Source organism: Lontra canadensis, unplaced genomic scaffold (genome assembly GCF_010015895.1).
Source record: "Lontra canadensis isolate GAN:19392208 unplaced genomic scaffold, GSC_riverotter_1.0 scaffold50, whole genome shotgun sequence".
In the NCBI taxonomy this organism is placed as follows: domain Eukaryota; kingdom Metazoa; phylum Chordata; class Mammalia; order Carnivora; family Mustelidae; genus Lontra; species Lontra canadensis.
The window spans coordinates 10,328,060-10,400,148 of NW_022631044.1; the positions used below are offsets into that span (position 1 = coordinate 10,328,060).

Below are 72,089 nucleotides of genomic sequence, written 5' to 3' on the forward strand. Positions count from 1 at the left end.
CTGCAGCCTACCTTCTCAATAAGGTGTTGGGGAAAAGATGAACCTCTGATGGAAAAACGACAGGAGCTGTGTGAACTTCCAGCTGCCCCTTCTTTGTCTTACTTCAAGTACCAGGTGTTGAGTTTTTTATCTCTCTAGCATCAGAGCTGATGCCACTATAAAACAAGACTGGACAAATTATTCTGACAGAACTGAGTGACAAACTCTACTGACTTACCTCCGGTCTTTTCTAGCTGTAGCAGTGAAAGCAGGAACTCCTCAGAAAACTGAGGCTCTTTTGGACCACCCTTGATGTTGAAAATGCTATAATAGGTGCAGGGCTTTGGGACTCTCCAAAACCTTTGACTAACCTGTATGTAGCACGAATTTCTTGGTCTCCTGGTCCTCTCTCTTTCCAGTCAGAAAACTGAAACTCTTGCACAAATTAAGGAGATGTATATCCTGGTGTAGTAGGAAGAAGCTGGAACTATTTCTGCCCACGTCATTCATAAGACCCTCTTCTTTCTTCTCCATGGTTTCCCTGGGTTGAGTCTCTTGGTTTATCATAAAGATGATGCTTCTGCCTAGAAAACTACAAATTGCCCCCTGGGCATTAATTCTGGGATCATCGTTGTTTCCCATCTCATCGCCTCTGAAGGCCAACCCAACACCGTTTTCTTATTTCCTCAGTCTGGTGAGTCTGTAGGCTTGTTTCCTCAGTCTGTGAGTCTGGTGAGCCTGTTAACTCAGTTTCTTGGATAGTATATGGTTCCTGCCAACCACACACCCAGTCTATGACTGCACACCCTCAACCACCCACCAGCCATGGCCATGTCCAGTTGTTGCAGAGTGGTCCCTCCTCTTGGCCTCAGTTTCACGCACCCTTGCCCATTTTATTTGCTCACCCTGTGCTCTCCTTCTCTTCCCAAATTCCCTGAAAAATGCTTATTGAAGAATCTTGCTGTTACCGGATAAAGAAAGAAGTGCTGCTTGTCATGGTTTAAACACAATCTCAAAAGAAAAGGCTATGTAGTACATTAGTGACTAAATTATGTTCTGCAAAAAACATATAGTTGAATTATGAGGTGAAAATTTTTCTTCTTTTTTAAAGATTTATTTATGTATTTGAGAGAGAGAGAATGAGCAGGGGAAGGGGTGGAAGAAGAAGAGTGGATCCTCAAGCAGCCTCCCTGCTGAGCACAGAGCCCCGACTAGAACTCCGAGGAAGGGCTCCTGCCCAGGACCTTGAGATCATGACCATAGCCAAAATCAGATGCTTAGCTGACTAAGGCACCCAGGTGCCCCTAGGCAAACTATTTCAATGTGTCCTTCGGTATAATTTGACTTATGTAGGAAAGACTTAAGAAATATTTTAAGGGGTGCCTGGGTGGTTCAGTTAAGTGGCTGCCTTCGGCTCAGGTCATGATCCTGGGATCATGGGATCGAGCCCTACATCAGGCTCCCTGCTCCACTGAGAAGCCTTCTTCTCCCTCTGCCACTCCCCTGCTTGTGTTCCCTCTCTTGCTATGTCTCTGTCAAATAAATAAGATCCTTAAAAAAATGTTTTCAAATACTTCAGCTTTCATGAATCTCAGCATAACTTAAACATTTAAAACATGAAAACAGGGGCATCTGAATCGCTCAGTAGGTTAGGGCCTCTGCTTTTGGCTCAGGTCATGATCCTGGGGTCCTGGGATCAAGCCCCGCATAGGGCTCTCTGCTCAGCGGGGAGCCTGCTTCCTCCTCTCTCTCGGCCTCTCTGCCTACTTGTGATCTCTGTCAAATAAATAAATAAAACCTTTAAAAAAAAAACATGAAAACACATTAAAATTCTTTTTTACAAAATGTGTTCAAGTTCGATAGGCTGGACCTCTACAGGCAAAGAAAAGTATCATGAAATAATTATCTGGTTAAATCAGAAAGAAATCATTTTAGTTTGAATTTATACTGTCATACATTTTCTGTGTTCACAGCATTATGGACAACCCAAATTTCCCTGTATATAAGAACTTTAAAGGGACGCCTGGGTGGCTCAGCTGGTTAAGCAGCTGCCTTCGGCTCAGGTCATGATCCCAGCGTACTGGGATCGAGTCCCGCATCGGGCTCCTTGCTCTGCAGGGAGCCTGCTTCTCCCTCTGCCTCTGCCTGTCATTCTGTCTGCCTGTGCTCGCTCTCTCTCCCTCTCTCTCTGACAAATAAATAAAAAGCTTTAAAAAAAAAAAAAAAGAACTTTAAAAAAAAATTTTTTTTAAGATTTTATTTATTTATTGGAGAGAAAGTGAGAAAGCACAAGCAGGGGGAGCTGCAGAGGGAGCGGGAGAAGCAGGCTCCCTGCTGGGCAGGGAGCCTGATGCAGGACTCCATCCCAGGACCCCAGGACTGACCTGCGCTGAAGGCAGATGCTCATTAACTCAGCCACCCACATGCCCTGGCTTTTTTTTTTTTAATCTTGCTTTTTATTTTATCAAACATTCAAACATTTAGAAATTTGAGTTACCTCCCGCCACATTTCTTTTTTCTTTCTTTCTTTCTTTCTTTCTTTCTTTCTTTCTTTCTTTTTTTTTTAAGATTTTATTTATTTATTTGACAGAGGGAGAGATCACAAGTAGGCAGAGAGACAGGCAGAGAGAGGGGGAAGCAGGCTCCCCGCTGAGTAGAGAGCCCGATGCGGGGCTCCATCCCAGGACACTGGGATCATGATCTGAGCTGAAGGCAGAGGCCCAACCCCCTGAGCCACCCAGGCACCCCTGGCCACATTTCTTATTTATGACTGTTTACATATATAAAACATCTGGCAAATGTAGATACTGATAAATGGTACATTTACCAGGCAATTTTCTTTTCTTTTCTTTTCTTTTTTTTAAGATTTTATTTATTTATTTGATAGACAGAAATCACGAGTAGGCGGAGAGGCAGGCAGAGAGAGAGAGGAGGAAGCAGTCTCCCCGCTGAGCAGAGAGCCCGATGCGGGGCTCGATTCCAGGACCCTGGGATCATGACCCGAGCCGAAGGCAGAGGCTTCAACAACTGAGCCACCCAGGCGCCCCCACCAGGCAATTTTCTTATAAATAATTATTATTTGATTTCCAGCAGATGAGTTTATCCAACTAGAAAAACAGTAAGTGCCCAAGATTCAGAGCCTTGTAAAGAAACCAGCTTGATACCTCCAAATGTTATCATGGAGATATTTTGTTGTTGTTGGAAAACGTTGAGAGAGAAGAGAATTTTCATCAGATTTCTTCAATTCCATGAGCACCCCCCAACCTTTTTCTTTCCAGTTTCCTGTAAGTGTGAGGAAAGGTGGAGAGGAGGAATGAATGTATGCATGTACAAAGATTTTTTTATAGTTCTGTGCAATTGAACAACTGTGATAAAAGGAGTTTGTAGAGGAGGATATTATGATCTCATGCTTACACATATATATCATTTTCTGCATTTCTTAGGTAAATGACATCCAGTCTTATCTACAGAGGATTATAATTACTGAAATTTCAACTATAATAGCCCATATAGTTAGGTAACGTTTTTTTCACTTCTCTTTTCATGTGAAAAGTAGTTTAAATATTATTCATTTGAAAAATCTTTATTACATTACAAATAAAGAATTGTACAGGCAAGTCATGCCAGACCATTCCTTTTTTTTTTTTTTAAAGCTTATTTGTTTGGGCACCTGGATGGCTCAGTCCGTGAAGTGGCTGCCTTCAGCTCAGATCATGATCCTGATCCCGGGGTCCTGGGATCAAACCCTGATTTGGGCTTCTTGCTCCATGGGGAGTCTGCTTCTCCCTCTCCTTCTTCCTGCAGCTCCCCCCTTTGTGCTCTCTTTCTCTGTGTCGAATAAATAAATAAAATCTTTAAAAAAAATAATAAAGCTTATTTTTTTTTTTTAGTAATCTCTACACCCAAAGTGGGTTTCAAAATACTTCAGTCACATGTTGCTCTGACTGAGGCAGCTAGGTGATCCTCTTTCTTTTTTTTTAAGAAGTTTACTTATTTATTTTAGTAACATGTCAGATTCTTAAGAAAATATTCCATTAATTGTAGCAATTTTCAAAATGCCTAAGAAAGGTAACTGTTATTGAAATAAATCTTTTTTTTTATAACATTTCTTAAGGGAAAGATAATTGAATGTTTAAATTAATATTAAATAAACAAACAACTAACTTCTACGGTTTATACTCTTTTTCTTCTGGATTTTATTTTATTATTATTTTTTAAAGATTTTATCTGTTTATTTGACAGAGAGACACAGCAAGAGAGGGAACATAAGCAGGGTGAGTGGGAGAAGGAGAAGCAGGCTCTCTGCTGAGCGGGAAGCAAACAGTTAACTACTGAGCCACCCAGGCGCCCCCTGGATTTTTAACCTTGGTTCTGAAATGCATTTTACGAAACCTTGAAAGTTTCTAATTTAGCTAAATTGGAATAAAGCTCTATTTTAAAAAAGACTTCATTACACTCTATGTTCCAGTCCCTCCAGATGATATTCTTTTTCTTTCTTTTCTTTCTTTCAATGTTTTGGAATTTACATTCAAATGGAATAAGAACTGAATGAGTTTATTCCTTCTAGCAAACTTCTTCATGATTTATTCAACATTTATCTTATATCGAGGTATCCTGGCATACTTTTCACTCTACTTTCAAATACCTTAACTTTCTGTGTTTATTTCCCCATCTTAAAATAGTGATAGTAATTGTTCCTACCTCATTGGGTTATCAAGAAAATTAAGTGAATACATATCAAAGTGCTTAGAAAAGTCCCTGGCCCATAGTAAGTGCTCAGTAAATGTTAACCATTATCATACTCGCTGTTTTAAAACTACCTTCACCTGATCTCTCTGGGTTTATTGTCTAGCTGCTGTTTAATTCTGACATTCTCAATAAGTACATTGAGTCAGCTTGAAATTGTTCAAGCCTAGTACCGCCTAAAAGACAAGGTGAGGTGCTGAGATTCTTCCACTGATGTATTTATGATGCTTAGTTGATATGTTTTAAAACTTCTCCAAAAGGGAAAGAATTGCACAATACAGAATACTCAAAAATAATGTTGTTTTTTTTTCAAAGTTTTAAAGCAATCTCTATACCCAACATGGGCATCAAGCTTACAACCCCGAGATCAAGAGTTTCATGTTCCACTGACTGAGCCAGCCAGGCACCCCCAAAATAATGTATTTTAATGAGTCCAGTACAAACTGCACATACCATGCTCCAAACATTATTTGGGGGGACCTTCTCAGACAAATTCTTAAGGAATCTCTGTCCCCATGCCACCCCAACAGACAACACAGTGGCATAATCTAGTGCCTTGTAACTCAAAGTGTGGTCCATGGACTATCAGCATTAGCATTAGCATTTCCTGGGAGTTTGTTAGAAATGCAGAATTTCAGGCCTTTCCCTAAATCTATTGAAACATAATTTTCATTTCAATAGGCTCCCCAGGCAATTCATATATACAGTAAAGTTTGAGAAACACTGATGTAGTTGAGATTCCACTTTCTTCCCTCCTCCAGCAAGCCAGGATAACATCATATATTTTATAAACAGATCAGGATTCCTCAACCTCTGCACTATTGATTTTTTTTTTTTTTTTGGAAGTATAGTTGACACACAATGTTACATTAATTTCGGGTGTTTCACACATAGTGATTCCACAACTTTACGTTATGCTGTCCCCACCGCAAGTGTAGCTGCCATCTGTCCATACCACACTGCACCATTGATATTTTGGGCTGCATAATTCTTTGTTGTGGGGAGCCTGTTCTCTACATACAGAATATTTAGCAGCATCATATCCCTGACCACTTGAACGTATCGACAATGTCTTTGTATTAGTCATTATTATACTGGTGTTTATTATTACCTTCACCTTCTGATCTATCTAGTCTGATAACATGCTGTTTGATCCTGACATTGGCTAACAATGTTGTTTTGTGAGGCAACGGTTGATCGCTAAATGTCTCCTCAGGAGCAAAATTGCCCCCTGTAGAGAATCACTGAAATCGATCCACCAATTTTGCTAGGTTTTTTCATTTCTTCTAAAGTCAGAGCACGTGATAGAACATTTTCTATTGTTGTTAGAATCTATTTTCAATTTATTATATGAGAAGAAGGCTTCGAAACATAATTTTGATAATACCTTCTCAAAATTACTTATGTGTCCAAGTACACATGAGGTCTTAGTATTCTTGTCTGCTTTTCAAGTTTTCTGCTAATGGCGATAATATCCTGAACTTCATGAGACAAATGAGTCAGATCTACTAAGTGTGAGAATTAAAGGAAGTAAAATGGGCAGCTTCTCTCTTTTTCTTTAGAGTTACAGAGTTAGAGACTTTCACATCTGGTAACATCTTTTTTTTTTTTTTTTAAGATTTTATTTATTTATTTGACAGAGAGAGACACAGCGAGAGAGGAAACACAAACAGGGGGAGTGGAGGAGGGAGAAGCAGGTTTCCCACTGAGCAGGGAGCCCAACAGGGCTGGATCCCAGGACTCTGAGATCATGACCTGAGCCAAACAGATGCTTAAGGACTGAGCCACCCAGGTACCCCCCTGGTAACATCTTCTTATCAACATTAATTTTCAGGGCTATGTTTGGTTACAAAAGCCAAATAAGATTAATTTGTGAATTCGACAAATATTTATTAAGTACAGCTAAGAAGTTGGCACAAAGCCCCTGCCTTTAAGGAGTTTATGGGTGATGGAAAATTGAGATCCTAATTCTACCACACTCCCCCGAAACTGTTCCTCCTTCAGCCAATCTCCACAAAACAATAATTCCACCCTTCTAGTCACTCAGGCCAGAATCCATGGAGTCAGCCCTGAATCCTCTCTTTCTCACACATCCCAAACCAATCTTATAGGAAGTCCTTTGACTCTAATTTTGAATACTTCCATGATTACCATTCTGGTCCAAACCAAAATCAATCTGTGGATGAATGCAGGGTCTCCTAAGTGTTCTCCCAAGTTCTATCCTTGCTCCCAGGCTATTCTCATCACAGCATCTAGAGCGATTCTGGTAAGATTTGAAGTCAGGTCAAGTCATCATGTCTCTGCTCAATCACTTGTATGGTTCCCAGTGTCGCTGAGAAAACAAGCAAATGCATTTACAATGGCCTACAGTAAGGCCCTACAATTTACCTGCCCCCTTACCTGGCCCCTTTAATGCTATGACTTCATCTCCTTCTTGCTCAGTCAGCACTGATCACAACTCTGACCTCCTTGATGGTAAAGATTTAACAACAAGCTCTGAGGAGAAAAAGTCCTGAATTTTAGCTGACTTCCAAACTATAAGTACTCCTGCCATGGCCAATGTCAGGCTACGAATATGATGTCACAAAAGTTGGAGAGAGGCACAGTGGCACATTGTTATATGGTGTTTCCATCATGCAAACACCATTGATGTAAGTAATCTAAAGAGCATAGAGAATGATAAAGTACAATAACATAGTTAGGAAGTGATGACTCTTGAGTATTTATTACCTTGGCTTTTAATATAATTTATTTAGTTAATAATACATTAATACATAATTTAATTGTTTGTAATGGCTAGATTTGACAACCAGCTCGCAAAATTCCTGAAAACTTAACAATTGGTTCCCAGGGCTGACACTAGTTCACCACTATAAATAACACACCAATATGCTGTTGCCTCAGGGTCTTTATTTCTCCATCTGCCTGGAAAGCTCTTCTCCTAAATACTTGCAAGGCCTTATTCTTTCATCTCCTTCAGGTCTTTTTTTGAATGTTACCTTTTAAGTGACACCTTCCCTAATCACCCTGTCAAAAACTGCTCCACCCCCAACTTCTTATTTCAATACCTTGATTCATTTCTAACATTAGCACTTGTCACCATACAACACACCATTTCTCTGACTCCTTTGTTATTTACGTCCAGTGTCCTCCGTTAGACTTAAAACCCAATGAATGTAGGGATTTTTGTAGGATTTGTTTCCTCTCAAATCCTCAGCATTTAGAACAGTGACCAGTAAATACTCAATTTAATATTTGTTGAATAAATGGGTTAGGGTCACCTCTTCATTTCTTTTTTAAAACTTACTTTTCTGATTCTCGTTGCCTAATAGATAACAATACATTTATGTGTGAAGGAAATAGCGTATCTTTCTATCCAGGCTACAGGTACTAATTCCACCTTCTCTAATGATCTGTTTTACTTACATATTTTTATTTTTTACTTAGAAATACAACTCTGTGGTTTCTCCTGTCCTGCTTGAGAACGATCCTAGTTAAATGATAATTTTATTTCTCATTTCTCCATGAGTAAGAGTCTGGGACCTATTGTTGAATGTCATCTCACAGAACTGTATAAATTTCTGACTGTCAAACTATAACTCTGAGGCTTGGCAGCCTTGTCAGATGCTTTTTTGCTATGTTCTCAAAAAGGCAGCAACTTACTTGCAGACAGTTGCTGATTCTGCTCCTGATCGATTTGAGGTTTCATAGACTACATATAGATTATTTGCTGAAGCCTTAGACAATAAGGGAATTTAGCTCCACAAAGAGAATATTCATAATTTTCCATAAACATTTTTGACATTGTAAATTGACGTTGATAGGAATAGGACTATAACTTTCCAGGTTAATTTTTTCATGAAAAGGGTATCTCTTCTCTCTCACCTCCATGTCTGAACATCATACACAATCATACTGTTGTCCACATTTTATTGGTAATGTTTTTTTAAATCTATGGTTGTGATGTGATGTACTGTTTTATGAAGTATTTTTAAGAGCAAATAGAAAAACAATTGCTTTATAAGATGTTCACAAATAAATATTTCTCCCAGTGTTTCTTTTCAGGCCTTACAAAGTTACAATCATTCCATAGAGATTCACTGGAAGAAAGAGCCCATGGAATTGTGAATTTGTGTTCAATACATGAATACACCCAGTGAGTCAAACTCATGTTCAGTCCAATGCCCATTTTGTATGACTGATAGGAAGAAGTACATGTTGGAAGGCACTGCTGTATCTCTGAGAGCAAAGTAGTACCGAGTTTCTCAAAAAAAGTGAAATGACGAATTCCATCATTAAGATAAGAGATTTACTACATGTTCTTACTTTAACTTTTTTGTTGTTATATTATATGGACATTTAATCTTATTATTTATGCATTCCTTGAAGAGCTCACCGTCAGAAGATTGTCTTCAGTGCCAAAAGATTAAATTAAAATGCTTATTTGACCCTGGTGTGATTGTAGTAGCAAATATTTATGGCTTTGATAGGGAATTAACATGTAGTATTCACATATTGTGATAGGTATGTAAACTGATACAACTTTTTTAGGGGTTACCTTGGTAGTACCTATCACAATAACAAATACAATGTCTTCCACACCATTGTTTCACTTTTAGGATGTTAACCTAGAAATAGATATATTCACATTTGTGCCCAAAGATTAATGTACAGGGATATTCACTGCAGCATTATTTCTAAGAGGGAAAACCAGAAATAGCCTGCTGTCCTCAGTAGGGGAATGGTTGAATCATTTATGGTACTAAGAAGATGTGGAAGGCTATAGGACTGTTAATAAGGATAAGGTGGATTTATATATACTAATCTTTTAAGTAAAAAGCAAATCACTGAACTATGTATGGTACGATGTCATATATATTGAACAAAACACAAAGCAAATACATTTGTAAATGCATAGAAAATACCTCAAAGCATGCATACCACACCCTTAACAATGATTATTTCTGGGCAGGAAAAATAACTGTGGGGATATGCAGAGGGGAAATTTACTTTTTACTGTAGGTACTTCGTTCTATATTGTTTGAATTGCTAGCCATGATCATGTATTACTTTCTAAATTAAAAATAATTTTAAAAAATAGTGGTGCCGGGCTGGCTCATTCGGTGGAGCATGGGAGTCTTGATCTTGGGGTTGTGAGTTTGAGCCCCATGTTGGGTGCAGACATTATTAAAAATAAAATCTTAAAAACTTTTTTTTTAAATAGAAATAAGTAGTAAGTGCTAAAAAGGAATTTATGAGTTTCTATTTCTCTTATTTCCGATGAACGTTATTGTTTTGTAAGACAATGTAAGTAGAAAGAACACATAGGTTCTAATGTCTACTCAACTGCTGTGAGGTGATGTGTACCTACCTATATGTTTATGTATGTGTGTTTGAAGAGAGGGAATCAAGAATGAGATTGCAAAATAATAACTATCTGACAGGTTACTATGAGAGTTCAGTGAAATATTGTACAAAAAATTCTCACCCTGCTAGACAGCTGGCAGGCCCTCAATACAGTTTACTTATATTTCCTTATCCATATCCCACTCCAAGGTTTGACATGTTTGATTCCAGTAATGAAGGTAATGAAAAAAATATCAGACTCATCACACCTGTGTTCTGAATTTTATCTTGAAAATACAGTGATCAAACATCTGCTCCCATCATTTCTTTTTATACTTGTTAATAACAAACTGATTTTGAACACTCCTTTTGGCAAATTCTGGGCAAAAATGATGGGCTAAATATTTACATGTAATTCAAGATACTCAGACAGAGATGATCTCCTAGTATATGATCTAAAGATCGGATGAAAAGAGGCAAAGGGACAACAAACTGAGACTATTTGAACTTTACAATCCACACAGTGCTTTATGGGTCACACTGCTCCTTCATACCCATTTGATCCTTCATGGAAGAAACAGGCATTAATGATGTCAGCTTCATTAAACGGGTGAGATGGGTGAGAAGGAAACTAAGGTCCAAAGAGGTGAAGTGACTTGCCCAAGGGCACACTCTTGAGCAAAGACAAAGTCTTATTCCTAGTCAGTTTTTACTCCTATTAGTCTGCCATCAAAAAAAAAAAAAAAAGAAAAGAAAGAAAGAAAGAAAGAGAAAGAAAGAAAGAAAGAAAAGAAAAGAAAAGAAAAGAAAAGAAAAGAAAAGAAAAGAATAGAATAGAATAGAATGGTGGCCAAGAGCTGAGAATGTAGAGGGAAAAAGTCTTTTTTTAAAATCAGGACAGCTCCATGGGGTGCCTGGGTGGCTCAGTGGGTTAAAGCCTCTGCTTTGGGCTCAGGTCATGATTCCAGGGTTCTGGGAGTGAGCCTCATTGGGCTCTCTGCTCAGCCAGGAGCCTGCTTCCCCCTTCTCTCTCTTGCTTGTGATCTGTCAAATAAATAAATAAAATCTTAAAAAAATAAAATAAAAAAATAAAAACAGGACAGCTCCAGTTTTTCTGGTAATAGAATGTAAGTATTCCAAATGACCAGTGTATACGATGTATGTTATATATTAAATATGGCTTGATATTATTCAGTTAGTTAATGAATAAAAATCTTACACCTGAAAGTCATCTAAAAATACTATTTTGGTAAATCCAGGAGTTGAGTTATAGAGTTTTTCTTTATTGGAAGGTGAGGGAATTATTATTATTATTATTTTTTTTTTTTAAGATTTATTTCTTTGTTAGATAGCGAGAGAGAACAAACAGGGGGAGGGTATGCAGGGAGAGAGATCTCCCAACCCTACTATCATGACGGAGCTGAAAGCTTAACCAACTGAGCCACCCAAGTGCCCTGTGAGGGAGTTATTCTTACGTAGTTTTGGTGTTAGCCATTGTTCATTCCCAGAGAAAAGATCTGCTGTTGAAATTGCAATTTAATAAATCATTAATTAACCTCCTGGTGGCACAATGGACCTAGAAAATTTTGGTGGGCTACTTGCTGTTTAAGCATAGAAAAATCAGTAAAGCTGATTTGGAGGGCACTTGGGGACAAACAAACGGGGCAACCACGTGAAACGACACGTGCAGGTGACTTTCATAGAAAATACTATTTGGGATGATGAAGAATGTGAAGGGCAGCTATGCTGAAAAGAAGTCAAAGGTAGGGGCAGATCAAGGGCACCTGATGGCTGTTGGCATGCACCCTAATAGAGCAAAAAAACCCAAGTGACACCAATTACATGGATTACGGTGTCTTCCTTCCTAGTAAGGGTTGGTTGTTGGCAGCCAGATCCCAGCCCCGAAGACACCAAGTTACAAAGCCTTTCTCAAGATCCATTCAGGCAACTTTTCCATTACTCTGAGATCACGAGGCGCCAAGAGTGCATGCCCCCACATCTCACCCTAACCTCTTTCACGGTTTTTCTCACCCTCAACTTCCAGTTCCCAAAGCCAGGCCTTCAAAAATGGATCAGAGAGGTCCGAGGCCTACAACTGGCCTCCCGTGTGTTCTTTTCACTCCTTTTTTCCACCCCTCCCCGATTAATAAAAACAACTGGGTGTGCCCTCCCTTCTCAAAGCGGGGCTCCCTTCTGAGGGGGCGGGTTCTGAACACGGCGGGCTCACACCCCGCAGGTTGGCGGGAGCAAGCGGGGGCGGGCCGGCGCGGATCCTGAGAAAGCCGAACGAACGCTGCCGCGCGCCCCGCTCAAACTCGCGCCGCCACTAGCTCACAAGCTGCGCCCCACCCTCTCCGTCACCAAAGGCGCCCAGCCAATGAGCGGGCCGGAAAGGCCGGGCCTGCGGGCTAAGCATTGGGAGGGGGAGCAGCAGGAGGGGGACGGGAAGTCGAGGGCGGCCTTTACTTGATTGACAGGTCATTCGCACCAATCCTCCGCGCGGCTTGTCTTCGCTCTCTTCTCAGCTGGGCTCAGCTCTTCGCCCCACCTCCTCCTCCTCCACCCCCCTCCATGCTCCTTTTCGACCCGCCCCACTTCCCCTCCCCCACTCTGCAGGCAAATCGCTGCTGGAAAGAGGCGGGGGCCGAAGCGGCGGGCTCGTGTGGAGACTTGAGGTGGGATTGACGGGCGATCTGGCCAATAAGACGTAGGTTGATGGCGCGGCTGTGGCTGGGACCGGCCAATGGGCAGGCGGGCTGGGGGCGGAGGCCCAGGTTCCAAACGCTCCGCGGCGCCATGGGCTGAAAACTCAACCGAGATGGAATCTCCCAGTCTGAACCGGTTTCAACCGGTTCCGAGTTTGAGGCACTAGGAGGAGGGGGAGAAGCGGCTGCAGCGGCCGCGGCAGGAGCAGCGGGAGCTACAGCATCAGCAAGAGCAACAGTAGCTACAGCCCCGGCGGCGGTGCCTGTTCCAGTCTTTGCTGCTGCAGTCCGTGCAACCACCCAGAGGGGGAGGGGGGAACCACCAGTCGCTGAGAAGCAGGAGAAGGGGGAAAGTTTAGGCGAGCCTGGGTGGGGGGGCCCAGCGCCGGAGCCGCGTGAGAGAGGGAGCTGTATTTTGGTAGGGGGGAGTCGGACTGCAACTGGCAGCAGAGCGTCCCCCGACCTTGTGGACTCTATACCCCCTACTCCTGCCGCTTCTGCTGCCGCCTGTGGCTGGAGGGTCCCCCTGGGGCTGAATCTTTGGGACTTGACCCCTTTCCCCTCCCCCTTCCCTCACTCCCCAGCCAGGCGGGAGCATTTATTCCACGGATTAATTCCCCTTCCTTTTTTTGGGGGGGGGCGGGTGGGTGTGTGTCGTGGGGGGTATCCCTGAAATAGTAAATATTGTTGAGCTTTTTTTGCCCTTATCTTCGTTTTTTTAATTTCCTTTTTTTTAAGGTGGGAAAACTGTGAAACCCACCTTGATTTCCTCCCCTCTCCCCCCTCCCCACCTTCCCTCGCCCTAATCCCCCGACAAGGAAAGAAGAAGCAGTTGGTTCAATCTCTGGGTAAGTCGACTGTGTCTTCGGGGCCGAGGGTCGGGCGGCGGCCGGGCGGGAGGAGGCCGGCGTGGGGCGCGGCGGCAGCAGCGGGAGGCGAGCCCGGGAGGCGGCGGCGGGCCCACAGCAGAGCCTGCGATTGAATGGAGCCGCTTCTGCCGCTGGGGGATGGAGGCGGGGAGGCGGCCGCGAGAGGGTAGCGCTTGCTGGGTTATTCGCGTGTGCGGGTGGCGGTGGAGGAAGGCGAGGAGCGTGATAGTGAAGCGGGGCTGGTGTGGGGGTGGAAGGGCTTCCCCAGCCCAGGGGGCTGGCGAGAAGTTGGGGTGATTTCAGGAACATCTCTGTAAATTATTAGGAGTGGAAGTTTCCAGAAATATTTAGTGCAGCAGCATTGAAACGTCCGCCTGCATCACGTGGCCCCTCGGTGGAGAGCTTGGGATCGGGGGAGGGAGGGGCTGCCGATTCCCTCCTCCTCTTGCAGGGAAACTCGAAATCTGTTTTTTTGCAGGCTAGGTTTAGAAATAGGAAAGGTTAGTTGCTGGTTCGGGGTTCTGTAAGTGGGATTTCGTGCTGTAGTTTGTTGTGGGGGGGAGGTTTGAGTGTGTTAAGTGACCAGATCGTTTACTGCTGGCATTGTACGGTGGATGATGCCCTGATTCTCCTTCATTCCGATGTCTCCGAGTTTGGGATGGGTGGGAAGAAGTGGTGTAGTAGAGGAAGCTTTAAAGATTTGCCTAGCCGGGACCTCCTCTGATCACGCAGAGGCCATGCTGCATTGAGAATGGGGCGGTGAACTTCAGGCGCCTGGTCTAAATGCCTCCTCCGAGTATGGGCGGGGTGAGTGCGTGCTAGGGTATGCTATAGTTAGAACTGCTGCAAATCGGTTCGGGTGGGAAGCGAGGGGAGGGCGGGCCTTAGTGAGGTGTGTTTCTACTGAATGAAGCAGGCAGTTGCCCACACATCTAAGTAGCAGTCTCTCCTTGTAGCGACTTGTTTTTTGACCTACTACTTAGTAATCATAAAGCAACGGTTATGGTTTGCATGGGAGCTGGCAGTGTGTAGCTGCCTGCTTATTCAGTTTGAAGTGGCAGTGAAGGTATTTTGGTAGTCACTTGTAGAGTCACATTGCTGGATAATCCCTTGTATATGCTGTCCAATGAGTGGATTTTAGGATTGAGTGTCCCAAGGAGAAAAGAAAGCGATTGTGGTTTCACGCTCTCCCACCGATGGCTGTTTGCTATCTGCCTGATTGTGTATCTTAAGCGTGTGGGACACTGCTGTTAGTGGAAAGAATGTTTTGGAAGCTGTTTGATTTGGGGGACTAAATGTGCTTGGCATTGACCAGAAAGCCGCCATTTCTGTACAGTTCAAGATTAGGTAGGTCATTTCGAAGATAGCAGCTAGTTCTGAGAATGGCAAACTACTCTATTTAGCACGAGATTTTATTTTAAACCTGATTTTTCACAAGAATTTAGCTCGAAGAACTCTTGTAAAGACAATGTACTTGAAAATGAAACTTTTTATAGTCAAATTGTTCTTTCTTGTTTGGGTTATTAAATTATGATAGGAGTGCATAGGAGAAAAGTTCATTCAGTTTTTAACCAAAAATCTAAAACTTTTGATACGTAGATCTTGGTGCTTTGTGGGCATTGTTTTTCAACCTCAGTTTTTAAGACTGTTCTGATCCTTAAAATTTTATGGTATAAGATGCAAGAAATTATACAGGTTGGTGGAATATATATATTTCCATTTTTATATTCATACGTAGGTCAGATTTTTGTTGATGCGTGTCAGGTATTTCGGTATTAAAAACATTAGTAATTGCTATAAAATGTTTGAGATCTCATTAGTATTGGTGTCAGTAATGGGCTGAAAGATTTCAGAGGAATCAAAATTCTTGGAACTCTTAATTTCTCGATTTCTACATTATCTCTAACTTACTGACTCACCATTTATATTTAATTTTTTTGCAGTTGGCATTATCATTAAGTAAAGCATTTGCATTAAAATTGAAATTGCTGCCAGTGTTGTTAACATTTTAAAACTGCTCTCAAATAGCCAAGAAATAATGTTTTTCCTATCAAACATAATGTAATCAAATCCCACCCATTTCCTGATCCTGGAAGGTTTTTAAGAGGGGGGAGGTGGAGATGACCTGCCAACCTTGTTGGGTCTAACTGCAGTCAACCAGTGGTTCTTAACCTGAGGTTTCATGCGTGGCTTTCAGGGTGTCCTGGATTTTCTGTAATTTTATACAAAATTGTGAATTTTTAAAATTTAGTAGGAGCTGTCGTGTTCTTCTGATTGTAAGGCATCTTGACCCAAAAAGGTTAAGGAGTACTGATTTAGCCAGCCAGACTTAATTGGCACTGGCTTTGAAGAAAAAGCAAAAGAAAGATTTTTATAATGCTGGGCAAAAGAAATGTGAATGTGTGCCAGCATCTTGGATTAGAATCCTCTTAAAAGGATAGCATTGCATATGAGCTGGTAGTTAGCCAGTGCATTATATGAAGTGAAGAAGTTTGTTTTTCTGTTATCATAGAATTTGTTCTTATTTGGAAAATAGTTGGCAAGCTTTTACAGTTTTTTTACCTTGCCAGTGAATACCTTGAAGTTAAAAAAAAAAAAAAGTTTGAGTTATTACTGTAAAGTGTTTTTCTAGACGTTTGTTCAAGGAATTTTAACCTCCAAATTCATTGAGTGTTGAAAAACAAATAGATGGTTTGAATATAGAAATTTTAAGTTCTGCTAGTAATTGGTATATACAGTAAGAAAACTTGGGTACCACATTTAGCTCTTAGCATCTTCCTGTTTTTTCAGTATATCCTAAAAATTAGGGTAATACACAGGGAAGGGAGCTCCTACTGAAATAGAAGACCCTATTTAGGAAGAGGGAAATCCACTTAAACTTTATCTGTACCTAAAAATCTTAGATTAAGACTTTGAACTGTTTCAGTTTTTAGGGCCATAAATTTCTAATAATGGTTCCATTAAAACAGGTTAGGAGTAATTTTATTTAAATATTAGTAGAACAGTGAGATTTTTCTGGTAATTTAAAATAGACACTAGAAAAAAAATAAAGCAGACACTAGAAAAGTTGAATGGACCTTAACAAAAACAGTTATGGAGTGGCTAAGTATCTCAGCATTTAATTGCTTTTACTGTTACTTAGGTAGTCTCTAAAAATATTCATTATAATACTTGTAAGAACATGGTTGAAGTAAAATAACTTGAGTAGAAAGTTTCTGACTGGTAATACCAAAATTTCATAGGCACCTTAAATTTTTTTTCTTTATTTACAGTAATCTATGCCAGCAATTATGACAATGTTAGCAGACCATGCAGCTCGTCAGCTGCTCGATTTCAGCCAAAAACTGGACATCAACCTTCTAGACAATGTGGTGAATTGCTTATACCATGGAGAAGGAGCCCAGGTAAAGTAGTTAAGCAAAACTTTTTAACATCATTGCGGTATTACTCGGTTTATAATAAAATTTTAAATTACCGCCTTTTTATAAAGTTGCATAGTTTATGTTAAATTGGAACTATATATTAACCAGTGAGAAGCAGTCTGGAGAAACTGTATTATATGCATTATATTCTGACATGGTTAGAACGAGATGTTTTGGATATATTCTTATTGTCTGTCTTTAAGAAAACTAGCCAGTTTAATGAAAGATAGAGCCTAATGCGAGCCTAATGTATTAAATGTTTTATAGATACTAAAGATTGTATATCTTCTGTGTATGTAATATATTTGGAGTTAAAAGATTCTTGTATTTTTTGAAACATTTAAATTACAGAAATACTTCACTGATAAAACTCCTTTTAAGAGTCCAACAATACTGAGCATCTTAAGTTATTTGAATTTAAGACTTGTAAAAGTGGTCAATTACTGTAGGCAGTTACCTTACACATAATCCATGTTTTGATCAGATTAAAGTTTTTAAACAGCCAGTTGAATGTTAGACAAGACAGGAATATTCATAAATTTTTTAGTTGTTGATGTTACAAGAAACTGGGCAATCGTGATTCTTCACTCTGTGGAGTTAATCACATGAAGGGTTTTAAATGAGTGAAATTTTCTGTTGGATTTAAACATCTTGAGGTGATGTGACAAAAACCAGTAAAATTTTGTTACCGAAATACTATATTCCTAGTAGATGATGTCTGGTTGGTACATGGGAAGTTAATTATATCTTCAAGATACTAGTTTATATTTGCATACTTAAACCCTGAGTGCTATCGTACTGTTTAGAAACCTGAAAGGTAGAAATTATATCGTTTATAGATGTCCAAAAGCATGATGTATAAATACTAGCATGTGCATAAATACTTCAATTTCTTCTGAAATCCAACATTATTTTCGTGTGTGTGTGTGTGTATAAAAGAGAAAGTGTGTATATAAAGTGAAAGGGGGACCATGAAAGTTGTATGAATGGTAAAAATTTTTCTTCAGATTTTGTAAGCTTGGTCCAGTTTTAGAACTCCTAGGGGCTTTTGGTCCACATTATTGTCTCCAAAAGCCTTCCTGAAAAGGTATTCCATCTATATGTATTACACACACAATGTAGTAGTTTCTTTGTGCTCCAAATTCAACTTGGAGCTTCGAGCTTCATTTTATTCTAACACGTATGTGTAGAAAGCAGCTGCTTTTGGAGGAAAGTATACAAGTAAGGTTCAGCTCAACTGTGAATATATTAGAAGCTCAAGTCTTGTAGCCATTAGAAAGATGGGCATTTAATTTTGTCACATCACTTAGCTGCTACTGCTGTTTAAATCTTTGTTCTTTTTAACATAACTCAAAACATCTAAAAGTATGAGGATAAACAGAGACCAGTGTTCTTCTAGGCTTATAACTAAGAAGTAACAGTAATTTTTATCATGAGGAATATATTGGTGGTAGGGTACCTGGCTGGTTCAGTTGGAAGGGTATGTGAGTCCATCTCACAGACATGAGCTCAGGCCCCATGTTGGGTATAGAGATTACTTTAAAAAAAAAAAAAAAAGACTTAAAAACTATATATATATTGGTGGTGGTGCTGCTACTGCTTTTAGTAATGTTTCACATTATTGAGATTTAATGATTTGTTTTAAATTTGATTAAATAAAATGTAGACTTAGGAAAGAATTTTCTATTTATCAAGGCAAAATAAGCTTTACCAAAAGTAAGAGTTATGTCTACTTATAGGACAGTTCAGTTACATAAAGATAATTGCAAACTGATACTTTTCATTGTTATAGATAAGGAAGTGGAGGCTTAGAGCTTAAAATCAGCAAAAAACCTTTTTTCTAAAGGTGTATCTTTACACTTCTAGTGGATTTTTCATATGCCACCTCTTTGGGGGTTTATTATGAGTAAAAAGAAAAAAGCTGTCATGGAAAACATGTTTTTAGTGATGGATATCTTGGTTGTCCAGTTAAGTTTTCTAGTTACTGCTTTAGAGTGTCAGCTACAAACTTACTTACAAGAGACTAGAAGATAGTAGGTTTTGTAAAAGCACCTGTTATGGTACCTCATATGGTAAACTCATACTGTTCAAAGGGTACTTTAGAAAGTATAACGAAGAAGATTAAGCATATGGTGCAAACTCATTGTTTTAAAATACAGTATGGTTTCTTAATTTTTTTTTCAATTTCATAGAGTATGTGCTAAAAATGGCAGCTATAGAAATTATGCTAATTAAACATTAAAACTCAGAGGAAGCTAATTTTTTTAATGATTATATTAATTTTGGAGGGGAAGAGATTGTTAGAGTGGTGCTTTTTGATCTATACCTGGAGCTTATGTCCAAATGGGCAGTATAGAAGGATATTTAACACTGTAACATTAGAACTGTCTTCTAAGTATTTTTCTATTTTTACCCAAGTTAGGCAGCCAGCAGGGGAAAAATACATTGAAGAGTTGGGTGTTTTCTCCAATGCTGTGTTAAGTGACTTGAACTCTTAATCTATTGCTTAGCAACTAAAATACTTTCACCATTCAGTAAGTAACACAGGGAGATACCAAATTTTCTCCTTCTTTAGTTTCCTTTTGTGTATTTTCTTAACCCCTCTTGGAGTTCTAAGTTAATAAAAGAATGTTGTGTAAGGATTGTGGGGTTAGGACAAAATAGAGACTAAGATACAAATTCTAGAAGTGACTTCATAGAGTAAAACGACACCTAAAAGGAAATGACATGATTTATGCCGTGTTAATGATAATAGTGAGGTGAGTATTCACTTCTGTGTACAGTTGGCATCATTTCAAAACCTCTAATAGAGTATCGTGACCAAGTAACTTTTACTAGGCATGGATCTTTGATATACCTCATGTTCTTGGTATTTGTCACCATTTTATGTGCAAGTATAGCTAGTGAGAAACGAATAGATTTAGTTAGATATTCTTTGGGAGAGAATCAAAACATTGATCAGTGGGACTCCTGGGTGGCTCAGTGGGTTAGAGCCTCTGCCTTCTGCTCATGTCCTGATCTCAGGGTCCTGGGATGGAGCCCCACATTGGGCGCTCTGCTCAGCGGGGAGTCTGCTGCCTCCTCTCTCTGCCTGCCTCTCTACCTGCTTGTGGTCTGTCAAATAAATAAATAAAATCTTTTAAAAAAATAAAAGTTTAAAAAAAAACACAACATTGATCAAGTGTGCTTTGGCCCTAGGTAACTCAGATCATTATTATTTCTGCTTTTTGTCATTATATAGCATAATTACAACTCCTTAAAACTGTTAGTTCCTTAACAAAATCTAATCAAAATATGTATTTTAAGAGCTTACACTCTAGCTCTAACCCTGTACTTGTACGTTGGAATCCAGTCAGCTGTTTTTTTCTTCCAAGTTCTATGGTGATTCTGGTGGTGGTGTCAAGGTGCAAAAGCACTACTTAGCGACGTCTGGGTGGCTTAGTCCGTGAAGTGCCTGCCTTCAGCTCAGGTCATGGGATCTAGCCCGCCGTTGGGCTCCCTACTCAGTGAAGAGCCTGCTTCTCCCTCTCCCTTCTCTCTGCCTACTTGTGCTATCTCTCTGTCAAATAAATAAATCTTTAAAAACAAAACAAAAAACCCGTTACTTAGTGGGTGTGTATTTTCAGTTTTCTTCTAAACAGTAAGCAGTGTATATTGCTAGTTGGTTGATGGGGAAACCACTATATCTGCTACCTAAGGAAAATAATTCTTAACATCAAAGCCAAAATAAGGAACTTTTTTCTTTGTAAATTGTAATAAAACCTGAGTTAAAGATTTTGAGGTGTCTGTCAGAGATGGTTCAAATTAGAGCGAATGTATCTTTCCCCCTCTTTGATGCTTGCTTTATAACCTGTAGAATTAAAGCCTTGATCAAGTTGAATCAGTCTAACAAAGATAATTGATATACTTGAAAATTGTCAAACTTTCTACTTACATGTGATAGAACTAGGTGGAAAGTAATTAGGGAGGATCCAGTTGAGCTACAAAACTGCCTTTAAAGGTGAAAAGATTAAGCTGTTCTTCAAAAAAATCAATAGAATTAACAGCCTTTGGTAAAATGTGTTCATATCATTAAACTATAATGGTTAAAATGAAGAGGCTAGATACATAGTGTCAGTATGGCTAGATCTCTAAAATTCAGTTGTCTATTACACCTTACAATAAAGCTAAGGGAAAGTGTCAAATGAAAAGAGCAGATCGTAGTGTTTTTATAGTATACTATTTATATAAAATTTAGTGACCACAGAACTGTATCATCCATGAAATTTATGCATGTGCTGAGAAAATAATGGACAGGAAAAGAACCCAAATTCATGAAAGTCATTCTCTCTAAAGAAGGAACAAAGGAAGGAAATGGCACTGGAGAAAAGGTATAAAGGTGATTTCCATAAGTTTTAGATCTTTTATGTTTGAAAGAAAAGTACAAGTAAAGCAAAGTGTTAACATTTGTTCATTGTAGATGTTGGCTATATAGGTTTTTATTATTCCTCGTTTTGCATTTTAAAGATGAAAACAGGGGTGCCTGGGTGGCCCAGTAGGTTAAATGTTTGACTCTTGGTTTCAGCTCAGGTCATGATCTCAGGGGCCTGGGATCAAACCCACTCCCGTCAGCTCCGTGCTCAGTGCAGAGTCTGCTTGAGATTTTCTCCCTCTGCCCATCTCCCTCTCGCTCTCCCTCTCTGCACACTCATGGTTGCTCGCTCTCAAATACATGAGCTCTTAAATATTAAGAAAACAGAAGTTTTCTTTTTTAAGATTTTTATTTATTTTGACAAAGATCACAAATAGAGAGGCAGGTAAGGGGTAGGGAAGCAGTCCCCCTGCTGAGCAGAGAGCCTGATGCAGGGCTGGATCCCAGGGCGCTAAGAACATGACCTGATCAGAAGGCAGAGGCTTAACCCACTGAGCCAACCAGGTGCCCCAGAAAACAGAAATTTTTCAAAATAAGATAGGATTTGATATGAAATTCAGAAGACTTTCAGAGAATGGATAAAAGGTATATTTATAGTAAATTTAAGAGACTTTAAAGGGTTTCAGGGTCTTCATGTTTTATATATATCTACAGGTATTTGGGGTTTGTGGCCTTACTTAGACTCAGTTTTTACCAGTTTTCCCAAGAAAAAAAAATGTGTATTATTTTTTTTTTCTTCATGAAATACATATTTATAGGTGAGGTTTGTTGGAGACATCTTGGTAACTTGTAAAGCAGGGAGTACTATTACATTATTTATTTAAGTATAAATGAAATTTTTTATGTTGCTTTCACTTCATTGTTAAGTGCTAAGAACTTCACATTAGAGAAATTTTTGTTAGTACTGGTTGGGTTTTAAGTTCCATTTTGAGAATGCTAAATAAAGTAGATTGCAAAAAAAACTACTCTGTTTCAGAGAGATATATTCCCGTTTTAAATTGAAGTTTAAGAGTGGTAATGGATACATTTTATTTCTGTATGGACTAATTATTTCTTTGAGTGTTTCAGAAAGTTAGTAGAATCACTGTCATATTAGGATTTGTGCCTTGCTCAATACCATTTTAATGAATGATTAAAAAGAACAAGTGAGCTTAAAACTATTTTCATATAATATTTTAGCAAAGAATGGCTCAAGAAGTACTGACACATTTAAAGGAGCATCCTGATGCGTGGACAAGAGTCGACACAATTTTGGAATTTTCACAGAATATGAACACGAAAGTAAGCAAGTGGTGGTTTTAAAATCCATTATTTCTTCTTTTCTTCCAGTCATAAACTTTGAGGAAGGTATCTCATTTTTAGTATTGCATTTGTTATCTCAAATTATTTAATATTGTTAACTTATTTCAAAATTTAGTCTTAAACATAGAATTAATTCTTGCAAATAGTCCTAAGAATTATGAATGAAGTTTTGTAATTGGGACTAGTATGCAAGGTGGCTTTTTTGCTTGCTTTTTTGTTTTTGTTTTTGTTTTTAGAGTATGTATACAGATCTAAGTAGCATAAATTCTGAATGTTACTCAGAGATGAAACATAACATCAGAGGAATTATTTTAGGCAAGTAATCAATATAATAATACAGGCTAGGCACCAACACCAAGTTGTGTGGGCAGCATAAAACCCTGCTCCATGGTACCAATGCTTTTAATGGGACAGCACTCAGTTTTTATTTGCAATTGAAAAATGTTATAATTTGGGTCCTTTTTTCCTAGTTTGAACAGAAGGGTTGATCAAAATGTGTTTTGACTGTTTTAGGCTTGATGATTCACACTTCTCTTTAAACTGACTGAAAGTAATAAAATACCATGCATGGCATTCTGTTTAATACACACAAGATTTCCACTTGTTATACATTGTGTTAAAACAGAAAATAGCCATTTTCACATCTGTTTCTGAAATCAGACTGTATTAATTAACAGTTTTAAAATACTAATTAGTTTTGACATCTTGTAAATTTTAGGGCAAAAATACAGTCCAGAACTTCCTCAAAGTGCTAACCTTAAGTAACATAATAGTGTTTGCCTGTTTGCTTGCCTGGTAAATTTTGCTTTTTATACTGACAGACATTACTAATGTTTAAGTTGATTTATCAACAGTATTTTTAAAAACTCAAATTTGTCTTGTGAAAAATGAGATGATTAGAGGAACAGAAAGAAAGCAACAGGTAAAGAATTCTTCAATTTACATAAATTACAAATTATTTGGTGCTAAATTTATGCACTATGACATTTGGCTTTTATGCAATCATTTTTTTTTCTTTAAAGATGTTAACACTACCTGATATTAATCATAATGTTCCATTATGTTGATTGCTTGTAATAGGAAGAAAAGGGGTGTCTTCCTGTGCAACTGACACAGCTAGGCTTTGACGGCAGGCCTCCACAAGGTCTACCCTTTTGATTCCCTTTAACTGAATTCTGTTCATCAATTGTTTTTGTTTCATGGGCGGTGGGGGGGAAAGGGGAATTCAATGCATAAAATAAGTATTTCTAAGGGCTCAGTAGAAATTTCTGCCATAGGGATCATTTCATGCATTTATTTTTTTCATTTAGTCTTTGCTGTTATCTGTCCCTCATCTTCATAACTCAGCAGTGGATTTCTCAAGTCCTGAAATGTAAAGCAGAAATGTGATTAATTCTTTAGAGTGATACTTGGATTATGTATGGATATTTCCAAAATAGTCATTTATCATTGGCCCTTAGATTTGGCTAGCAGTTAAAATTATTTTAGCCAAAAATACTCAATTTCAAAAAATGTGAGTTCTCTTCATATGTGGAGTGTTAATGTTTAGGTGAGATTGGGGTTTAGAATATTATGATGGCGATCTTTGTATTCCTTTGAGTTAAATTGTGAAAAGCTTTTATTGAGCTTACTACCTCAGCGTGTTGGCAGAAAGAAAAATGCAAATTGTATCTTCAGCAAGCTAATGCTATCATTTTACAGTTGGAGAGGGGAGTAGAGGTTAGTAAGTAAATTTAGGTAACAAAGTATCAAACATAAAGGAAGCAGGGTAATAGCATAAGCTGTAAAACATTGGTTAAATAGGGTGAAATTATCATTGGGATTACTGCTGCTTACTGGTGTATTTATGGTGGATTTTTAGTTTTTTAAAGATTTTTTTAATTGGTTAAGAATTAATAAGAGGATATATTGTAAGAAGTGCATTGTTTTGACTTAGTAACTTTGACAGTGTTATTTCATCTCTATAAAATTAAAAGTTTTTAGGGTAGTATGTTTTCAAAAGTTAATTTAAAATTTCAGTGAATCAGAAACCTTTTTTGCCTGTTTATATTTTTCTGAGACCTAGACCTATAAAGGGATTGTAAATGAACAGGTTAGAAAGTTTCAGTATTTACTGCTGATTATGAAACCCTTTGATGGTATCAAATTTGTAATTTCAGAATTTTGCTTTGGCCTTGTTTTTATTTTGGAAGTCTTTTTAAGGAATGTTGTGCAAATGTAGGATTTTAGTTGAAATGGCAAATTTTTCTTTAAAAGTATGAAATGTTAAAATGAAAGAAAACAGCAAAAACATTTACTATTTGAGCACAATGTAGTTTGGGACAGTCTATATTGTGCTTTGGATAAAATGAGCATTCACATGATCCCTTTGGTTGAAATACTAATGCTCCTATTTTATTGTGTGATGACTAACCATTTTAAAGATGAACTCTTATTCTCAGCCAAAACTTGCAATCTGAGGTTCTGTGTCTATATATGAATGAATTTACCTTTCAGGTATTATAGTTCATTCTTCCCTATTTCAGGTAATTGAAACCTACCACAACAGTTTTGTCCCTTTTCTTCCTCCTGTCTATCCACACTAATTGGTCATGGTAATAATTTTGGGTAGTAACTCCTATAGCATTATAAATTGTTGTGAATGTTGTTGACTATTTAGAGTGAGTAATCAGCAGGAGGGACAAAATGGCTTGAAAGTGGTATCTGTATTTATTTTCTTACATTTTTAGTTAAGACTTTTATATTTAGGAAGGAATACCTGAAAGGTAAAAACAGATTGCAACATGCGTTTGTGTATTTTTGACTGTGCACAAAAGTTTATCTTTAAATTAGTAGAAATAGCAACTGTAAGGGTGGGATTAAAATTTAAAATTAAACCCGTGGGTTGTCTTGCTGCTCCTTAAGTAACACACCAGAGATGTTTATAAACACTTTCTATAGAAAGTATCTGTGACAATACTTTAATACTTGGCCAAGAGCTTACAACTCCTAGAAGATGGTAGGAAGCTTGAGAGCATCCAAGCTGCTAAATTCTTAGGAGCCTGGTCGTGTTAAAGTACGTGAGCCTGTGAGCAGTCATTTATGCTGTGAATTCATATCTGGCTGCTACTTTTCCTTCTACAGATAAGCCCATTTGGCTGCTTAAAGGGCTTTTTATTTGGTTCTTCCTCCTGGTGTGAGCATGTATAAACAGCAGGACATTAAATAGAGTAGTAAACAATAAAATGAGGAAAATGCATGAAAATTCAGTATATGGGTGAATAGATCCATGTTTAATATATGTAATTAAACTTGGTAGCATAATGTTTTTGAAACTTTAGATGTAAATGTGTGAATGTCTGTCCATTTGTGAATCCTGAAAGTTGCCAGTATTATAACAATATATTCACATGTTTCTATTCTCCAATTTTCAGTATTATGGTCTACAAATTTTGGAAAATGTGATAAAAACAAGGTGGAAGATTCTTCCAAGGAACCAGTGTGAAGGTAGGAAAATGTTTCAAAGAATTGTAAATTCAGAATTGAATTTTTTGGGCATTTTTATTATAGTTGAGTATTGGGCAGGGTGGCTGTGGTGTTAAATCTTCGGTAGTTTAATAGTTGTGATGGAGATCACTGCTTTCATCAATTGGCAAGGCAGGTTCTATTTATATTTGGGGGCCGGAGAAGAAAAAGGTTACTCTTTGGGGGAGAGAGGAGACCAGAGGGGTTAAACTGTTCACAGTAGATGCTGTGGTGAAAAAAATACATATCAGCCTGTGGTTAATCAGTACCATTAATGAAGTGAATGAATTTTGAGTATGTGTTCTTATACATGGTTTTAAGTTTGCCAAACAATAACTGATGAGTAGTAAGTATTGTAGCACATTAAATAGTACATAAACTTAACAGAGCAAAGGAAAAACAAAGTTTTAAAAATCAAAGATTGGGGTGTCTGGGTAGCTCAGTTAAGTGTCCAGCTCTTAATCTCCACTCAGGTCTTGATCTTAGGGTTGTGAATTCAAGCCTTGTGTTGGCATAGGGCATGGAGCCTACTTAAAATTTTTAAAAAATCACAAAGCTTTACCTTTGGGAATTCTGGGCCTGCTTTAGAAGAGATTAGCTTCTAAATTAGGGAAAGAAGAGAAAAGAAAATGAAGATGTGATGATGCCTGTTAATTGATATTTAACTTTTGCCCTTACACTATCTCAGTAAAGGTAGTCCTAGTTTAAGAAACTTGGAGCAAGCTTAGTCTCTTGGAGTATATTGATACAGTTACTTCCAGTTTTCCTATAACTGCCTCTGTGACCTGCATTATATCACTAACTTGTTTAATCTCTGAAAAATACATAAATATAAGCCTGGACATTATAATGGGGAGTATGCTACTACTGGTGGCAATTTTTTTTTTTTCTATTATGTCTTCATTCTTTGTTGATCTTGAATAAGTATTTCACTTGAAATACTCATGTCATTTTTATGGTGGGAGAGTGACCTGGATTTACACATCTAGTCTTTTCTCTAGAAAGCTGGTGTCTTTTTAGCATGTTCAGTGGTGAATAAGACAGTTTTTAATGGCAGTATCCTTACTGTACCATAAACCACAGGGTAAGAATGACAGTAAGGGGATGGGGGTCGGGGGTGGGGTGGGGAATAGTGCCTCCATAAAAGGTTCCTATTTAAATGTGTTACTTGGGGTTGAAACCATTTTAGGTGGATGATGATGTGTGACCTCGGAAGTTAATGAGTACAGTTCGGCTGTGTGGCCCCAATAGATCTCCATACTTCATCACTGCTCTCTAAGAGGGAACCTAGGTGTGGTTCTTGTTCCTCAGCTGCTATTGATTAAGCCCCCTCTTCTGTTTCTGTACACTATACCCTTGCCTGTTACCCCATAAGGATTGTACTAGATGATCTTCAACATTTTTTTCCAGCTTTAAAATTAAACAATTAGAAATGATACTGGTTTATCAAAATCACAGTTCTATTTGTTACTGAAAAAATTAAGTCTCCCTGAGGATTTGGCATTTTTAGTTTTCTATGTGAATGGGAGTAGTATGTTTGGGTTTTTATCCTGAAGTCACAGTAGCTCCCGTATCAAACGTTCACATACTCCAGGGTCCATAAGACTGTTAACTTTGAAAAAATCTATCATGTTTGAAAAAACCTGGAGAGAGGAGTGCTGATTATTCTGCCTGACTTAAAAGAGAGGTCTGTTTTATTCATGTGTTCCATTCTGTGTTGGTGAGACACTTCTTTGTTTCTCTGCAAACAGTACAGTTGGCCCCTGAACAGCCTAGGGGTTAGGGGTAATACCACCACCACCACCACCACCCCCTCATGCAGTTGAAAATCCATGTATAACTTTTGACTCCCCAAAACATAACTGCTAGTAGCCTACTGTTGACTGCATGCCTCACCAGTAACAAAGTTGAGGAACACCTATTTTGTACATATTATATATTACATACTGTATTCTTATGTAACATTTCTAGGTAAAAGAATGTTACTAAGAAGATCAAAGAGAATATACATTTGCAGTACTGTACTGTGTATATATATTTTTTAACGCACATATGAGTGGACCCGTCCTTTTCAAGCTCATGTTACTCAAAGATCAACTGTATCTATAAAGAAGATGTATCAGAATCACCTTTCCCTGGGTTTTTCTCTTCAAGACTAGTAATAAGTACCTGAAGTGAACTCTACTGCTCACATAATGGTTGCCATTATTTGGAGGAAAAAAGTGTGATAAAACCTTTAGAATCTTTCACATGCTTATTAGGGGAACGTGTAAGGGGCACCTGGGTGGCTCAGTCGGTGAAGTGTCTGACTCTTGATTTTAGCTCAGGTCTTGATATTGGGATGATGGGACAGAGCGCAGCATTGGACTCCACACTCAGTGTGAAGTCTGCTTGTCCCTTTCCCACTGCCCCCCACCCTGCATGCACGCTCTTTTGTTTTACCCCCCCCAAATAAATAAAATCTTTTTTAAAAAGAACATGTAAATCTCCCAGAGAATGTTTGTGAACTCTAGATAGACAACAGCAGCAATGCACAATGCATTTAGTAATTTGTTTTTAAGGTAAAACATCAGAAAGTAAATTCAGTGCTTTATTAATTTATTATTCTATAATTATTTTCAACGTTATCAATCCTGAGAGGCTTTTCCTGTCTTAAGATTTTGTGTCTCACAAAATAAACTTAGATTTTTGAATGTTAACTTTTCCATCATCTTTAAGTAAGTTAAGTATTAGGAATAAATTTGTATAACCCACATGTATGTATGTGTATGTTTTTGTCTGTAACTTTTATAAATCTTCTGAAACTGTTGTCTCCACTTGTTAGGTATTCCTTGTCCAGCTTAGCATATATATTTATTTATCTGGTACATACATTGTGTATCTGCTTTGTACAAAGCACTAGAAGGTATTAAGACTATGTAAAGACATTCCTATATCAAAGTGTTGCAGGTGGGAAGATACACATGAATGTAGAGAAAAAGTTATGTAAATACAATGAGTGCCACTCTTGCTAAAAGAGGGGAATGATCATCATCAGGTAGCGCCCTTTATTTTTTATTTATTTATTTTCTTATTAACGTACAATGTATTATTAGCCCCAGGGGTACAGGTCTGTAAATTGCCAGGTTTACACACTTTGCAGCACTCACCATAGCAAGGGTTGCGCCCTTTAAACAAGTTTCTTCATGCAGATGGCAGTGCTAGATGTGTTTTAAAGGAAGAATAGGTTTGACTGCACAGAAAGCAAGGCAAAATAACTTGAATTTTTTAATCTGCTTTCAGGTTTTTGTCCATAAATATATGTTAATTTTCTTTCTTTTTAAGGATAATGGAATTTTCAGTTTAACCCTTTTGTCTAAAGCAGTTTGCCAGGAAAATCCCTGACAATTCTAGATGATGTTAGATGTCTCTTGCTATATTTCCTAGGTGTATATCCTGTTTCAGTGGGTCACAGATGAATAAAATTTCAAAAAGAAAATACACAACAGATAATAATTAGCCAAGTAAAAGTTTCAAAAACATGAAATTAGAAGATTTTAATTTTTTAAAACAGGACATACAGTTTCATAATAGAACATTTTGACAGTTTAGACTTAATACAGAATGTAGTGAATTTCTCTGGTTTTTATTATTTTGCTTTAGTCCAGACAAATATTCCCATTTGGTGTCCCCTCCTCCCCTTTCCCCTATTCCCTAAGTATAAGTTTAATGATGTTAGGGATCCAAGAATGATAATTGCTTTTTTTTTTTTAATTAAGATTTTATTCATTTTTTTCATTTGTTTAGTTGAGAAAGAGCAAGCATGTATAGGATGGGGAAAGGTGGGAAGGTCAGAGGGAGAGGGAGAAGCAGGTTGGAGCTGAGCAGGGAGCCCAAAGCAGTGTTCCATCCCAAGAGCTGATCCAGGGGTGACCTAAGCCTAAGGCAGTCACTTAACTGACTGAGCTACCCAGGCAACCCTGTTGATCGCATTCTTATGCTTGGTATATAATTATGCAATGAACAAATTATTTTTGTTAGTGTTTCCCCCAGTCTACTTCATCTCTCTTCCTCAAGGGCCTACTGAGTTCACAACATTTTTGCTCATACGTACATGTCAATTATTTGTGTATATATAATATCTTCAAAGTTTTAAAGTGAACATTTGCATAGTGAGTTATTAGGTCAGAGACTCAATTTTTCACTGAAGAAAAATAGAGAAGTTTTATTTTAACTAAAAATTTTTAGTTGAAAAAGTGTAGTTGACACATTGTTTTATTAGTTTCAGGTGTACAACATAACGCCACACTCAGCTACCATTTGTTACCATACAGTGCTATTATAGTATCATTGGCTGTGTTTTCTGCGCTGTACTTTTTGTCTCTGTGATTTACTCATTCTGTACTGGAATCCTGTACATTCTAGTCCCCTTCACCCCTTTTGACCATCCCCGTAAACCTCTCCCCTCTGGTAGAAACAACTAGTTTTCTCTGTATTTATGGGTCTGTTTCGCCTTTTTGTTTTTTAGATTCCACATAGAAGTGGTATTTTGTCTTTTTCTGCCTAACTTTATTCACTTAGCATTTCTTCTGCCTAACTTTATTCACTTCAAGAGCTCTTTCTTTTTGTGGCTGGGTACAGTGCCAGAGTGTGTGTGGGTGCACGCATTCCCCCACATCTTCTTTACCAGTTCATCCGTTGATGGTGACGCTTAGGTTGCTTCCATATCTTGGCTATTGTAAACCATACTGCAATAAACATAGGGGTGGGGTACCTGGGTGGCTCAGTCATTACCCGTCTGCCTTTGGCTTAGATCATGATTCCAGGGTCCTGGGATCCAGCCCTGCATCCGGGCTCCCTGCTCAGCAGGAAGCCTGCTTCTCCTCCTCCCACTCTCGCTGCTTCTGTTTCCTCTCTCACTGTCTCTCTCTCTCTCTCTCTCTCTCTCTCTGTCAAGTAAATAAATAGTCTTTTTTTTAAAAAGTAAGTAAATAAACAAACATAGGGGTGCATGAATTCATGTTTTCATTTTATTTGGGTAAATACCCAGTGGTGAAATAATTGAATCATATGGTAGTTGTATTTGTAATTTTTTGAGGAACTTCCATACTGTTTTCTGCAGTGGCTGCACCAGTTTGCGTTCCTACCAACAATGCACTAGGGTTCCTTTTTTCCCATATCCTCACCAACACTTGTTATTTCTTGTCTTTTGGATTCTAGCCATTCTGACAGATGTAAGATGATCTCTCATTGTGGTTTTGGTCTGCATTTCCCTGATGATTTGTGATGTTGAGTATGGGTTTTTTTTTTAATAGATTTTTTTTTTTTTTAGATTTAATTTATTTATTTGACAGAGAGACAGTAAGTAAGCACAACAAGGGGGAGTGGCAGGCAGGGGAGAAGCAGCTCCCACAGAGCAAGGAGCCTGGTGTGGATGTGGGGTGGATGTGGAGCTCGATTCCAGGACCCTGGGATCATTACTTGAGCTGAAGGCAGACACTTTAACCAGCTGAGCCACCCAGGTGCCCCATGTTGAATATCTTTTCATGTGTCTATTGGCCATCTGTATGTCTTCTTTGGAAAATATCTAAAGTCCCCTGCCCATTTTTTATCAGATTTGGAGGGGGGGTGATGTTGAGTTGTGTAAGTTTTTCATGCATTTTTTTATATTAAACCATTACTGGATGTATTGTTTGCAAATGTCTTTTCCCATTCCGTAGGTTGCCTTGTGGTGTTTGTTTTTCTTTGCTATGCAGAAGCCTTTTGTTTTGGTGTAGTCCCAGTAGTTTATTTTTGCTTTTGTTTCTTTTGCCTGAGAAGACATATCTAGAAAATGTTGCTAATGCCCAGGTCTGAGAGATTACCTTTGTTTTCTTCTAGAAGTTTTACAGATTCAAGTCTCACACTTAGGTTTTCAGTTTATTTTGAGTTTGTCTGATGTAAGAAAGTGGTCCAACTTCATTCTTCTGCATGTAGCTGTCCAGTGTTCCCAGCACCATTTATTGAAGAGATTGTTTATTTTCCCATTGTATATTCTTTTTAAGATTTTATTTATTTATTTGACAGAGATCACAAGCAGGCAGAGAGGCAGGCAGAGAGAGTGGGGATGGTGGTGGGGTGGGGGGGGGAAGCAGGCTCCCTGCTGAGCAGAGAGCAGATCCCAGGACTCTGGGATCATGTCCTCAGCTGAAGGCAGAGGCTTTAACCCACTGAACCACCCAGGCACCCCTCCTATTATATATTCTTTTCCTCTTTTGCCATACATAAATTGACCAAATAAGCATAGGTTTATTTCTGGGCTCTCTCTTCTGTTCCATTGATCTATGCTGAAGGGGAAATTTTAATTATGTGATACAGAATAATTTCCAAATAGGGACTGGTTGCTGGTTACTGAAATGATTAATGGTATACCAGGACTGTCTGTGATGTTGATTCTCTGTCTTGGCTGCACATCAGCCTTCATTATCCAGGTAATCCTCCTCCCTTTTTAAAAATTTTTGATTAGCAAATTGAAATGATAAAGGAGGGGAAAGCCCCCTTTGACCCTCCCTGAAAAATTTATTTGTATAAAGGAAGCATTTTATTTTGTTTTTTAAACCAAAAATGATTTAATTTGTTAAGGTATATGGCTTACAGGTCATTTCATTTCATGAGCTAGATGAGAACTTGCTGATACTGAAAAGGGGAGTGGTGAATTTATGAGTAGTCCGAGGTGATAAAATCATAATTGGGCATTTTGGAAGTTTGGGTACTTAAAGATACTTGGGGAGTTAAAGTTTGAATTACGCATGTCTCAGTTTTAATTTGGAAAGTTGGTAAAACAGTCGATTACCCATAAGGTTTTACTCAGTGCCTTGTTAGTATGACCTTGCATAAGATAGTTTCTCTGAATCTTGACTGCTTTCCAACCTTACTGGGATATGATAGAAGAGGTAATGTTTATAAAGCTTCGTCCACTTCTAAGTGCTAAGTTTGAATAAGCACAGCATGCATGTTTCCAGTCTTTTTCCACAAAAATATCTTCATTTTGACAAATAATGATGTCTTAGTCTCAGATCGCTTTGAAGTTTCTGCAGTGGCTTCCTAACTGGGGTCCTTAATACTTACTTTTGTCTGTACCTTATAATCACCACAAATGATTTAGCATGGTATTTTTTGTTCTTTTTTAGACAAGGGGATTTAATGCAAGGAATTGACAGGTTTGGTAAGGCCAAGAGAGGGCCGTTCAGGTAACCTAAATGTTAGTAAACACCGGAAGCAGCTACTAAGCTTGGGGTTGGGGGAACAGAAGGAAAGATACGATTGCCAGAACCTGGAAGCTGTTTAACTATACAGTTTGATAAGTTTTGACTTAAGCATATACCCACGAAGCCAATATAATCAATATCTTCACTTTTGTGTTTGCCTTCTCTTACCCTTCCTCCCCCAACCCCCCTCCCCCCAGTCTTTCTGTCACTCATTTGATTAGCTAGAGTAGAATGGCTGGATCATCTGGTAAGCGTGTGGTCAGCTGCCAAACTATTTTCTAAAATGGTTGTGTTGTTTCACATTCTTAGTAGCAATATAGTTGACCTGTGAACTGTGTGAGGAGTTAGGGGAACTGACCCTTGTAATCACAAATCCACGTAAAACTTTTGACTCCCCCCAAATTTAATCATTAATTACTGATGACTGGAGGCTTCACCAGTAATAGTCGATGAGCACATATTATTGTATGTTATGTCTTTTACACTATATCCTTAAAGTAAGCTAGACAAGAGAAAATGTTCAGAAAATCAAGGAAATAACATTTACAGTACTATACTGTGTTTGTTAAGAGAAATCCACAAATAAGTGTGCCTGTGCTGTTGAGACCTGTGTTGTTCAAGGGTCAGCTGTAATCATTGAATCTTTAGTAAAGGTGGTTTTGTGATGAAGCATACATAGCGATATTTATCATTTTAAGTGTATGGTTCAGTGTCAAGTAAGTACGTTCACAGTATAGTACAACGATTATCACTATCTCCAAAATATTTTCATCATCCCAAATTGAAATTGTACCTACTAAATATTAACTCTTGCATTATACTGACTCCCAGGCTCTGTTAACCACCATTACACACTTTCTGTCTCTATGAATTTGCCAATTCTAAGTAACTCATGTGAGTGCGATTTTATTTTTTTTTTTTTTTTAAGATTTTGTTTATTTGAGTGAGAGAGAGCAACAGAGAACATGAGCAGGGAGGAGAGGGAGAAGCAGATCCCCACTGAGCAGGGAGCATGATGCAGGGCACCATCCTAGGACCTTGGGATCATGACCTGAGCCAAAGGCAGATGCTTAACTGACTGAGCCACCCAGATGACCCATGCAGGTTCTTTCTTAGAATAGCAGTATTTGGGTTTTGTCTGGTTAATCTCACTTAGCGTATGTTTCCAGGGTTTATCTATGTTACAGTCTTCAACAGTATCTGAATTTCATTATGGTAAGTGCCTGGGTATTCCATTGTCACCACATTTTGTTGACTGATTTATCTGTTTGTAGATAATGATGCTATAAATCTCATGTGTTTTTTTTATACTTGTTTGGTATCTGAGGCCATAACCCTTTCAGGAGTGATGTGTGGGGGCAGCTAGGTGGCTCAGTTAGTTAAGCATCTGCCAGGGTCCTGGGATCAAGCCCTGTGTTGGGCTCCCTACAAGGAAGGGAGCCTGCTTTTCCCTCTACCCTGCTGCTTGTGCATGCATGCTTTCCCTCTCCCTCTCTCTCTCAAATAAAAATCTTTAAAAAAAAAAAAGTGATCATTGTTCTTATAGCTCATTCCTGAAATTATTAAACATGTAGGTAATAAATTACAGTGTGGTCCTAACCTATTTGTGAGTCCTAGTTCTAAGCCTGCTTTTGAATTGATTTTAGCTATTTGTCTCTCATTTTGCTGTTTGTTCTCTCAAGTATTTCATTGAATAAGGAGTAGGAACCATGCTCTGGATTCATCTGGACCAGGTATAAAGAGGTTGGATAGGTATATTTTAGTGTCTGTCTTTTTGTTGATCACTATTGACAACAGTATTTTTGGTGGTTTAAATGGACAGATACTGTAATAAACATTTGGCAGGGGAAAGAACCTTACCTTCAGTTAAAATGGCTTTGATGGAGGAATGTACCAAATTTGCATTTTGAGAGGTTAGGGGGTAAACAAATATTTAAAGTTGAATTGGAGGGCCCCTTGGCTGGCTCAGTCAATAGAGCATTTGACACTTGATCTCAGGATTGTGAGTTTGAAGCCCACAGTGTAGAGATGACTAAAAAATAAAACTATAAGGGACACTTGGGTGTTTCAGTTGTGTGCCTGCCTTCGGCCCAGGTCATGATGTCAGGGTCCTGGTATCAAGCCCTGCATCGGGCTCCTTGCTCCTGGGGAGCCTGCTTCTCCCTCTCCCAATCCCCCTACTTGTGTTCCCTCTCTCACTGTCAAATAAGTAAAATCTCTAAAAAACACATCTTTTAAAAAAATAAAGTAGAATTGGATACTTCTGAGTATTGCGCAGTAGTTGGAACTGGAGTGAACTCAGCTTGGTAGTTTTACTTTCATAATAGTGTGCTAAGACTTTTCATTTTCTTTAATGTATGAAAATCAGCTACTGTGAAAGAGGAATCAGAATGTATAACTTTTTTGTTCGTCATATTTTATAATTCGTCTAAGAATGCAATTTTAGTAAGTGGAATCATGTATTTGTTTGAAGTTGTTTTATGGCACTCTATCACTGACCATATAAGATGGTAAGGTACAACTTATGATTTAAATTTTGAGAAGTAGGGCTTTTGGGACACCTGGGTGGCTCAGTTGGTTAAGTGTCTGACTTTTTTTTATTTAAGTATTTATTTGACAGAGATCACAAGTAGGCAGAGAGGCAGGCAGAGAGAGAGAGGAAGAGAAGCAGGCCTCCTGCTGAGCAGAGAGCCCTATTCGGAACTCGATCCCAGGACCCTGGGATCATGACCTGAGCCGAAAGCAGTGGCTTTAACCCACTTAGCCACCCAGGCGCCCCAAGTGTCTGACTCTTGATTTCAGCTCCAATCATGATCTCCGCGTCGTGGGATCGACCCCATGTGGGACATTGGGCTCCACACAGCATGGAGTCTGTCTGTCCCTCTCCCTCTGCTCTTCCTCCTTTTATATCTCTAAAATAAATAAAACTTTATTTAATAAAATCTTTTTTTTTTTTTTTTTTTTAAATGTAGGACTTTTGCTTCCAGGGGAATATGGCCTTGTCAGTAAGTTGTAGTCAGTAAGTGGTCATAGTTTAAAGAATTTTAGTGAGGGGTGCCCGGTGGCTCAGGTGGTTGAATCCGGCTCTTGATCTCAGAGTGGTGAGTTCAAACGCCACACTGGGAAGCCATTTATAAAGAGTTTTAGTGAATCCTTTATAAAAATCAGGTTTGGTAATGCATTTCTTTTACCGTTATCATTAAGGACCACTTTTTAAAAGATGTTTCCTAGGGGGATAAGGTTACTAATACGGTTGTGTAAATAACTTGGAAGATAATGTGTAACTTCTAAGACAGGATAGGATTTGTTTTATTTATTCATTTATTTGGGACTTAGTTTAGTTATTTTACACAGAGAGAGAGCTCACAAGTAGGCAGGGGTGGGGGAAGCAGGCTCCCTGCTGAGCTGGGGCCAGTGAGGAGGGGAGTCCTGGTCGGGGCGCCATCCCATGGCCATGAGCTCATGGCCTGAGCCGAAATCAAGAGTCAGATGCTCAGCCAACTGAGCCACCCAGGTGCCCCATGCTGGTCTCTTTTTTACATAGCACTTTGCAGTAATTTGAAGGTTAATTTAAACTTTTGAGGTGAATTTTTGTTCAGATTGAGAAGAATAGGATGAAGGGCTATAGATAAAAGATACTGCGGTGCCTGGGTGGCTCAGTTGGAGTGGACTTGGGAAAGAAGTTACAGTACCTAATGAAATAACCTTTGTTTTTTGTGGGTTTTTTTTTTTTTTTTAAAGATTTTATTTATTTATTTGACAGAGATCACAGGTAGGCAGAGAGGCAGGCAGGCGGAGAGGAGGAAGCAGGCTCCCCGTGGAGCAGAAAGGCGGATGTGGGGCTCAATCCCAGGACCCTGGGATCATGACCGGGCCAAAGGCAGAGGCTTTAACCCACTGAGCCACCCGGGCGCCCCAGTGAAATAACCTTTGTACCTAGAAGTAGGAGATCCTAGACAGACACTTTATGTGCAGCCGCGCTTGATCAGAAAAGTGTTGTTCCTTGGAGCACTTCGGTGGCTCAGTCAGTTAAGCACCTGTCTTGGTCTCAAGTCAGAGTCCTGGAATCAGCCTGGTATCAAACTTCTGTGGAGCAGGGAGCCTGCTTCTCCTTTTCCATGCCACTCCCCCTGCTTATACGTTTCTCTCTGTCAAGTAAATATATAAAATATTTTAAATAAAAAAGGAAAAGGTGTTCCAGTGTTCTGAAGGGATTGAAATATGATCATTGTAGAGTGACATGAAATTAAGATTCTATTGTCTGTGGGAAACTTCCAGTTTTTTGGTTTTGGTTTTTTTTTCCACTTTTTCCATTTTTATCTTTTACCCCTTGCTCCACCTACAGGTGAACTTCAGAAGCCTCTGAAAAGAGGGAGAAGATACTTAATTCGTTTAATTGGTAACAGAAGAGTTGAAGGATCTGTTTGATCCTATTTTCCTGTTTTCTCTGAGGCTGAAAAAAGCCTCCAAATATATATGTTCCAACTAGAGGCAGCAATAGTAGTTTTAGACATTTTCCTCATTTCCTTATTACAGATTAGAAGAAAACTATTAGATCTCTCATTGTATGGTATTGTCACTCATTTAATCTGAGAATGCAATATTTTTGTTCCTGTTTTAGGCTCTGTGTTTTCTGTGTTAAGAGGTTTTGGAGGGATGCCTATTACTCTCTCGTTTTTTAGAGCTGTCATTTCCTCAATTTTTTAACAGAGGCCTTAGTGATAGTAATTTCTGTGTAAAGAACAGAAGGGCTAGCAATAGTAGAATTATGTTTTGGTTAAATATTCTGGATATTGAGAACATGAGGAATTGTTTTGTGGGTTACTCTAAATAATTGGTATATAATTTCGCTTATTTTTTAAAATTGATGCAAGGTTGTCAGAAGCACTCTTTTAAAAATAAATTTGATCTCCTCTGAGTGTTTCCCCTTTTTTTACTGCCTTATTCAAACCAGACCTGATTGTGTGTCCACAAAGGCTCTTTTGTTATTTTGAAATAACTTTATACTGTAAAATATTGCCCAAAAAATACAGAGTGCACCTAACACCTTTTACCTTATTTTAATATTAACAACTTCTATAACCGTAATTAAATTATCAAAGCCATAAAATGAACATTGGCCAGTACTGTTAACTGTGGGCCTTCAGATTTCAGAAGTTTTCTCTCTAATATCCTTTTTCTGTTCTAAGTTTAGTTCGGTCTTTTTAGTTTCCTAATCTGTGATAGTTCTTAATCTCTGCTTGATAGGTCTTTGACACTTTTGATGAGTTCTGGTCATTTTGTAAAGTGTGTTTCAATTTAGGTTTGTCTGGTTTCTCATGATTAGGCTGAGGATCCTTGTTTTTTTGGCAAGATACCACAATGATGTGGTATCCTCAGTCCACCAAGACGTAGGGCACAAGATCAGTACATTTAATTACTCATTTGTTATTAATGTTTGTTAGTGGGTTATGGTGGTTCCTGCTTCTTTACTAATAATAAAACTACAGGTTTGTTTGTTTTTTTTTTCCCCTCAAATGATCTTGGGGAGGTAATTTGAGACTACACTCCTGTTTGTTTTCTTTGGAAAGGATTGCCCATTGTTTTTAGCGTTCATTGGTGGGTCTTGTTTGCAACATTTTAGTATTGTGTACTAACTTTTAAAAATGTAAGTGGCATAGTTTACTTTAGATGGTATGTAACAGTTACATTTTGGCACCTGGCCTTTTTTAATGTCTCTTAAACTATGAATATTGATACCACGTGACCCTACATTTTCAGTTGATAAATAACCCTTATTGTGTGACGTTATTGTGCTAATAAAGTTTTTCCACACTAAGAAAATTATTTTGATAATTAATGTTTTTAATTAAAATCAAATTTAATTAATTTGAAAGCAAATGGGCAGTTTTGCCATAATTAATACATACCACTTGAAATGCAAATGAATAGGAATAAATAGAATACTTCAGCCCATGAAGATTATTAAGGTAGCTTTACAATCAAATCGTTATTTTATTGCCTTCATGTTGGCTATATTTCCTGTCTATTATTACGGGTACATTTCTTTTTAAGATTTTATTTATTTATTTATTTGACAGACAGAGGTCACAAGTAGGCAGAGAGGCAGGCAGAGAGAGAGAGAGAGGAGGAAGCAGGCTCCCTGCTGAGCAGAGAGCCCGGATGCGGGGCTCGATCCCAGGACCCTGGGATCATGACCTGAGCCGAAGGCAGAGGCTTTAACCCACTGAGCCAACCAGGTACCCCACGGGTACAGTTCTTAGCAAATCCCTTCTCCATGAAAGCTTGAGCCCAGAGTTCCAGATTTGTTAGATAAGGCTTGGAAAACATAGTTCCAGAAAGTCTTAACTGTATTTCCAGAGGTTGGATAGCTCTGAAAGAAGATCTTCATAGATCATTTGGTAGCAAACCCTAAATTAAACAAATGTGAGAGTAGTCTTTGTGGTAGGAAGTAATAATTTATTTAGGGATCCTATTTCTCAAATCCTTTAGGCATGTCAATGTAGGTGTACCATATAACTTCAAAAACTTAAGGGGACCAGAGTGCCTGGGTGGCTCAGTTGGTTAAGCATCGGGCTCTTACTATAAAAGATTTACTCATTTATGAGAGAAAGCGCCCCTACACACACACATGAGTGGAAGGGGCAGAGGGAAAGGGAGAGAGAATCTTAGGCAGACTTCTGCTCTGAACCTGGAGCTTCGCTCGGGCGTGGAGCTTGCTTAAGATCTCTCTCCAGGTCACCTGGGTGGCTCAGTCATTAAGCGTCTGCCTTTGACTCAGGTCATGATCCCGGGGTTCTGGGATTTAGTTCCTGCGTGGGGCTCCTTGCTCCATGAGGAGCCTTCTGCTCCCTCTGCTTGCTTGCTCTCTGTGTCTGTCTCTCTCTCTTTCTCTGACAAATAAACTCTTCCTGGTGCACACCTGAAGCCTCTGACTCCCCATCCCTGTGTTAAATAAGTTAAGAGTAGGTTGTACTATTAAGATATCTTTTAAGTAAATAACACTAGAAATCAAACTTTCTCCTTAACTGTTACTCTATGTTGTAGTGGGGGGCAAGTTAAAGTCCTGTTTCCAGGAATAGTTTAATGTTAAAATTAAATTGGAAAAGGATAATAGTATCTGATCTTGATTTAGAGATATTTTACGTAAACTTCTTTCTTACAATGTTTATTACAAAATTACTTTTTCAGGGGTTTGTAGTTATGACCCATAAAAATAAGTTTGTGTGTATTGAGCTAAATGAACAACATAGTAATCCGTTGCGGTATGTTTTTATTTAAAAAATAACATGTTGGTGCACTTAACTAGTATAGCATTGAAGAACATCTTAGAAGATAATTTGTAATCGTTAAACCTGTATTTTGTAAAGTTGACAAAAATTAAAATTTAGGGGCACCTGGGTAGCTCAGTCATAAAGCGTTCGCTTTTGGCTCAGGCCATGGGAACAAGTCTTGCATCAGGCTCCCTACTCCGAGGGAGGCCTGCTTCTCCCTTTCCCACTCCCCCTGCTTGTGTTGTCTCTTGCTTGCTCTCTCTTGCAAGCGCGCTCGCGCCTCCTCTCTCTCTCTCTCTCTGTCAAATAAATCTTTTTCTTAAAAAAATTAAAGTTTGAAGAAGTAGTACACGAACATGATTGACATCATTCAAAAATTGCCAGTATTGCTGATGGGACTGGGGTTTATTATTTGACTTTACTTTCAGCATTCCCCTCCCCCATTTTTTTCCCTTACTGAAGATTTATTGGCATGCTATAAAAATGTTGAATAATTTTTTTTTTAATAGGAATTAAAAAATACGTTGTTGGCCTCATTATCAAGACGTCATCTGACCCAACTTGTGTAGAGGTAAGACCACTTTTGGAAATAAGTGTGAGATTGTAAAATAATTTAAATATTGAATCTTCAACTTAAATCTATTTCTGTCACAGACATATAAACATACGTGTAATCATTTAGAGTAGATCTGTAGTTTTTCTCAAACGGGAGTTCTTTGCTTATATTCTTATTAAACCTAATTTAGACTTTGCTTTAATCTAAACTTTTTTCTTTTCTTAGAAGGAAAAGGTGTATATTGGGAAATTAAATATGATTCTTGTTCAGGTAAGCTTTTACTTGATTGATTGTTCTCCTTAAAAGAATTAAATGCTTCAGTTAGGCTGATTACTGGAACAAAATAGTCAAACCTTTATCAAATAACTAGACTAACATCTTGTAGTAATAATAGTTTTTACAGTATCTGTAATAGTTAAGCTACTATTTAACACTTGAAATTTTAAATTTCCTATGGTAGGAAACCTGAGATGTTATAAACCTATCACTTTCGTGGCTCCAGTATGGATCAGACCTGTTAACAGTTTTCTTACTTGCCCATTGACTGTGCATACTTCCTTTGCATGTCATCTACATTTTAATTCATAAATCATTCCTTTGAATTCAGCATTCCTTACATTGATTTCTATACTTAAGTCTTTCAGACTTTCTAAATAGTCTCAACTTCAAAATTTTATGTTTACATACTTTTTTTTTTTTTTTTTTTTAAAGATTGTATTTATTTATTTGTCAGAGAGAGGGAGAGAGAGCGAGCACAGGCAGACAGAATGGCAGGCAGAGGCAGAGGGAGAAGCAGGCTCCCCGCCAAGCAAGGAGCCCGATGTGGGACTCGATCCCAGGACGCTGGGATCATGACCTGAGCCGAAGGCAGCTGCTTAACCAACTGAGCCACCCAGGCGTCCCTACATACTTTTTATAGTATGACAAAAATTGTCTTGTGAACATTAATTAATTGGTATGTGAGGAAAAAAATAGATTCTTCTATTTAATAAGTTATGAAAACATTGGGTTTTCACTAAGTTACACTGGCTTTTATACTGAGGACATTTGTTGTTTGCCCTTTTTTTGGGAAGAGGGAAGAGTACAAAGAAATTAGTTACCTCTTATTAACGTGTATAGTTAAGGAATAATCTGGTTAGGAAAATCCCTGGTATACAAAATACACAGTACAGTCTTGAAAGTCTAATACAGTCTATTAGATAGATTTTGGTCAAAGATGATTCCATCTCCCACTGTAATGCTATGTCTCTGTCAAATTTATACAAACAAATGTTGCTATATTTCAGGGCTCTGATACCACCCAAAGAAAATGCCTCTCCTCGTGCATCACCTTTTGTTGCTTAGAGTTTTATCTTGAGTCTGCTGAGGATAATTTAAGCATCTGTATCTGGCTAATACTGATATGCATGCATATTAGTATGGCCTAGACCAAGGTGCATGGCTGTCTTAGTCGGATTTTGCGACTGTTGATGTCTAGTGTGAGTTCAAGACCCACATTAGGTCTAGAGATTACTTAAAATATTTAATAAAAAAAGAAAAAAGAACCAGACTAGTTTGATCAGCCGGGATAACTGACAGGAGTCCTGGGCATTTGAGGCCAAAATCTTTGTGTTACACTTTACCTAGTTTATTCCGTAGAGGATGGCACATTCCTCTCTTAAGGGGGAGAAAATGAAAAATGGGTGTTACTTGCTCCTGCTTTTAATATCACACAATTTCCTTGAAGTTTGTTTTGCCCTTGAGAAGTGAAATTAACTTTTCTTTTTTTATTTTAGATACTAAAACAAGAATGGCCCAAACACTGGCCAACTTTTATCAGTGACATTGTTGGAGCAAGTAGAACCAGTGAAAGTCTCTGTCAGAATAATATGGTGATTCTCAAACTCTTGAGTGAAGAAGTATTTGATTTCTCTAGTGGACAGATAACTCAAGTGAAAGCTAAGCATTTAAAAGACAGGCAAGTAATTATTTTACTTTAGAATTTTCAAGTTATTTAAAGAAATTAAACTTGGAGTTTGATTATGATTTTTGAGGAACTGTTAATATGTTAAATTACTTTTGTTTTTTGGTACAGAGATAAATCTGGAGGCTTGAAAAGTGTGTGTGGTTAATAAGACAGGATGTCATACTTCATTGTCACAGCAAAATAACTTTATACATCATATGCAAAAGGAATATAGGTCAGGAGTTCCCAGAAACCATTGAGATCTGTTTTATATGGTGACTACTTACATAAAAATGAAGGAATTAAATTGGGTCCAAAAGTCAACTGAATTGTTACTAGTCCTGTGTCTTGGAAATGTGCCACTCTATTCTCTTTCACTTAGTAATAAAAACTTTTTCTGATCTTCAGGGCGCAGAAGTATTTCACCTTTATATATTCGGACTTCAGAATTTACAGTTTTGCTTCTGTTTTGATACATAAGCACATTGTAGGATTTGGGATATATATATAAAATACTGCTTCTCTTACTCTTAGTTTGGAGAGTTTTGTTCCAGCTATCTTGATTTAAAAGACCAAATTGAAGTCACTTGACTGGCTCAGTTAGTGGAGCATGTGACTCTTGATCTTGGGGTCATGAGTTCAAGCCCCACTTAGTGCGTGGAGATTACTTTAAAAAAATTAATTTTTAAAAAATAATTGATTAAATTTCAAGTTAGAGTAAGGATGACAGAAACCTCAAAATGGAATTAATATGCTCTTTATAGCATTTTTTAGGGGTAAACTTTGAAAGAATGATACTACACATAGCTTTAGCAGCTTTGTAGCTTTTGATGAAGTTACTGATATTTGTGTTTAAAAAGAAGTGAGTCAAGTTTTTAATGACTAAATTCGTGAAATTTTTTGTGATTTTGTTAGTAATGTAAATCACAGTATTTCTGTGTGTCTTCTAAACTGGTCACTTTTTTTTTTTAGCATGTGCAATGAATTCTCACAAATTTTTCAGCTGTGTCAGTTTGTGATGGTAAGTACTTTTGATTTCATTTTTTTTTTTAAGTGATAATTATAGGAAGAGGAGTATTTACAGGTGTGTTTTTGTTACAGGAAAATTCCCAAAATGCTCCACTTGTACATGCAACTTTGGAAACATTGCTCAGATTTCTTAATTGGATTCCACTGGGATATATTTTTGAGACCAAGTTAATCAGCACATTAATTTATAAGGTATAGTGAATAAATCTCTGTTCTTATTACTGGATAGTTGTATATATTACTCATGTATAATGCCGTTTGCTATAGAAAACCATAACACATTTGTAGGTGTAACCAGTGTTGTTTCTAAGAAACTGTTCAGAAGAGCTTTTCTTTGGTTTCAGCTAATAATTCCTTGGAATGGTGTCAAAAATCTCAGGAATTCATGTGAACAACTGTTAAGGGATTTGATTTTAAGAATGTTTCTATAGCCTCTGCCTTCGGCCGAGGTCATGATCCCAGGGTCCTCGGATCAAGCCCCACTTGATCCTCGGATCAAGCCCCACTCTCTGCTCAGCAGGGAGCCTGCTTCCTTTCCTCTCTTTGCCTACTTATGATCTCTGTCAAATAAAAAAAAATAAAATAAAGGATGTTTCTATAAAGTGGAAGGCCTCGGGGTTTTTCCTGCCCCCCCCTTTTTTTAGCAGTAGAGTATAATACTTACATAGAATGGAGCCTTAATTGCTCATCCAGAGATGACCAGTTACCAATTGGTTATATTATCTTTCCAGATGCTTTCTTGGCAGATAGAAGGAATAAATTTGTGTGCTTAATTGAGATCTTATTATAACTTAACATTTGAGATTTTGTAGTTCAGGGCTTGATGAGGTAATACTCTGTTCTCATATGTGAATATGATATTAGAGATATTTTATTGGTAGACAGTTTATAAAACTGTTAACTATTGTCAGTGGTACTGCAAAGGAAACATTAAATAATATAACTTTGACACATGTGAGTATCAGGCCAGTGGGCGTATCCATTTTCTTAAGGTTTTTGATGCTTATCCAAATTGCCATATACTAATGGTATGCCATTTTTATATCTTCTCAGCAGCAGAAAATGAAAGAACCAGTTTTACCATATTAACATTTTGCCCATCTACTAAAAGGCTAAGCAGTTAAAAATCTTGGATCTTTTTTAGACTACGATAAAACGTGATGTTCTTAAAAGTCATATAATGGTTCCTGGGAAAGTTACTAAGTGACTTTGCATTTAGTTGTTTGAAGACACATCAGAGGAAGCAGCATAGTTTGCTCCCACAGCATTTACTGTCTGTTGGGTGGATAATGAAATTTTCTCAAAATCTTAACATGCAAAACCAAATACCCATCCATTTATCTGATGTTTTCCCTTACACTCCCTGCTGTTAAAACCTTTCTTAATTTGTCAAGTAAAGTATAACATGTCATTTAATTTTATGCTTGCTTTTTTTAATTTTAAAATAGTTCCTGAATGTTCCAATGTTTCGAAATGTCTCTCTGAAGTGCCTCACTGAGATTGCTGGTGTAAGTGTAAGCCAGTATGAGGAACAATTTGTAACGCTGTTTACACTGACAATGATGCAGCTAAAACAGGTAATACAACACTCTTAACAACTGACTAAACAATTTTAGTGCCTTAGAAAAAGTTGGGTTGGAGTTGAACCGTTTGGTACAACTAATTATAATAGATCAGCTACAGTGTGATTGTATATTTATTACATAAAATAACAGGTAGAAATTTTAGTGAACATTTTGAAAATTCCTTGAAATAAAGATTCTGGGAGTGTTGTAATTTAATTACATAGAATTTAGAAGCTTGGAAACCTGGTTTTAATATTTGCTCAGCTTCTGACTTTGCCTCTGAAATGAGATTGTTCATTCATAATATTGATTAGGTATAGATAAAATTATCTAGAATGTTAACCATAATACTGCATTACTGTATGTGTTTATATTCCGTGAATTAATTGAATATTTTTGTTTTTAATGATACAAAGGAAAAGTCTGATACAGGGAAAAATTGAGAAGATAAATTGTGGAACTCTTACTGTTTGTAATATTTTAAAAAATCAAAAGCTAGAATACAAAAATACTATAAACAGACTAAGAATTTCTATCGAAGAATAATCTAATTCTGTGGTTTATAATAGTAATGAGGTGATGAAATCTTAGTATTTGAAGGTAGTATCTTATTGGTTTTAGAATGCAGACTAATGGTCCATATTTAAACTTGTAGATGCTTCCTTTAAATACCAATATTCGACTTGCATACTCAAATGGAAAAGATGATGAACAGAACTTTATTCAAAATCTCAGTTTGTTTCTCTGCACCTTTCTTAAGGAACATGGTCAACTTATAGAGAAAAGGTTAAATCTCAGGGAAACACTCATGGAGGTAGGCTTTGTGGATCCCTTGGCTTCTGAAATTCTTTTGTATAATGAAAGCTCTTTCAAAAATGCCTTTATTCTAAAATGTCTACTCTTTTTTAAATGTATGTATCTTTGGGGTACCTGGGTGGTTCAGTCCAGCTTAGTCCTTTAAATGTCTGCATTAGGCTTCTGTTGTGGTCCCAGGATTGGTCAGGCTCAACAGGGAATCTACTCCCTCTGCCCCTCCCCCAACTCATTTGCACTCATGCTCTCTGAAATAAATAAAATCTTTTTAAAAAATGTTTAAGTGTACCTTTGACACACCTTCTACTTATTGTCAGTGCATAAAAATAGGTGAATTCTGAATTACAAGCTGAATTTGTTGATTATGTGTTCTGCATAATGTCAGATGAATAGTTAATAATCAAAATTAAATTCCTAAAGGGTATTCAGACATTTCTAAGATGAAAAGTGTAAAGATGCTATTTGAAAATTGAGGTATAATGCATGAGACAAAAACTCTACCTGGCAGTGTACAATCTCAAGTGACATTCACAGTATTGTCAGCTGTCCTGTATTCTAAAATATTTTCATTCAGCTATACAAAATAATGTACCCATTAAAATAGTCCCTTATTCTGCTCTCTCCCAGCCTCTAGCCAACCACTAGTTTACGGTCTATGGATTTTATCTGTTTTGAACCTTTCATATAAGTTGACTCCTAGTATATGGTCTTTTGTAATTAGTGTCTTTCACTTAGCGTGTTTTCAGAGTTCATTCATGTTGCAGCCTGTACCATTATTTCATCTCTTTATATAGCTAAATAATAGTCCATTGTATGGTTACATAATACTTTGTATAACCAATCCTGAGTTGATGGAAATTTGGATTGTTTACACCTTTTGAATATTAGTACCAAATGTCCTTTAGTGTCCATACCTTTTTAGGGAACTTATTTAACATACATACTGGCCAGCAACTACATAAAGTGTTAAAGTTCTAAAGTTCTAGGACTAGGACTCTGAAGAAAGCACAGTTTGCTCTTTTGAGAATTTCTAGTCTTAGATAAATAATGAAACCTCAGAGTTGTGTAAAATGAAAAGTGAATTTTTATTCTAGTAACAAGTGGAAAGCAATTTGTGGTAGGATGAAAATGTCTAAGGATTATTTAAAACTGTTGGTTGTCTTTGTAGGCCCTTCATTACATGTTGTTGGTATCAGAAGTGGAGGAAACTGAAATCTTTAAGATTTGTCTTGAGTACTGGAATCATTTGGCAGCTGAACTCTATAGAGAGAGCCCATTCTCTACATCTGCTTCTCCATTGCTATCTGGAAGTCAACATTTTGATGTTCCTCCCAGGAGACAGCTGTATTTGCCCGTGTTATCCAAGGTAATAATAAAGTAGGTGGTTGAGTGCTCTGCCTGTTCCTTGCTGCGATTTTGAAGACTAAATGAGAGTAGTGGGTTTTATTTTTATTTTATTTAGGCTTTTACAATATGTCCAAATAAAAGAGCTACAAAAAGAATCCAATAACTTCTCCATTTATGTTCAAAGCTAGAAGATTGAAAAGGATTAGTTTAAGAACTGTAGTTTTCAGGACACCTGGGTGGTTCAGTCCGTTAAGCAGATGCCTTCAGCTCAGGTCATGATCCTGGGGTCCTGGAATCGAGTACTGCATCAGTCTTGCATTGGGCTCCTTGCTTGGCAGGGGAGTCGGCTTCTCCTGCCTGCTACTCCTCCTGCTTGTGCATGCTCGCTCGCTCTCTCTCTCACAAATAAACTTGTCTAAAAAAAAGTGTGTCCATAGAAGTAGACTGCATCAGCACTACCAATAAGTTTGTTAGAAATACAAATCACCTACCAATCTACTGAATCCAGTCACTCTCTGGATGAGACACAGAAAACTTAATAGTATATGTTTATTCAAGATAATTAACATTTGGGGCACCTGGGTGGCTCAGTGGGTTAGGCCTCTGCCTTCGGCTCGGGTCATGATCTCGGGGTCCTGGGATGGAGCCCCACATCAGGCTCTCTGCTCAGCAGGGAGCCTGCTTCCCCCTGTCTCTCTGCCTTCCTCTCTGCCTACTTGTGATCTCGCTCTGTCTGTCGAATAAATAAATAAAATTTTTAAAAATAATTAACATTTGAAAACCATTGTTGTAGAATTACTTAAATTTTTTTTTTATTTATTTGAGAGAGAAAGTGAGCACAAGCATTGGGGAGGGGTAGAGGAAGAGAGGGAGAGACTCCCTGCTGAGCAGGGAGCTTGATTCAGGCTCATCAATCCCAGGACCATAGAACTAGGACATGAGTTGAAGGCAGATGCTTATTAACAGACTGAGCCACCCAGAGGCACCCCTAGAATTACATTTTTAAAATGTTCATATTCTTTTATATTGTGGGAACAGTTTTGGGAGTATGTTGGTCTAAAGTGTGAAGTGCTTAAACTTTTTTTTCCTACATTCGATGTGGCTGATTGCAAAAATGTAATAGATTTTTCTTGTTTATTGTTGAGTAGGTCCGTTTATTGATGGTTAGTCGTATGGCTAAACCAGAGGAAGTATTGGTTGTAGAAAATGATCAGGGAGAAGTTGTAAGAGAATTCATGAAGGATACAGATTCCATTAATTTGTATAAGAATATGAGAGAAACATTAGGTGAGTGAATAAATACTGTCAATTCAATCTTTATCTTTCTCTTTATAATTCTCTTCTAGGGTGGAAATACCTTTTTTTTTTTTTTTGGAAATATTATTTAAAGAAATGTGTTATACTTTTCTGAATCTGTTAATAACCACCTTTATTGATGTGCTATTATTACTAAATGTTTTCAATTGTAGAGTTTTGCATTTGAACCTTTGGAACCTTTTCCCTTCCTTTGTAGTTTATCTTACTCATCTGGATTATGTAGATACAGAAAGAATAATGACTGAGAAACTTCACAATCAAGTGAATGGTACAGAGTGGTCATGGAAAAATTTGAATACATTGTGTTGGGCAATAGGCTCCATTAGTGGAGCAATGCATGAAGAGGATGAAAAACGCTTTCTTGTTACTGTTATAAAGGTATGCAAGTGATAACATATGAACTGGAACTGTTAGGTAACTATATTGTATTAATATAAATGACTGAAATTGGTCTTATTTTACAGGATCTATTAGGATTATGTGAACAGAAAAGAGGCAAAGATAATAAAGCTATTATTGCATCAAATATCATGTACATAGTAGGTCAATATCCAAGGTTTTTAAGAGCTCACTGGAAGTTTTTGAAGACTGTAGTTAACAAGTTGTTTGAATTCATGCATGGTAAATCTTTCTAAATATATATTATTTAGCTATTAATTGAACAAAACAATTTTTCTTGAAAATTTTTTGAAAAATGTTTTTGTTTCATTAGAGACCCATGACGGAGTCCAAGACATGGCTTGTGATACTTTCATTAAAATAGCTCAGAAATGCCGTAGGCATTTTGTTCAGGTTCAGGTTGGAGAAGTAATGCCATTTATTGATGAAATTTTGAACAATATCAACACTATAATTTGTGATCTTCAGCCTCAACAGGTATGTAGGACACTAAGCCTTTTCTTAGAAGAGTAGTAGGGGTGCCTGGGTGGCTCAGTCGTTAGACGTCTGCCTTTGGCACAGGTCATGATCCCAGTCCTGGGATCAAGCCCCACATTGGGCTTCCTGCTCAACAGAGAGTCTGCTTCTCCCTCTTCCATTCCCCCTGCTTGTGTTCCATCTCTTGCAGTCTCTATCAAATAAATAAGTGAAATCTTAAAAAAAAAAAAAAAAAAAAAAAGAAAGAAAGAAAGCAGTATTAGGGCTCCTGAGTGGCAGCTCTTGATTTTGGCCCCAGTCCACTCATCTCTGGGTGATGAGATAGGGTTCGCACTGGGCACGGAGCCTGTTTAAGATTCTCTCTCCCTTTACCCCCCAAAAATGTGGTTACCTTTTTTTTTTCTTTTTTTCTTTTTTTAAGGTTTATTTGACAGAGCATACATGGGGTTGGGAGGGCTTGAGCTCAGGACTGTGAGACCATGACCCAGCTGAAAATAAGAATCATATGCTTAACTGAGCCACGCAGGTATCCCGTGACTACTATTTTACTCAGAATTTATAAATGGCAGTAGAGAGAGTGCCACCATTGGACTCAATTCACGTGTCTGTGCCTAATTTTTTTTTTAATTCCACTATAGTTAACATACAGTGTTAGTTTTCATGTATAATATAGTGAGTCAGCAGTTCCATACATCACCCAGTGCACTCCTTAATCCTCATCACCTGTTTTACCCCCACCCCCACCCACCTCTGCTGAAGTGGTTAAATTTTCATAGTGGAGCAAAAATTGAGGCAAAAGTTTGTCAGACAACTTACATTGGGCAGGAAAATAATTTCTCAGACTCAAAAAATAGGTTCTAATACATTCGTGAATTGCTTGTGTGTAGTTTTCCTTATGCATAAAAGTGAAGTTTCTGCCTTTTTACATAGGTCCATACATTTTATGAAGCTGTCGGGTACATGATTGGTGCACAAACAGACCAAACAGTACAAGAACATTTGATAGAAAAATACATGCTACTCCCTAATCAGGTTTGGGATAGCATAATCCAGCAGGCAACCAAAGTAAGCTCTACTCTTCTTTTCTCAAGTCCTAATGGAGTTCAAGAAGACAATGTTGTTTACAGAAGTAGTGAAAATCCTACTGTAATTGTATTTTGTTTTGTTGGTATATTGGGACTGTTACTCTATACTTATTTATACTTGTAGGTATAAAGACTTTGTTGTTTTTACTATTTTTAATTATAAATGTGATGGTGATTTGGAGTAGGGTGTGGGTAGTGTTTTTTGCTTTAGTAATTACAGAGATAATTTTCATGTGATAAATGAAATTTGGTATTTGTCCTTCACAGAATGTGGATATACTTAAAGATCCTGAAACAGTTAAGCAGCTCGGTAGCATATTGAAAACAAATGTTAGAGCCTGCAAAGCTGTTGGACATCCCTTTGTAATTCAGCTTGGGAGAATTTATTTAGATATGCTTAATGTATACAAGTGCCTCAGTGAAAATATTTCAGCAGCTATCCAAGCTAATGGTAAGTTATTCTGAATTTTTGTAGAATGGTGAAATAAATCAGTTCTGCATTTACAGTCTTAGTGTAAGCATTCATTTCTTACAGATTTAAGTTAACTCTCCCAATGTCCAAATGACCATAGACCGTTATTTTTAATGAGTTGCTTATATCTTTCCCTTGTAAAATTACTCTTATTTTCCCTTGTCTTTATGTTTTTGAGTGGTAAGTCAGAACTATTATATCTGAAGTACATGTAACTACCAGTGTAGAATTTTAATTGTCAAATTGGATTTCACTGGATTTTGTTTTTTAGGTGAGATGGTTACAAAGCAACCACTGATTAGAAGTATGCGAACAGTAAAAAGGGAAACTTTAAAGTTAATATCTGGTTGGGTGAGCCGATCCAATGATCCACAGATGGTATGTGAAATGTTACACTTTTTAAGTGAATGCTGTATTCTCTGATATGTGCATATAGCTCATTGAAAGGTAATTTAAATGGTAGGTTTGGCATTATCTTGCGGTGTCCTCTATTTTTCAGACTCCTTGAATACTTGAAAATACTATTATGTATACCATCTTCCTAAGAAATTGCTGTTAGTAGGGGACAGTAATGATGAGTAACAAAGTGCCTTGAGTCCCTTTTTCCCCTATGGATAGTAAACATTCTGATGAAATGTTTTCTTCATGAAGTGTTTCTTCATGAATCTTCAGAGCAACTTACAAAACTGTCATTAGTTTGCCTCTGTAGTGAAAGTAAGGAAGTAAGGGCCTTCCCAGTGGAAGTTTTAAGTCTGTTTTACTCTTCTTTCTTTTAGTTTTAAATCATTTCCAGAAAGGAAAATGATTTTTCAGAAACTAAACAAGGCTCCATATATGCCTCAACTTGGGAAAATGTGTTAGTACTTTCTTTAAGTGTGTATTTTTAATTTATTCTATAATTTCATTCTCTTCATCCTTGGAATATTACAAGGAATCCTGTAATGTTAATCTTTGCTGTATGCAAATAAATACTGGTTGATAAGTGTACTGTTTATTTTCATAACTTTAAAATTTCAGTATTGTTTCTACAGATAAGGAGATACTTTTCAGGGAACTTGTTCAGAAAACAGTTATGGAATTGTCAGCATATCAAATATTGGAAGGTTTCGAACACATGTATTATGAGATCAGAACTTACTTCACATTTAAAATTAGATAAGATGAATGAAAGGAATTGTGAAATTCATAATTACAATAGCTTGGGCAAATTTAGGAGTGTTCGCAATCATAACAAGAAGACAGTATCGTTTTATAGGAAAGATTTGTATTGAGGGTTGGGGCAGTGAATTAAATAACTCAAACTTTATGATCTACTTTAAATGGGGGAAGAATTACTGCATTTTAAGAGTAAAATGAGAATCCGTTCTGGTCTAACAGAACAAGTGGGTTATCTGAAAAATACTGTGCTTATCCTTAAAATTTTACTAGGCCTATTTTGTATAGTAGGACACCACTAACACTGGTAACCTTTAGTTAGAAGAATTATTATTTGTAATTATTGTCCTTGTCTTAATAAAGAACCTATTAAAGGCATGTAAGTTGCACCTTAATATGACCCTGTTTGTTGAGACTCATGGAAACTCAAGGTCTTTCTGGTACAATTCTAACTCCTTTTATAATAGTAAGTGGTTTTTACTTTTATTTATTAAAGTACTTAACCAGGTAGCATTCACTAAGTTTAAAAAAATGATAATTGTGAATGAGTGTCTACTCTGTATTAGATATGAGCTGCTTGCTTTTTATAGATATTATTCATTGACAGAATTGATACAGTATTGGTTAGGACTCTGTTTCCTTCCTTTAGGCAAGTTATCCCACGTGCAGTACCCCTAGAATCCTAATCCTGCCACAGTAATTTGGAGCCAGTCACTTGATTTTGGGCCCAAGTTACCTTTATAATTACAGATTTGAACTCTGAATATGTCTGTGCATCTTCCCAGCCTATTATGATTTCTTGGTTTCTTTTGGTAAAAAGTTTTAATATCCAAAACCAAATTAAAACATGGGATTTTCTAGTTTAAAGCAGATACTCAGTCTAAATGTCAATACAACACTGATCTGTTTTCGAATGGTTAGCAAGTACATAAAATAAAACCTAAAAGTTTTTGTTTTTTTTTAAATAGGTAGCTGAAAATTTTGTTCCTCCTCTATTGGATGCAGTTCTCATTGATTATCAGAGAAATGTCCCAGCTGCTAGAGAACCAGAAGTGCTTAGTACTATGGCTATTATTGTCAACAAGTTAGGAGGACATATAACAGCTGAAATACCTCAAATATTTGATGCTGTTTTTGAATGCACATTGAATATGATAAATAAGGTATGTGGTTTACATTTCAATTATGGGAAATTCTGTAGTATATATCCTTTAAGTTAAAAGCATAAATGATAGCTCTGAGATTAGCATAAGGTGTTTTTTTTTTTTTTAAGATTCTATTTATTTATTTGACAGAGCGATCACAAGTAGGCAGAGAGGCAGGCAGAGAGAGAGGAGGAAGCAGGCTCCCTGCTCTCTGCTGAGCAGAGAGCCCAATGCGGGGCTCGATCCCAGGACCCTGGGATCATGACCTGAGCTGAAGGCAGAGGCTTTAACCCACTGAGCCACCCAGGCGCCCCTAGCATAAGTTTTAAGCTCTGGAGTTCAAATATTTGAACTTCTAGACCAGAGAAATACTTACCTTTTTGTTTGTTTAAGATTTTATTTATTTGAGAGAGAGCACAAGCATGAGTCAGGGGAGGGGTGGAGGTCACGGGAGAAGCAGACTCCCCACTGAGCAGGAAGCCCAGTACTGGATCTTAATCCCAGGACCCTAAACTGACTCAGCCAGACACTAAACCAGCTGAGCCACCCACGCACTCCAGAAATACTTCTTAAAAAATTTATAATTTCAAAGATCTTGGGGTACCTGTGTGGCTCAGTCAGTTGAGCTTCTTGACTCCTGGTGGTCTCCATCTCCAGGTTTTAAGATAAAGCCCCATCTCCAGGGTCTGCACTTAGTGGGGAGTCTGCTTAAAGATTCTCTCCCTCTGCCCCCTCCCAAGTATACTGCCCCCCTCTTCAAGCAAATAAATCTTTAATTTTAAAAAGATCTTAACAAAATAGTAAATTAGATAGAGTGTAACATTAAAATAGCAGCTAGCATTTAGTGATAAGTTGCTGCATTTTAAGCATTAAAAATTTAGTGACACTGTCCTGGGATCAAGCCCCGCCATTGGGGCTCTCTGCTTCGTGGGGAGCCACCTTCTCCCCCGCTTTTATTTTATATATATATACATATATATATATATATTTTTTTTTTTTTTTTCCTAAGAGTTCATTTATTTATTTGACAGACACAGTGAGAGAGCGGACACAAGCAGGGGGAGTGGAGAGGGAGAAGTAGACTCCATGCTGAGCATGGAGCCCAATGTGGGGCTCAATCCCAGGACCCTGGGATCATGAGGCAAGGCAGATGCTTAATGACTGAACCACCCAGGCATCCTGAAATGGGAAAATACATTAACCAAGAAGGGAAAGTATAGATAAAAGTAATACAAATTTACAGAGCAGCTAAAAAAATTTTCAGATCTGTATTCGTGATCTTGAAGTCACTCATAACATGGTAGTAATAGTCTCAGTGTAACTAGAAAATGTGATGTTCTTTGTGTGGGTTTTGAGGAATTCTCTTTATAATGTGACCTTCATTTTAGTAATTCATTTGTGTAATAATTGGTAATTTCATCTTCCATGGGACTCAAATTATATTGTCTTCAGGTTTCCTTCTAGTCAGGAGGCCACATGGCTTATGAGGCCCACTAACAACTCCAAACCTTTATACTAAATTAGGATTTACTTTTTCTTTCTTACTTAACATAATAAGGCATTGAAATATTTTGTTCTCACCATTTGTTTTTAGGACTTTGAAGAATATCCTGAACACAGAACGAACTTTTTCTTACTACTTCAGGCTGTCAATTCTCATTGTTTCCCAGCATTCCTGGCTATACCACCTGCACAATTTAAACTTGTTTTGGATTCCATTATTTGGGCTTTTAAACATACTATGAGGAACGTTGCAGATACAGGTAAATACACATGTCCTTTTACTCATTTGCCCTACCAGTCCACACGCTCTTAGAAATAGATGTGTAGATATAGTCATATAGATAACACTTGTTGTCAGGGTTTTATTGGAGTGCATCACTTACATGTGTAGGTCTAAGTAAATCCTAAAAGCAGTTGAATCCTCTCTTCCATAGTTGAGTCCACAGGCAATCAAGTTTTACAAGGAGATGGGTGTAAAATTCAAAGTAGAGCGATATCACGTCTCCACATCCTTACAAGTATGTCCTTTTTCCCGTCTGCTTTTCCTTGGTGCCAGTAAGGGTCAAAATAAGGATAAAACACAACATTTTAGCAAGAGAGGTTTTTATTTAGTTTTTAAATAGAAATTGGTTTGTGTAACAGATATGTACTTGGTAATGCTGTTTTCAGAGTTGATTTGGAGAGAATTGACTAAACTTTCAGAAACAGTGGAATGTTGGTAATAGTTACTACTTGGTAGTCTATATCTAAGCAGGTATAGTTGCTAGTTGAACTCCCATTAGTCAAGAAAATTTAGGCAAAGAATTGTTAGTCATTAGTGGAGGGGGGTGGTAAGAATGGTTTTTGAATCCAAATAGTTGAATAGGAATTCTCTATGAATGTTTCTAGTCCGTAATAACTTTGTTGGTGTTCTCTACATTTTAGGCTTACAGATACTTTTTACACTCTTACAAAATGTTGCACAAGAAGAAGCTGCAGCTCAGAGTTTCTATCAGACTTATTTTTGTGATATTCTTCAGCATATCTTTTCTGTTGTGACAGACACCTCACATACTGCTGGTAAGAATTTATAGCCATGGGGGCGCCTGGGTGGCTTATTGGGTTAAGCCTCTGCCTTCAGCTCAGGTCATGATCTCAGGGTCCTGGGATCGAGCCCCGCATTGGGCTCTCTGCTCAGCGGAGAGCCTGCTTCCCCTTCTCTCTCTGCCTGCCCCTCTGCCTACTTGCGATCTCTCTCTCTCTCTCTCTCTCTGTGTCAAATAAATAAAAATAAAATCTTAAAAAAATATAGCCGTGAAAATGTTAAGTGTTCTGTTTGTTATTACTACCTGTTGGAGTTAATAATGTTCTTTTTATCAACAGGTTTGACAATGCATGCATCAATACTGGCATATATGTTTAATTTGGTTGAAGAAGGAAAAATAAGTACACCGTTAAATCCTGGAAATCCAGTTAACAACCAGATGTTCATTCAGGAATATGTGGCAAATCTCCTTAAATCTGCATTCCCTCATCTACAAGAGTAAATATGCTTTTTAATATCCGCATACATTTTTCAGTTAAAAAAAAATAGTGATTAATTGTTGTGTTTTGATTTGCAGTGCTCAAGTGAAGCTCTTTGTGACAGGGCTTTTCAGCTTAAATCAGGATATTCCTGCTTTCAAGGAACATCTTAGGGATTTCCTAGTACAAATAAAGGTATGTGTTTTGTTTGCATTGGAGAAATATTAAGGCTAAATATGATTTAGTTGTTGCATTGTAGATAGTTAACCACTTTTTTGGTAAAGCAAAATGAATGATACTCAGGCTTACTAGTCCTAGACTGATTCAGAGTGAAAAACTACGAATTTGTAGTTGAGAACAAGATGGGTTTCAAATGTTTTTGGAAAGTTGTTATTAACATAATTCATTTTAGATGATATAAATGTCTTGGAATATTGGGATTACATCCTGCAGCTCATTCTTAAATTGTGAAATACGGGGAAAGAAAGACTCTTTGGGAATTTCATACCCATTTTGTTACGAATCTTTTAGGGAGTTAAGAGAAGCAGATAATCAACTTGTTACTGCTGCTGTTACACAATGCTTCATTTAAATTTATGGGAAGAGGGATTAATCTTATATTATTTTCTTTTAAAGAAATTTAGAAGTAGGGACTGGGTGGTTCAGTTGGTTAAGTGTCTGCATTTGGCTCAGGTCATGATTCCAGGGTTCTGGGATCAAGTTCCAGGTAAACCTCCCTGCTCAGTGAGGAGTCTACTGCTCCCTCTGGCGGCCATTCTGCTTGTGCTCACTGGGGCTCTCTTTCTGACAAATAAATAAAATCTTTTTAAAAAAATGAAAAGAAATTTAAAATAACATAATATCTACAAGTGCTTGATGGATTATGTTAACCTGACAAATAAGAATTGGTCACATACTTACTCAGATTTTTTTCTTCCAAGATAGAAATAAGGCTTTTTTCAACTGTGAATATATTAGCTAAGTTGTAAGGTAGAGAATGCAAAGGAGAATGAGAATTACCTGAAACAGTTATAAAGTCTTATCACAGTGTAGCTAAATTTTATTATTAATTGTAGGAGAAACAGCTTTTTAAATCTCCTGGCTTATGAAGCATATATATATATATATATATATATATATATATGACATCAGACTGTGCCTCTTTTAATAACCTTTTTTATCCTCAACTAACATCTTTGGTTTTAATTCAGCTACACAGAATTGTATCAGTATACTATAATTTAGGGACACCTGGGTGACTCAGTTAAGTGTCCGACCCTTGATCAGGTCATGATACCTCCAGGTCCTGGGATTGATCCCCATGTGGTGTCGGGCTCCATGCCTAGCACAGAGCTCGTTTGTGCCTCTCCCTCTGCTCTTCCCCCTGTGCATGTGAGCGCTTGTTTTCTCTAATACCTATAATCTTCAAAAATGTATGTATATACACTATAATTTAAACCCAGCCAGTTGAAGGATAGATTTTTATCATCGTTGTAAACAAAACAGGGAGGTGTTTATCTGTCTTGTTTTGTGTGGGGTTTTTTGGGTTTTGTTTGGTTGGTTTTTTTCCCCCCTCAAAAACAGTTTATTTTCCAAAATTGAAATTTATTATGTTAACACCTCAACTATCTTGTTTTCACAGGAGTTTGCAGGTGAAGATACATCTGATCTGTTTTTGGAAGAAAGAGAAACAGCCCTTCGGCAGGCTCAGGAAGAGAAACATAAACTTCAAATGTCTGTCCCTGGCATCCTTAATCCACATGAGATTCCAGAAGAAATGTGTGATTAAAATCAGAAGTCATGCTGGTTTTTTTGTTGTTGTTGTTGGGTCCCCCCCCCCCCTGCAACTCTTGTTAGCAGAAGAAAACAGCATCTGGATATTTGTCGACCAAAATGATGCCAATTTGTAAATTAAAATGTCACCTAGTGGCCCTTTTTCTTATGTGTTTTTTGTATAAGAAATTTTCTGTGAAATATCCTTCCATTGTTTAAGCTTTTGTTTTGGTCATCTTTAGTTTGCATGAAGTTAAAAATTAAGGCATTTTTAAAAATTTTACTTCATGCCCATTTTGTGGCTGGGATGGGGGGAGGAGGCAAATTCAATTTGAACATATACTTGTAAATTCTAATGCAAAATTACACAATTTCCTGTAAACAATACCAATTTTTAATTAGGGAGCATTTTCTTTCTAGCCTGTATTTCAGTCTAGAAGAAAAGATAATGAGTAAAACAAATTGCGTTGTTAAGAGGATTCTAGTGCTGCATTGTCTAAAGTTAGCACCTCTTGGACTGAATCGTTTGTCTAGACTACATGTGTTACGAGTCTGTATGGCAAGTTTGCAGCAAGATCATGTGCATATCATCCCATTGTAAAGCGACTTCAAAAAAATATGGGAACACAGTTAGTTATTTTTACACAGTTCTTTTTGTTTTTGTGTGTGTGTGCTGTCGCTTGTCGACAACAGCTTTTTGTTTTCCTCAATGAGGAGTGTTGCTCATTTGTGAGCCTTCATTAACTCGAAGTGAAATGGTTAAAAATATTTATCCTGTTAGAATAGGCTGCATCTTTTTAACAACTCATTAAAAAACAAAACAAAACTCTGGCTTTTGAGATGACTTATACTAATTTACATTGTTTACCAAGCTGTAGTGCTTTAAGAACACTACTTAAAAAGCAAAATAAACTTGGTTTACATTTATTTTTCTTTATTGGCTCAAAATTATTCCTACATTAATGAAAGTGATTATATGTGTTTTAAGTATTAGGTAACATTAAGTGAAGTTGGACACTGTTGATATGCAAATATAACCTCTGGGGTTATTGGGAGTAAAGGCACAGTTGGGTTACTTGAACATGGCTCTGGTTCCCAAGAAACAAATTCCTTCTTTGGCAGTTTACCATCCTTTGATCTTTATTTGCAATCAAAAAGCATCTTCCCTTGGTGTTCCTGGTTAGGAATTACCTGTAACAGATTAAAGAGAATGAGAACCCAGGTGTAAGAAGCTAGTGCAGATATTCTTAATTAATTGTATTTTTGTCTAATATAACCCTTGGAAAGTTGCCTTAACCCTTTAGGAAAGGTAAGAGGAAAGGGGGAAATGTATAGATGTCCTATAAAACATGAAAGAGGGTAGAACTAAGGGAATAGAAAAAGGAAACTAGCTTGGGTGAACCTGTTTCCAGAGGATTGAATCTAACCTATAAACCTAGACTAAAACCCAAGCATTTGAAGTGCCTTGTGTTCATGCAGAGTCAGCAATTTTGTATAATTGCTGTACTCCTCTAATTTTTATAGGCTTTGGCAAAACCATTATTTCGGTAGAATATAATCCTGTGTGAAACTTCTTTCTAGGACAGTAAATGGTAAGACTTGAAATATATTCAAAGAAGAACATTGGAAAATTTTGTTTCAAACTTTAGCTTTGTTCATATCTTTGATTTGGTCCTGTTAATTACTGGTTTGGGCCTCAAAACCCCTTAAAACAGGTTTTGTTGGATCAGCCAAAAGTTTAGTTTCAGATTGATTGGTCTGTTTTGAATTAGCTATGAAATGCATATGGTTGCTTTTGAGTAGCTTCACCATTTCTGTCAATGATCATACACAATTTTCTTATCTTCTAGCACATCCATTCTCTACCCCCTTGCTTTATTGGTATGTTCTAGATGTTGCAAGAAAACAAGGCTTGGCATGGAAGCCAGGATAGTCTGCTTTGAATTTAGAAATGATTGGCAACTGGGATTCAGCCACTGCCTAGAGTAAATTTACTTTCTTTTCCTTTTTACGTTGTATACAGGCCTCAGGACAATGTTAAAAAAACTGGTAATTGTCCCTCAATATATTCATTTGTGTTAATAATTGAATCCGTATGTTTTAATTGGGTTCTTAAGCTCCCTAGCTGACATTTCCCAACCTCCCTTAATAACCAGGTTGAAGTCTTGTGACTGAAATGAAAGCAGAAGTGATGATAAACTTCTGGAAAATATGGATATGATGGTAAGAGGTAGAGCTACTAGATCATGAAATGGAAGACGATAGATTAGAACACCTCCATTTCCCTTTCTGACTCTGTTACTGTCATGTATTTTAATAAATTATGTGATTTATAATATTGTACAATATATATAATTATAAAAATTTTGAACTTCACAAGACAAATGTATACCTTGAATAAGAGTAATTAAGAGCTATGGCTTAGAATCCTTCCTTCAATGTTTATATAAGCTAAACACATTCAAAGAAAATACATAAATTCACTGAATTAGAAACTTCAGATTCAGGTTTTCTTTACACAAAGTTCTCCTCAGAGGTACATTCTATCCCATAATTCAATCCCATATATGAAGTTTCTGGGACTTGAGCAAAGAGTTTTCACCAAAACCAGAGAGAACATTGTTATCACATTAAATCTAGGGTGGGCATTTCTGGCTTAGTTGTACATTAGTCATATTCGGGACACCCTGAAGGTATTTGAGAGCAGAGCGCACTGATAACTGGCCATTTCACATGTTTGGATACTGCATTCTAACTCGTGGAAACAAGTCATTCTCAAAATTGTCACAGATTGGGAGGAAGACTAGGATTGCATAGTTAAGCGGCTCTGAATCCTGGTGTAGGCAGTCAAATGGGGAGTTTTGGGTAAGTCACTTGAACTTGAAAAACGGTATCACAAAGCTAAGTCTCCCTGATGGTTGTGAGGATTTAGATACAAACATGACAATATGACTGACACCATACTTAACTCTAGGGTGCATTTTTCTTTATTCAGATTTTAGCTTCCCTGAAATTGGAGTGTATCTTAACAATTGACGGCATCTCAGTTTCTGGTGGCACCACAATGCCACTAACATGTCTTTGCTTGTCCACTTGTGAACTTAATCACAGCTGTTGGTGTGCATTAGTTTAATTGCTAAGTGTCTTTAAAAGGATAGTTCAACATCAAAATGTTACTTCTATGTACAGAAAGGCACACAGAAGCTGCAGGACATAAACTTTAAGGAAATCTTAATTGTTAGAAAGATAACCACAATTTTGTATTTTCTTGTAAGTGACAACTGAGTTAGATCTTGGGACTAAGCAGGGGAGCTGCCTACAAGCTGTAATACAAGGAATTGTCTACCAAATTACAAACAATACAGTTTGATGAAAGTGTGGCCAGATCGATTTAATTTCAAAAAGAAACTGCTACAACCAATTCATGGCATTTTACTGGGTTGTCAGGTATGTTGTCCGAGTTGGCAGTGTTTTGTTCTTGATACATCTTGAGATTGATGTCCTCTTAGATTTGAAATAAACCAGTAAGTAAGCCAAGTAGGAGTTAAATCTTCACAGGCTTTTCCTTACCCCAGTCTAGTTAATTTGTTAGGCTTACCTATGATACAGATGTCTCATGTTTGATCCCAACAGAGATAGGCAAGGATGGAGTTTGAAAAAAAGTACTAGAATACATAGAGGAAAGAATTGGTCTGATATTTTTTTTCAATTTCTATCTTTTTAAGTAAGAATGGGGCACCTGGGTGACTTAGTTGGTTAAGAGTTGGGACTCTTGCTTTCGGCTCAGGGTTGTGAGATGGAACCCTGATTGGGGTCCACTCTGAATGTGGAGTCAGCTTGAGATTCTTCCCCGCCCCTGCCTTTGCTCCTTCCCTGTTCACTTGTGCCCTAAAATAAAATCTTTTTTTGAAAAGGTAAAAACAAATGAAGTGTATCTAGTTATTAATTATATAGTGTTTTTTTTTAAGTAATCTCTATACCCAACATCGGTTTTGAACTTAAACCCTGACGTTAAGAGTCACATGCGCCTCCACCAAGTGAGTCAGCTGGGCACCCCTATAAGTAGTACTTTTGGTAAGTACTGTTGTAAAGTTTCCCTTACCATCTTTTGCACTTTCCATTTCTTTGAGACATTCTGAGTAAATTCAGAAGATTAACAGTAATTCCATAATAATCTAGTCCATGTTCAGGTTTCCCCAACAGTTCCTGAAAATGTCGTTCATGGCTTGTGTTTTTTAGGTTCATGTGTTTTGAATTGTATAGTTACTGAGTTGGGGGGGGTTGGGGTTTTTTAAGATTTTATTTATTTATTTATTTGACAGCGATCACAAGTAGACAGAGCAGCAGGCAGAGAGAGATGGGGATGAGGGCTCCCTGCCAAGCAGAGAGCCCCACACGGGGCTCCATCCCAGGACCTTGAGATCATGACCTGAGCTGAAAGCAGAGACTTAACCCACTGAGCCATCCAGTCACCCCTATAATTACTGAGTTTTTAATTTCTGTGATAACTTCTTAAATTTTGGTTATTTCTTCAATTTGTTTTTTAAAATAGTGTCTTCTCATTTTTCCCATGAATTACAGCATAGTGTGTATTTTATAGCATCCATTACTCAGATTGACAAAAGCGCCCCTGACCTATCTCCCCACTGGTAACCTTTAAAATTTAATTCTCTCTCGACCCTGGGGAAAAACACTAGCTTATCGGGGTTTCACTTTCTGTGGTTCCAGTTAACTGGAGGTCAACAGCAGTCCGGAAGCAGGTGATCCTTCTGACCAATCATCAGGTCAGTAGTAGCCTAGTGGTACGTCACAATGCCTGCATCATTTACCTCCCTCATCTCTTCACATAAGCATTTTGAGATCATGTTATCACAGGAAGGGTGAGTACAGTACAATAAGATAATTTGAGAGACCACATTTATTTTAATATAGTATAAGTTTATAATTGTCCCATTTTATTGTTAATCACTTCCTGTGCCGAATTTAGAAATTGAACTCTAGGGGTGCCTGGGTGGCTCAGTGGGTTAAAGCCTCTGCCTTCAGCTCAGGTCATGATCCAGGGTCCTGGGATCGAGCCCCGCATCGGGCTCTCTGCTCAGGGAGCCTGCTTCCCCCTCCTCTCTCTCTCTCTCTGCCTGCCTCTCTGCCTACTTGTGATCTCTGTCTGTCTGTCAAGTAAATAAATAAAATCTTAAAAAAAACCCTGAACTTTATCATAGGTATGTATGTATAGGAGAAGACAGTGTATATATAGATTCAGTACTGTGTGGTTTCAGGCATCCACTGAGGGGTCTTGGGACATATTCCCCCACAGATAAGATGGTACTACTGTGCATTTAAAAGAATTTTTTTTTTTTTAAGATTGATTTTATTAGACAGCAAGAGCGGGGAAAGGGGATCAGGTTCTATACTAAACAGGGAGCTCTCAGGCTCCATCCCAGGACCCTGAGATCAGGACCTGAGCTGAAGGCAGAGGCTTAACTGACTGAGCCACCCAGGAGCCTCTGTTATAAACATTTGAACTTGTTTTTTGTTTTGCTCCATGTAACAAAAAAAGTAATAATAGTGACAATGTTTATTTTGTGCTTGTGTCAGTGAAGTCCAGAGTTAACCAACATAGAATTTGTGAAGCTCAGCTTTATTATCACTAGGGTTCTGGTAATTTAGGAATTTTTTGTATCCCTGGCACCTGGATTAACCCCAACTTCAAATATAGCTGCAGGAGTTTCAAGTACTGTATCTGCATTCTAGACAGCAGAGAGGAAGAAAGCTTCCCCTTGTAAGACTTGAAAGTCTCAGGAACTGATAGAATACTTTCAAGTACCTGCCCATACCCCACCCAACAAGAGAAGCACAGAAATACAGTCTTGAAGCTGGATGCATTACTGTTGCGAATACAATTGGCATTCTATTTAAGGAGAAGGCGAAGAGTAAATTGAAGAAACTTAACAGGCTTTACCACAAGTTCAAAAAGTCTTAAGTGAAAATAAAGGACGAAAGGCAGTTGACTTAATGGGAAAAGCAAAATCTTCCCTAGCATTCAAGTACTAATAATGCCAAAGAAATTGTTCCTGTGGCGGTGACAGCTGCCTTTGTCATTCACTGACCACAATTTGAAAAAAAAAAAAAAAAAATCCATCTATACAGGGTAGCAGACAAAACCATTTACTTGTCTTTGTTGCTAATTGCTGTGTGCAGTGGATTTTCAAGACAAATAAAAGACTACGAAAACTAATATCCTGACTTTATGAATGAAAACTTTAAAGTGTCCTAAAGGAGAGGAGAAACTACAGCAGTTGAGGGGGAAGAGTCGTGTGTAAGAGTTGGGAAAGTTTAGATGGGAAATCTTTCATTTCCATTGAAAAGGTGGGGGGCTCTTTTAGAAAAATGGATATCTAAAATTCCAAACTCCTTTCTGTGATCCACTCCTGATTGACCTAATACCCAAACAGTACTGCTGCTCTCACTTCTCTGTTAGGATACCTGAGAAAATTTTATCTTTCTCCCAAGAGTTTGCCAACTAACTAGGTCTTTCTTTTCTGACATGGAAGCATTTGCTCCACTTTCAGAAATCATTCTTTAGGGTGCGTGGCTGACTCAACTGGTGGAGCATGTGACTCTGGATCTCGGAGTTGTGAGTTTAAGCCCCACATTGGGTGTAGAGATTACTTTAAAAAAATTCTCCTTTATCATCTTCACTCTAGGAGGATTTCTTAGGAGCCTACTGTGAGTCAACATGCACTTAATTTATTAAGTCTCTCTTCTCTTAGCCTGTTGAACAAGACCAGAATTTTGTTTTGTTTTGTTTTTTTAAGGTTTTATTTATTTATTTGACAGAGAGAGATCACAAGGCAAAGGCTTAACCCACTGAGCCAACCAGGTGCCCCAAGACCAGAGGTTTTTTTTTTGGTTTTTGTTTTTAATTTAATTTATTTATTTGACAGACAGAGATCACAAGTAGGCAGAGAGAGGGGGAAGCAGGCTCCCCGCTGAGCAGAGAGCCCGATGCGGGGCTTGATCCCAGGACCCTGGGATCATGACCCGAGCTGAAGGCAGAGGCTTAACCCACTGAGCCACCCAGGTGCCCCAAGACCAGAGTTTTAATGCAAGCTGGGATACACTCTATTTTGTATGCCAGGAGAAGTACGTAAGAGATCTAGCCTGAACATTAATTCTCTGTACTTGCTACCCTAACTGAAGTCTCTGACCCAGAATGTCCTTTCCCCTGAGTCTTGGGTCTCATATACTAATGAGATCACATATTCAAAATGAGGTCAGCCATATTCAATATGCCCACCAGTTAAGAGCAAACTATTCTTATATATTTCTCCTTTTTATGACTCATGCAGTTCTTAGACACAGATATAAGTGCCATACTCCTCCCCTTGTTTTCCACACTATTGATGAGTGTCTACAAGAAATCCTCTCATCCCTGAGTCCATCCCCGAGTCACTCCCCAGATCCACCTGGGTCTTCATCATCAAGGACACTTAAGAGGACACAATGTCCTGAGCTGTGAAGTTGGCCTACCTGCCCTTTGGGTTGCCTTAAGCATTACAAGTAGAGTTTGTTTTTTTACTTTTTAAAAAATTATTTATTTGAGAGAGTGAGTGAGTGAGCATGAGCTGGGGAAGGCGCAGGGGAGAGAAAGAATCTCAAGCAGACTCCCTGCCTAGTGCAAAGCCTGACCTAAGGCTTGATCTCACAACCATGAGACCATGACCTGAGCTGAAATCAAAAGTTGGACACTCAACCAACTAGGCTACCCAGGCGCCCCCTGTTTTTTGTTTTTTGTTTTTAAAGACTCTCAGAGGGGTGCCTGGGTGTCTCAGTTAGTTAAGGATCTACTCCAGGTCACGATCCAGCAGGGAGTCTGCTTCTCTCTCTCTTGTTGCCCACACCCCTGCTCTTGTTACCTCTCTCTCAGTTACACTCTCTCTCTCCCTCAAATAAATAAATAAAATCTTAAAAAAAAAAAAAAAGCACTCTCAGAGAAGAAATAATTAGCCGGTTATTAGCCTATAGGAAGAAAATTTTCTGCTTCTGATGGTGTTTGCAACTACTTCATGGGTGAGCTGTTAATAGGATATAGAAAAATAGAGACTGTGCAAGCAAGAAAAGTAAACAAAACTACTCCATACCCTCAGAGTTCAGAAAACTTATTGAGCCAACAAATAAGAAGAGAGTACTATATAGGGTAAATTTAGAGAACCAAAAAGGAACCTTTCCAAATTAAAGAATACAGAAATAAAGAACTTAAGAGTTGAAGGATAAATTGGGGAAATCTCCCCCAAATCAAGTAAAAAGACAAAAAAGATGGAAACTAGGAAATAAACTATTTTAAAAAATTAGAAGACCAGTTCAAAAGTTTTATGATTCCCAAATCACATAAACAGAGGAAATGGAGGGAAGGAAAACAAAAAATCAAAGAATTCAAGAAAATTTCCTGGATTGGAAAGACATCAATTTTCTGATTGAAGGTTCCCACCACATACTCATCCCATAAAATGAAAATGGATCCCAACATTGTATGTTATTAAATTTCAGAACACTAGAACAAAGAAAAAATAATATACACATGTTTCTAGAGAGAAAAGCGTATCACATAAAAGGATCCAAAAATCAGAATGGACCTCTTGATAGTTAATACTAGAAAGTCTTCAAAATTTGGAAAGAAAATGATTCCCAACCTTGAATTATTTATTCAGCAAATCAAGTATGAATCATAGAATATTGAATTGTTAGATAGTCAGGATCTAAATAATTTTCCTCCCGTACAGTCTTTCTCAGAAACAATTGTAGGATACACTCAAACAAAACAAAGGAATAAACAAGACATAAGATACGAAAAAGGACATTGACACCATGGAGTGGCAAAGCTCTCCCCCAGGATGATGGTGAAGAGAAATCCCCAAATAACCAGCCAAGAACCAAGGCTTAGGAGTGAATTTGTCTAGATCCAGGAGGGACTTTCTTTAGGAAGATGAAAGTGACAATGCTTAAAGCAGTAAGTCACATATTAAAGTTATTGCTGATATTGTTAAATATTTGGGTTTGTCACTTTTTCAAAATTACTGTAGTTATTTTTTAGGATTTTATTTTTTATTTATTTTTTTTTAAGATTTTATTTATTTATTTGACAGACAGAGATCACAAGCAGGCAGAGAGAGAGGAGGAAGCAGGCTCCCCACTGAGCAGGGAGCCCGATGCGAGGCTCAATCCCAGGGCCCTAGGATCATGACCTGAGCCGAAAGCAGAGGCTTTAACCCACTGAGCCACCCAGCTGCCCCTAGGATTTTATTTTTACATAATCTCTACACCCAACATGTGTGCCCCCAAATTTACCATAGTTATTGACTCCCCCAGCTGTAGCTTATCATTAAATTCATTAAATAACATATGCATTGCCGTATCACAAATAATGTCTTAAAAATTCTTTTATAGCAGTGCCTGGGTGGCTCAGTTGGCTAAGCATCTGGCTCTTGATTTTGGCTCAGGTCATGATTTCAGGTTCTGTGGGATCAAGCCCCACATGGGGCTCTGCAGTCAGTGGGGAGTCTGCTTAAAGATTATTTGCCACCCCCTACTCACTCTCTCTGTCTCAAATAAAATCTTTATTTATGTTTATTTATTTATTTTTTAAGATTTCATTTATTTGACAGAGAGAGATACAGTGAGAGAGGGAACACAAGGAGGGGGAGTAAGAAAGGGAGAAGCAGGCTCCCCACTGAGTAGGGAGCCCAATGCAGGGCTTGATCCCAGGACCTTGGGATCATGACCTGAACCGTAGGCAGATGCTTAACTGACTAAGCCACCCAGGTGCCCCTAAAATCTTTTTTTAAAAAAAAAGATTTTATTTATTCATTAGCGAGAGAGTGAGCAAGACAGAGAGAGAGAGAACATAAGTAGGGGCAGGGGCAGAGGGAAAGGGAGAAGCAGACACCCCGCTGAGCAGGGAGTCTGACTCTGTGTTGATTCCAGGACCCTGAGATCAGACCTGAGCCAAAGGCAGACGTTTAACTGATTGAACCACCCAGGTGCCCTTAATAAATAAATATTTTAAAACTTTTTATGGGGATGTCTGGGTGGCTAAGTTGGTTGAGCAGCTGCCTTTGGCCCAGGGGTCATGATCCCAGGGTCCTAGGTTCAAGCCCCATATTGGGCTCCCTGCTTAGTGGGTAGCCACCTTCTCCCTCTGCCCTTCCCCCTGCTCAAGCTCTCTCCCTCTCTCTCTATCTCAAATAAATAAAATATTTAAGGATAAATAAAAATTAAAAATATTTTATAACTTTGTTGCAAGATGATTGATTTTCTTTTTTTTTTCCCCTAAGATTTTATTTATTTCTTTGACAGAGAGAGAGAGAGACAGAGAGAGCGCGAGCACACACACAAGCAGGGGGAGTGGCAGACAGAGGGAGAAGGAGAAGCAGGCTCCCTGCTGAGCAAGGAGCCCAATGTGGGACTCGATCCCCATGACTTGATCTGAAGACAAACACTCAACCAACTGAGCCACCCAAGCGCCCCTGATTGATTTTCTTTCTTTTTTTTCCTTAAAGATAGAGAGATTGATTGATTGATGACAGAGATAGCGAGATGGAACGAGAGAGGGAACACAAGCAGGGGGAGTGGGAGAGGGAAAAGCAGGCTTCCCCCTGAGCAGGGAGCCCGATATGGGGCTCAATCCCAGGACCCTGGGAGCATGACCTGAGTTGAAGGCAGATGCTTAACGACTGAGCCACCCAGGTACCCCCAATTTTCTTGATAAGCTTATGTATTTTATTTTCTCAGGGGTCCAAAACCTTCCTCAGATTGCCCAAGGAGTTCGTGGCATAAAAACAATTAAGAATCCCTGCACCAGGAGGACTTCAGGTGTCTGCAGTTAGTTGCTAGGCTATAATAAAGTGTACAAATGGGATGTCCTGATGTCCAGTAAAAACCCTCAATGACAGGCAAGAAAAACAAAAGCAAAAATGAACTATTGAGGGGGCGCGGGGCGCCTGGGTGGCTCAGTTGGTTAAGTAGCTACCTTTGGATCAGGTTTTGATTCCTGGGTCCTGGGATCAAGCCACATCAGGCTCCTTGCTGGGTGGGGAGTCTGCTTCTCTCTTTCCCTCTGCCTGCCTGCCTGTGTGCTCTCTCTCTCTCTCTGTCAAATAAATAAAATCTTTTTAAAAAATGAACTATTGGAACTTCATCAGGATAAAAAGCTTTTGCACAGCAGAGGAAATAGTCAACAAAACCAAAAAGCTACTACAAAATGCAAGAAGATATTTGCAAATGTCTTACCAGATAAAGGACTAATATCCAAAATCTTTACAGAACTTATCAAACTCAATACCCAAGAAATAAAAAAATCAATTCAAGAAACAGGTGGAAGACATGAACAGACATTTCTCCAAAGAAGACAGGCAGGAGCTCCTGGGTGGCTTAGTTGTTAAACGGCTGTTTTCCGCTCAGGTCATGATCCCAGGGTCCTGGGATTGAGCCCCACGTTGGGCTCCCTGCTCTGCTGGGAAGCCTGCTTTTCCCTCTCCTACTCCCCCTGCTTGGGTTCCCTCTCACTGTCTCTCTGTCAAATAAATCTTTAAAATTTTTTTTTAAATGTACAAATGGCCAACAGACACATGAAAAAATGTGGGACATAACTCAGCATCAGGGAAATAGAAATCAGAACCACAATGAGATATCACCCAATATCTGTGAAAATGGCTAAAATTAACGAGTCACGATGTTGGCAAGGATGCAGAGAAAGCGGAACCCTCTTTACACTGTTGGTGAGAATGTAGGCTAGTGCAGCCACTCTGGAAAATAGTATGGAGGTTCTAAAAAAGTTGAAAACAGAGCTACCCTACAACCCAGCAATTGCACTAGTAGATATCTACCCCAAAGATACCAACATAGTGATCTTAAGGGGCATGTGCACCCCAATGTTTATAGCAGCAATGTCCACAATAACCAAACAATGGAAAGAGCCTAGATGTCCATCAACAGATGAATGGATCAAGAAAATGTGGTATATATACACAATAGAATATTACTCAACCATCAAAAGAATGAAATCTTGCCATTGCAATGATGTGGATGGAACCAGAGGGTATAATACTAAATGAAATAATTCAGAGAAAGACAATTATCATATGATTTCACTCATGTGGAATTTAAAAAGCAAAACAGATGAACATAGGGGAAGAGAAGGAAAATATATAAGACAAAAATTCAGAGGGAGGCAAACCATAAGAGATACTGAAGTCTAGGAAACAAACTGAGGGTTGCTGGAGGAGTGGTGGTGGTGGGGGGAGTAGGATAATTGGGTGATGGGCATTACGGAGGATGCTCCATGTAATGAGAACTGGCTATTATATGCAGCTGATGAATCATTCAATTCTACCCCTGAAACTAATACAAAAACAAAAGTACCCTCCATGACAGTAAGTAAAACCTAAAAGCCCAGAGTGGATTTATGGTAGGGAAAGGTAAGGAAGTGGAGTAGAAAATAAGAGATAAAGGGGATACAGAGAATACTAGTTCATAGATTCTTGACATTTAAGAAAATTCAGTGTATTATTCTCAATAGATATTACACTTGGGGCACCTGGGTGGCTCAGTGGGTTAACTGTCAGACTCTTGATTTCAGCTCAAGTCATTGATCTCAGGGTCGTTAGATTGAGCCCCAACTTGGGTTCCACACTCAGTGGGAAGTCCACTTGGGATTTTTCCCTCCCCTCCCCCTGCTCCTGCATGCATGAGCTCTCTCTCTGAAATAAATGAATAAATCTTAAAAAGAATATGTTCATGATGGAAAATTCAGAAGACACAAAGAATAAATAGAAAGGAAATTTCCTCTCTACCTCAACCCCTCACCCACATCCTTGGAGAAAACCCACTGAGCCACCCAGGCGCCCCTGAAAACCATTTTTTAAAAAATATTTTATTTATTCATTTGAGAGAGTAGCATGAGGGAGAGGCGCAGAGGCAGAGGGAGAAGCAGACTCCCTGCTGGGCAGGGAGCCCAATGCAGGACTCAATTCTAGGACCCTGCGATTATGACCTGAGCTGAAGGCAGATGCTTAATCCTCCCACTCTCCTTGCTTCTGCTCCCTCTCTCGCTGTGTCTTTCTCTGTCAAATGAATAAATAAAATTTAAAAAAAATTTTTTTTCGGGGTGCCTGGGTGGCTCAGTGGGTTAAAGCCTCTGCCTTCGGCTCAGGTCGTGATCCCAGA

At 38.0% G+C, this 72,089-nt stretch overlaps 1 protein-coding gene across 5 annotated transcripts; it reads left to right on the top strand.

The window, feature by feature from the left end:
• The first annotated feature begins 12,847 nt into the window (after window positions 1-12,847).
• On the top strand, window positions 12,848-59,795 carry XPO1 (exportin 1). 5 transcript variants are annotated; one of them, XM_032873835.1, is made up of 25 exons: window positions 12,848-13,624; window positions 16,918-17,049; window positions 22,658-22,759; window positions 26,194-26,266; window positions 41,294-41,355; window positions 41,566-41,610; window positions 43,116-43,297; window positions 44,258-44,306; window positions 44,387-44,506; window positions 45,763-45,891; window positions 46,535-46,693; window positions 47,861-48,058; window positions 49,188-49,326; window positions 49,553-49,734; window positions 49,821-49,977; window positions 50,069-50,232; window positions 51,163-51,297; window positions 51,585-51,768; window positions 52,061-52,167; window positions 53,913-54,107; window positions 55,684-55,852; window positions 56,517-56,651; window positions 56,955-57,114; window positions 57,194-57,290; window positions 58,738-59,795. In XM_032873835.1, the coding sequence occupies exons 2-25, from the start codon at window positions 16,924-16,926 to the stop codon at window positions 58,882-58,884; spliced, it is 3,216 nt and encodes a 1,071-aa protein (XP_032729726.1). In that variant the 5' UTR covers window positions 12,848-13,624; window positions 16,918-16,923; the 3' UTR covers window positions 58,885-59,795. The 5 variants fall into 5 exon arrangements, with proteins under 5 accessions (XP_032729726.1, XP_032729727.1, XP_032729729.1 ...); XM_032873836.1 differs by lacking the exon at window positions 12,848-13,624 and adding an exon at window positions 14,433-14,452; XM_032873838.1 differs by lacking the exons at window positions 12,848-13,624; window positions 16,918-17,049 and adding an exon at window positions 23,861-23,924 and having other exon boundaries at window positions 22,693-22,759.
• The last annotated feature ends 12,294 nt before the right edge of the window (window positions 59,796-72,089 follow it).

Excerpts from the sequence above, each read along its gene's own strand:
- XPO1 (XM_032873835.1), top strand. The coding sequence starts at position 16,924 with ATGCCAGCAATTATGACAATGTTAGCAGACCATGCAGCTCGTCAGCTG. Across the intron at positions 46,694-47,860 it reads TCAGGGAAACACTCATGGAG|GCCCTTCATTACATGTTGTT; the intron begins GTAGGCTTTGTG and ends TTGTCTTTGTAG. Across the intron at positions 51,298-51,584 it reads TAATCCAGCAGGCAACCAAA|AATGTGGATATACTTAAAGA; the intron begins GTAAGCTCTACT and ends TGTCCTTCACAG.